The following is a 61,470-nucleotide window of genomic DNA, read 5'->3' on the forward strand; positions in this document are numbered from 1 at the left end:
AAAAAAAAAAAAAGAAAGAAACAGCCATTGATTGGCATTCATTTTGGAGGAGTCTTTGGTTCAATCATGAGAGGGCCTCTGTTAGACCTTTTGGTTGTTAGGTTTTTGGTTTGTTTGTTTGTTTGTTTGTTTTTTATTAGCTACAATCAATATTTTTAAGGGGTTAGTATAATGCTTAGAACATAGGAATTTGCTTCTCTATCAATAGCATCATTTTCTTTTTCTTTTTTTGTTTGTTTGTTTGTTTGTTTTTTGTTTTGTTTTTTTCGAGACAGGGTTTCTCTGTGTAGTCCTGGCTGTCCTGGAACTCACTTTGTAGACCAGGCTGACCTCAAACTCAGAAATCTACCTGCCTCTGCCTCTGCCTCCCAAGTGCTGGAATTAAAGGTGTGCGCCACCACGCCGGGCCAGCATCATTTTCTTAAGAAGCAAAAGCCCTCAGGATATTGGTCAACACATTTCATCCGTTCCCTAGGTGCCACATGTACTCCAGGAATTCTTAGCTCCCTTCCTCACTTGGGACCTAGGGAAGAACCTGGCTTCCCAGGGGCAACCTTGCTGGCTTCTCCGATTGGTAGAGGCCCTGAGCCTGGCCTGTGGCTTTCATGGGACCCTTTGATCTAGGACTCTAAGACCAATCCTGTCTCCCCAACAGGTCAGTGGACATCAGCCCCACAAGACTGCACAGCCTCGCACTGCACTTTAGGCATCGAAGCTCCAGTCTGGAGTCCCAGGGCAAGCTCCTGGGCTCGGAGAATGATACCGGAAGCCCCGACTTCTACACCCCGAGGACTCGTAGCAGCAATGGCTCAGACCCCATGGACGACTGCTCGTCCTGCACCAGCCACTCGAGCTCAGAGCACTACTACCCAGCACAGATGAACGCCAACTACTCAACACTGGCTGAGGACTCGCCGTCCAAGGCGCGGCAGCGACAGCGGCAGAGGCAGCGGGCAGCAGGCGCCCTGGGCTCAGCCAGCTCCGGCAGCATGCCCAACCTGGCGGCACGCAGCGGGGCTGCGAGCACTGGCGGTGGCGTGTACCTGCACAGCCAGAGCCAGCCGAGCTCGCAGTACCGCATCAAGGAGTACCCACTATATATCGAGGGCAGTGCCACACCCGTGGTGGTACGCAGCCTGGAGAGCGACCAGGAGGGCCACTACAGCGTCAAAGCGCAGTTTAAGACCTCCAACTCTTACACGGCTGGTGGCCTGTTCAAAGAGAGCTGGCGCGGGGGTGGTGATGAGGGGGATGCAGGCCGCCTTACGCCATCGCGCTCTCAGATCCTGCGGACTCCTTCGTTGGGGCGTGACGGCGCCCACGACAAAGGCTCCGGCCGTGCCGCCGTGTCCGATGAGCTGCGCCAATGGTACCAGCGCTCCACAGCCTCGCACAAGGAGCACAGCCGCCTGTCGCACACCAGCTCCACCTCCTCAGACAGCGGCTCTCAGTACAGCACCTCTTCCCAGAGCACCTTCGTGGCGCACAGCAGGGTCACCAGGATGCCCCAGATGTGCAAGGCCACGTCAGGTGAGAAGGTGGTGGGAGGACGGTGACCTGGGTAGGCTGAAGGTTGCCTAGACTTCACAGGCAAGAAAGGGAGTCACTTATTCTGGAGACCTTGTTGTGGAATGTGGGAAGCCATGGTTCTTATCCCAACCCAGGTCTTCCGGTCTCCCTTCCTTCCTTTCCTCCCTCCCTCCTTTCCTTTCCTTCCTTCCTTCCTTCCTTCCTTCCCACTCTTCCTCCGCATAGAGCGAGCATTCCTTTTAGCTTTTCGAGTTAAGGACAGAAAACCATGTGAAGTCAGGTCAGAGGGTTTATCCTGCCAAGGGTGCAAGAAAGATTCTAATAGGTTAGAGACCCAATTTCTAACCTTGCCGAGAAAATGTTGGGTTGAAAGGTTGGGCCTGGATCTTGAGGCCCTGGGAAAAGAAGTGTTTGCTCTCGGAACCCGACCCCTGCATCTGCTTAGGTAACCTGGCTGCTCCTGGCTTTTCTGCCGCAACTTTCAATGACTTTGATACGGTGTCACACGAAGGTTTGAACCCAAAGCACTGTACAGTAGCAAATCAAGCAAAAGATGGGAGAGCTCCTTTTCCTTAAGAAGTTCTCTATGAAATGACAATGCTCATACCTGACGTTAGTTGAGTTACCTTTGCTAGATCAGTGGCGGTCATGTGTCTACTCATACTACTTAGAGAGCAGTTAACAAAAACACTACAGCCTTTTACTGTAGGTAGAAGAAATGAGGGAGGGTAGGAGGGAAACAAGAATAAAGGCAAAAGTGAAAACCAGTGAAATTTTACTAAACCAGGAATTTTACTGAAAAGCCAAGGTCTGGAGACGAGAGTCCCTAAAAGGTACAGCAGGAAAGCAACTGCACATCCCGCCTCCGTGGCCCTACTGCTCTCTTTCCTCGGGCACACACCAAACAAGCTCCAGAGACTAGACTACAAACGATCCGGCAGTCCTGGGCGTCCTTCCTCGGACTCCACGGTCCCACAACCTTTCTCCTGCTCTGCTTTTATCCGTAAACTAACCCACTGGCTTCCCAGCAGGGTTTCAAGAATGAATACATCTAACGTGTGCCCTGTGAAGGTCATGAGCAGCTCTAGTCCTCTCAGATCCAGTGGTTAAGTACCAGGGACAAAAAGATGGGAGTGGTTCAGTCTCTCAGAATTACCGTGTTTGTGTGCATTTGCTTTATTGAATAGCAGAAAGGTATTACTAAGATTTTAGTAAATTGTACCCCACCCCACCCCACCCCACCCCCCACCACCGAAAGTGCACAGGAAGCATCTCTGAAGGATTTACCTGGTGCTAAATTCTCCTGGCTAGATCGAATCACATTTGGAGTAGCTCTATGGCACATATAAGCTGTTAAAAGCGCTGTTCACTTGCAGGATTACTGAAGAAGCAGATGGTAAAGTCTGGAGACCCTTCCAACAATACAGCGTGGTTCTCACATAGGAACCACATCTAAAATGGCCCAGGGCAGCCCTCTGTGCTCTGGTCTCCACAACAGAAACATGGGGGCTTCCCATTCTGTGCAGTTATAGAAACCATCCTGTGGCCTCGGTCAGAGTGGAGGGATAAAGTTAAGACAAAATACAGTTGGGGGAAGAAAGTTATTTCCCACTGATTGCCATGGGCTCACCAAGACCCTGTCCTTCATGTCTAACATTGGTCACACCTGCCAATGGCTCTGTCGTTGACTTATGAGCTCCATGCTTGGTCTTACCTGACTTCTCCCTGCTTTCCCCACTCCGACTACATATAGCTGCCTTACCTCAAAGCCAGAGAAGCTCAACACCGTCCAGTGAAATTGGAGCCACCCCACCAAGCAGCCCCCACCACATCCTGACCTGGCAGACTGGGTGAGTTGTCCCGTGAAAATGGTTGACTTGGTTCCTCTGGGCTCTAAATGGCCTTAGCCAGGAAGGACATCATCAGTTCTGAGCTCCCAGCGATGGGAGGGTGCATCAGCAAATGGTGCCGAGTATCAAAGCAATCTCCCTGGGCTGTCACCTTCTCCCCAGCTGGCCTACTGTTTTTGATGGGACTGAATTCTGTGTGTACTACTTAAAGGTAGTGATTCCTGGGCTGTAGCGAGGCAAGCAAAGAAGTGGATTCAATTCTGGGCGGCATTTGATTTTTCTGCAAAAATGTCAGGGGTAGGAGAAAGAACCCTGAGTCAGATATTACACAGGTTTCTCGGTGTGGTCGCTGTCTTAATATTGGGATGCATCCAAAATAAGGGGGAGGGCTCCTGTCTTGGCTAAACAGTTGATCTGGGTGCATCAGCAAAGGGGAATCTGTACCTTGAGACCTTTAGATAGAGGTTGCCCACAGCAAAATACTGAAACTGGAAGTGAGCTGTGAGTGTGGACGTAGGGCCAGGTAGGATGTTCCAATGTGCTGAAGGGTCAAGCAGACACAAGTGTCCTGTTTTATTATCACGCGCTGGCACTTTTCACCCAGTTCCTCTCTTCTGTTGCTGCTTCTTAGATGGTCCATTCTGTCAGCACCTGTTGGTTACTGGAAATGGGCCCCATATCCAGCTTAATCCCCAGCTTTTGCTTTGCTGGGCGCTGGTGAACGTGTCTGGGAAAAATCTGACAGCTGCAAGCTGAATTATAAGGACACCACAGTCCCACAGTTGGTTCCACTGTCTGCGTCCAGGTTCCCACGCTTGGCATCCTTAGTCCTCCACATTTATCTGCAGTGACTTGACACCAGGCCTCTTCTGGAAACTTCATTTTTGGTACAGAAGAGGGGGAGCCAACACATATTGAGTACTTAAAACACAAAGGCTGATGGCTTCTTGGAACATAAGTGAGTTTTGTGGAATCCTGTCTGCTCCCTGGCAAGGGAAGTGGCTAGATACTTTGGATTCATACGTGAGACAGAGAACACAAGTCACTCAGTCCATACTTTTATGGTAGGCCCTAAAATGTGGACCCTAGATCAGCACTTTGGGCTTCACCTGGGATCTTCTTGGGTCTACCTAAAACCTACTAACTCAGAAGCTCTGGGGTAGGTCCAGTGGGTGTCCTTAAATGAACACTTGGGTCATTAGGATCAGTGGTTGGACACTCACTGAACCACCCCCCACGGCTTCTTTACTCTTTTCAAATTAAGAAAACATAGTCTGTACAGTGTTTCTCATGTCTACTGCTAGGGTAGCTTTTGCCAGTAGCTGCTACACTTCTCTTTTATTATAAATCGTTGCCACTTGTCCATACCGGCTCCAGCCTCTAAATCCAGACAGCTTCTTGGCTTAGAGTTTGAGAATCTCTCCGGACTAATTCATACAAGAGCCACACATCTGTATACCTCTATAGGGTGTCATCTGACCAGGACACTTGGGATCCTCTGTGGATCATGCCCAGTTTCATCTGATCTGACCATATGACTGCATCATTTGACTGATAGACAGGCTCTGAAGTTTACAAGCAGCCCTCCCATGCCCACTCACTCGAGTTGCCTCCGTTACCACAAGTAGCCAGTGAGGCTCACAACCAACTGGAAACAGAAGGTTATTATCCTTGAAGGCCAGCGGTTTGCCAGATTGAGGATTACTCAAGAATAATAATGTGATAGAAAACAAGACAGTGGGTAAAAATTGCCACTGTCTGCCTTCCTAACAGAACTACTGAGGTTCTGCTGCTCCGCGATGGAGCCTGAGTGTCCTGTATGATTCTTACCGTGTCACAGACACATGGGTATATAGTCATTGGGTTAAGCTACTACTAATCACGTATGTCCATTCTCCTGTGTAACACGACCTCTCTTCTCTTCTCCTTCCGCTTTCCTTTGTTCAGAGAAGCAACAGAAAACTCTCCCATCATGGATGGGTCTGAGTCTCCAACTCACCAAAGTACTGATGAATAGAGGTATTGTAAGGGAACGTTTTGTTCTTACTGCCCACGTGTGTGATCCAGATGTCCCGCATATGTGCTGCCTCTGCCCATGTCATAGTTTCCAGGAGGAAATGTCTGAATGGTGTGGAAGCTATTATTCTTATGTTTTATTTCTAGCTACATGTGGCGCTATATGTTCGGATGTGTGTTTTTTACATCAGATGTAGGCTAGTCCATGCTCCTTCCTGGATGACACCCCACCCCCCACCCCCAGAATATTTAGACTTTCTAGGCTTTAAGAACAACAACCAAAAAAAAAAAAAAAACCATCGCAGTGGTCGGTTATTGTTTACCAGCTTGGGACACACTCTCCATGAACACTGAGCCACTACTGGTCTAAACAGCCCCAATACAGTAACTCATTATCCTACCACTTTTCAGTGATATTTGCATGCTGCACCAGATGTCATAGAGTCCGGCTTTTCAGAATGTGGCCTGTAAATTACCGCCACCACCTGGAGCTCAGAATGGCTCCTGGAAGCCACACTGGCTGCTGAGTGAACGGCAAGCTGTAAGCTGCAAAGTGCTGCTCTCCCAAGTACAAAACAGTGGGACCTGAGAGTCTAAGAAACCAACTGCATAGTGCTGACGCTGAGAAGCACATCAGGGACCACTAAAGTGACAGGGGACCATGCAGAAGAGGGAAAAGGGCCTTAGTCAGAAAACGACAACCTCATCAGGCTCTGAGAAAGAGACGCCACAACTCATGATCACAATGCTAAAAGGGTTCAGAAAGGAGAGGTGCCCTTTAGTTCTTACACACACCTCATGAGCCTGGCTTTAAAGAACAGCAGTGAAGCAGGGAGGCAGAGAAACCATTCCAAGAGGGAAACACACAAGTGTTTCCACCCTGGCTCTATGGCCACTGACCTACAGTACTACCCACCAATCCAGATAATGTCCAGCCAGTTGACTGGGTAAGTAAAACCCCATGGAATAGGGAGAAAAGGCATCATTCACTCTTTAAAAGGCTGTTCAGCACCAAGACTATTAAGGATCCAACGTACAATTGATTCAAACATGTCCTATGGCATTAAGCTGTGTGAGATGGCGTCTTCCAGCATGTGTTCTGTGGGTGTGAATAGCCGATACCCTGTGAGACCGTCCAGGTGAAACAAAGCGACATGAGACTTCTCAGAGCGTTTTCTATGTGCTCAGTGTGCACTGTGGTGCTCTGAAGGGCTGCGTCCTCAAACTCCCCGTTCCTTTCATTTCCTCAGAGCACTTCACCTCCAGAAGCACTTGGTGGTGGGACTCCCTATAGTCAACGTTACAATCAGGAAAATGTCCCTAGGAGACCCACATCACAAGTGAATTGGAAAACAAGCTTCTCTAAGATTCTAGCAAGCTGTACCAGTATTTGGGAAGCTGAGGCAAAGCTGGGGCCAGAGCTTGCTAATTGTTTGCATCCATGGCGAGGAAATAATCATCCTCGTGCTTTCGAAGCTCTTTGGCCATGGCCAAGCTCCCATGGAACCAGTGACTGTGGCTGGAGAGCTAACTGGCAGCCCTTGGTCACGAGTTCCCTTTGATTGGAGGAATGGGGACAAAGGCACTTTTCCTTAGAGTATTGCACATTTGCAGCAGAGTCCAGCCACCTTTCCCAGTCAGGGTTCTTGGTTCTTCTGACACAATTTACAAAAGCCAGTTTCACAATGGGGAGACTGTAGATTAACCGAATCATCTACTTATTTACCCCCAACAAACAGAGACTTACAAAGACACCCGCGGCCAGTGACGTAACTAAGGGCCTTCTCTTCTAAAGCCACATAGAATTAAACTCGTGTACTTCCAGTGCTCCAGGCACAAGACTGTCCTCGTGGTTTACCCAAATATTCAAGACTACTTGGGATCTCTAGCTCTTGTGGGCTTTGCTAGGTAGAGGAGGGACGTTTACAAAGCATTGAATCCTCACTTGATGAATTCCTGAAGAGGTCGGCAAGTGAGGCGGAGAAGGAAGGATGATTCTCTTCAGAGTGCTCTGACAGCTTTAAGATACTCTTTAAAATGGCCCAGCCCCAACGTATGCTCCTGGCACTAGGCATGGGAATGGAAGGGTAGCTTAGGGACAGTTAGGGACACCTTGAGTAGAGCTACTGCCACTCATCTGTGTGAGCACCTGCTGATACTTGGGACTCACTCCCATCTAACTTACTAGAAATACTTACCTGATGAAATGTCTGTTTTCTTATGTATATTTTTCTATGTAGAGACAAATATATTTTTATTATATATTATTGTTTGGTACTGAAGATTAAGTGCAGGCCCTTCATATGCTAATCAAGCTTTCTACCACTGAGCTACAGGCCAGGTCCCAATCATATGTTTTTTTTTTTAAAAAATACTTTTATAAAATCGCAACAGTATTAATTTAAAAAGCATTAAAAACTCAATTTAGAGCATCACTAATACAATTTCGTATTACTCTAGGGAAGGCTCATGTTTTGGCTGTTTTTCCGGGGCAGTGATAATTTACCACAGAAGCATTAGAAGTTGGGTCTGATGTATGGCTGTCCTGTAGGAAGTCACCCCCGAGGTATACAGTTCCATGGGCTTCTCAGCCTGGACTGCATCTGAAAATTCTGTGGGACTGGGAAGGATCCCCAAATAGCAGCATGCCCTGACTGGGGCCTGGACGTGAGCATTTCTGAGGTTCCCACGTGATCTTGAGGACTACTGTATCAAGCGTTAAGTTGCATTGCTGAGGTTTCAGGAGGTCCCTTTTGTGTGACACTTATGGTCTCTGAACACCTTTCGTACACCAACTGTAATGGAGATTGACAAGCCTTACCTATGTGGGGGCTGGGAAGATGGCTCATCTGTAGAGGGCACATGATTCATGCATCCTGAACATTTATTCTATAGAACTCTCCTCTAACTCTGGTCTTCTCTCTCTCTCTCTCTCTCTCTCTCTCTCTCTCTCTCTCTCTCTCTCTCTCTCTCTCGGATCCACAGGAGCTACAGTGACAGCTGCTTCCTGGATTCCTCCCTCTATCCAGAGCTAGCTGATGTCCAGTGGTACGGGCAGGAAAAAGCCAAGCCCGGGACCCTCGTTTGAGCCGGCCAGGCCAGATGTGACCACCGCCACGCCATTCCAAGTCACCTCACTGCCTCTCATTTGCCTTACCCAGATGCACTGTCACCTGCACCAGCTTCGGCCCTCAGCACTTTTCTTCTCCCGTCTCCACGTCCCCTTCACCCTCAAAACCCTGACTGAGGAGACTTTCTGGAAGGTTCCGAACCCACTGTGTGTCCCCTGGCTCTCTCGCCCAGAGAGCCAGGCAGCAATCCTCAATGGCACCTTGGTGGCTTCCCTCTGCCATCATACCCCAGGCCACAAACTGTCAGGAAAGCCAACACGTGCAATTCCTGTGGAAGAGAACAGAAAAAAGGCTAGCTCTGCCTGCGGAGACTGTGAAGCTGTTTCTGACCGCCACCCTAGGCCGGCCGAGTGCTTCTAGAGGAGAGCGCCTCGTGGGGCTATCAGTTTCCACCTGAAATAAATATTCCGTCGTGCAACAGCCAGCAAGAGCTCCTCAGGGGAAGCGCTTCAGAGCCGCCTCGGAGGATCACGGGCGGTTCTATGCCGCCAAAGATTAGACACGTTCAACAATGGACAGATAGGAGGGGCCAAGAGGGACACACTTTTTCTGCAGTGAAACTTCAATTCTAAACTGCTTCCACGCAGCACAAGTCAAAGTCAACCATCTGTAGACCACGTCCTGTTGCGACCCTTCTCCTGGAGCACTCCAGGTCCCCCTGAGCCTGGGAACAAACCCACCAGGACAGCGAAGATGAAGGAGGCCTGGCTGGCCTGGCAGACTGGGGACTTTATCTGTTTGGACATGGGAGGAGCAGGGTACCATTAGGACTGCCCTATGCAGGGGCCTCAGCCTACGCCCCCAAAAGCTTCCTTCCTTTTGGGATGGGGAGGAAGCCAAAGGTGACCATAGCCAAAAGAAGTTCTCTCGTTAAAACCGCCAGTAAAAGTGTAACCTTTCTTTTTTGTACAAGGCCTTTCATTTTTTTTGGGGGGGGGGGGATCCAAGGCAAAAAAGCACATTGCAATCTACTTAAGTGTTTTACTGTCGTGGTTCATTTTCTGTTTGTTCACACTTGTATGAACTCGGACAGACCTCGCCTGTGTGTCGCCTAGTCAGAGAACTCAAGTATGCCCTTAGGTAGGAAGACTTTTTTACACATGTCTACCAGTTGGCAGGTGGAGCAGAGTCAAAACAACTCAGCTCCGAAAGGGCCCATACCCCTCCACCAGTATCTGTGACCTTGATAAACCACCTCTGTCCACAGATACCAAGAGGATAAAAGGCAAAAAAAAAAAAAAAAAAGAAAAAAAGAAAAAAACCATAAAAAGCATGCGTGCAAGCTGCTCGTTTACATGTGTTTTGAGCTCTGCTTAACACACAACCAAAAAGCCATCAATCTTCAAAGGCCTCAGAACTACTTTTATACTAACTAACCAGTGCACAGTCTTAGTGGGGTTACTAACGATGGCATTAAGTCTGTGGAGGTAGTACGGCTTGCAGGGGTTATCTCTGGAATGACTTCCTGTGGGAAAGACATCTAGGACCAGGAGCCAGGGTGGGAGGAAGGCAAATCTAAGCTAGCTGTGGCATCGAAAGAAAAAACTTCCTCATGGATTTAAATCCAAGAGTAACAATAGACGCTGCCGGACCAGGAAGGTAAGAAATGGATAGCAGAGAGGACTGACCCCTGTTGCTCACTCTGCAGTGGCTTGGAAACCTCTGGAAGTCAAGTGGGAGCATTCATACCATGTGGCCTGAGGCCTTCTCTCCCCCATTCAAGGCTGGGTACCCCAGAGCTGGGCATGGTTGGCGTGATGAGCCCAGCTTCCAGAAGCAGTACTCTTCCCAGACACTTGAGGGATAACCCTGTAGGATGAGTGGGGACGGGATATGATGGTACAAAATGACCCTGGGGCTCCATGGAGATGGGGCTACCTTTCTTGCTCCTAGTACGATAATCGGGGCTACAAAAAGCAGGTTTATTTGGGGGTTATTTCTTCCTTTCTTAGCGCATAGGAAATGGGACACATTGTGTCCCATTTTCTTTCTTCCAAAAGGAGATGCCTGAATAATTTGCCTGAACTGTGGTGCGACAGAAAACGTCCAAAAGGAAACAAAGAACAAGGCAAGGTTACATGGTTACAGGTTATAACAGAGACAGCAGTTTGAAAATCAATTCTGAAGTCCATTCGGACCTATGAGAGATGCAGAAAGAATCTAAATGTAATCGATTTGGGGAGCAGAGGGAAACGGAATGGGAGTTGTGAACACCATCATGATAGTCTGGTAGTAAGGACAGATTAAGTAAAACAGGTTTTACTGTTTAGCTGTGTTCGGTTAATACAATGTACATAATATAATAAGCATTAGTCCCTTGAGACTGACATAATAAATGGTCGCTGTGGTTGGTGATGAACGCTCTAGGTATTGTATTCAAGCACCTGCAAATTCTTTACAGATCCCTATTTCTTTAAAGGAAGATGAAGTCCCCAGTTTAAAGCCCCTATTGGATTCATTGGATACATGTAAGAAATTGCTTGTTTCAGCCAGAAGACTATGTTGTGAGCCAGGTTGGTTTATTTTGTTATATGCAGGTGAGTGTTGGAGTGTTCAAAGCCTGATTTGTTTTCATCCAGTATTAGTTTAGTTCTAAATATAGCAAGCCTCACCCAGGTGCTATCAGATGACCAATTACTGCTTAGTTAACTAGGTGTAAAGTTTTACATATCCATTCATGTCAATAGTTTATTACAAGTTGTGTAAAACGGACTCTAGTTTAATAATTGGGGGGTGGGTAAGATTAGGTTGCTCCTGAAACTGACTGTAGAGCATGTAAAATGATTTTACTGGATTCTGTTCAACTGTAATCAATGAAAAAGATGTATGTTGTAGACAAAGTTGCAGAATTAAAAAGAAAAGAAATCTGCTTTTAATTTATTCTTTTTGTATTAAGAATTTGTATAGTACCTTTACATTTTGCAGAACAGTGTTGTCAACACTTATTAAAGCATTTTCAGAATGAAAACTCCGCAGCTGCCTCCTGGACACTTTGTTTCTGAATGATAAACGTGTGGCCATGCTTCAGAAACCTACACAGCAGGACGATACTGAACTATTTTTTTTTTTTTTCATAAACATCAGCCTACCTATGGCATACCTTTCGGGTTTGGCTTGTTTGCAGGATGAGACTTTGAAACAGTCTCATTTATGGGCGCACACCACCACACACACACCCAACTACTACACCTGGTATTGTTGGCTTGGTAGAGAGGCTAGTTCTCTGCTATAAATTATCTACCCTCTAAATCATATCACCCAAACAATAGCCAGTGGCATTTACAAAAGTCCCCCAATTACAGCATATGGCTACTGGCATGCATTAGCAGATCACTGCAATTGTATCCCTGACCTGTTGTTAGCTGACAGACAGCTCTTTCCTAGCAGGAAACTGAAAGGCTAGCCTCCAGGAACACCCTACATGGAAAGCCCTTCTTGACAGGGAAAGGCTGGAGCCTGCCAATAAGAGCAACAGTGCACTAAGAAGCTGGGCCTGTCTGAAAGTAAGCAGATAGAACAGTGTTTACTACTTCCTGAACTCTGGCAACTGTCTGGGAAAGTGCTTAGGGCACTATCACACCGGCCCCAAATACCCTACACTTGAAACAAAAAAGGCCTCTTGTTAACACGTTATACATAAAGATGCCAAAATGAGCCTGAGCTTTAAGATCTGTCATAGGAAAGCAACTGGAACTTAAGTAAACGGCACTGGCTCATGCTTCCTGTTCTTTTTAAACACAAACACACACACACACACACACACACACCCCTACACACCCCTACTTCTGTCAACAAAATAATTCTCACTTCTATCTTGATTCCTAGAGAACACAAAGTAAAAACCCTGATCCTGTAGAAAATATTAAAAATATTCAGCCCCTGACTCCCTAGAATAACTGTTAAAAGACACACAAAACTCTCCCCAGAGTGTGCAGATCCACTTGAGGGCTGGAGAGCAGACAGTGGCCTCTGTTAAGGCCCTGCACGCTTGGTACAGAATCCATGTGCTCAAAGTCTTAGGTGCTTGTGGATCAGAAAAAGCAGCACAGGATGGATATTTAAAGGGTCAGGAACTCTAGCAGCATTAAACTGGGAGGAGCTTAAGTCAATTCCCAAGGACACTAGCATACAGGGGCTCTCACTCAGACCTTTGTTCAAGGAGTTGGCCTCTTTGAGATGAAAGGTGGATCAGCTACTGAGGTATATAACCTGCCTGGTTTACACTAAGCCACACTCCCAGCAAAGTCACTTCTATTCAGCCAAGGCCTAAAAGGTCTACATGTCAATAGTGTAGATAGTAATTGGTATTCTAGAATAATTGGTGTGCATGCACATGCACACATGGGTGGGGTTTTTTAATTCTTAGTAGAAACACATTTTATAAGATGTTATCCTTATAAGCTAGTAGTAGTTACTTTTGCTTCTCTTTCTGGTACCCATTTCCCCTAAAACTCACTGCAATCATGCATTCCTCTCCTCTGCTTTACCTAGCCTAGTCATCAAGACGGACGCCTCATGATGCCAACAGCTCATTCCCTTTTGTCATTTTCTGCGGCTTACCAGCAGGCACTGGATGTAGACGGTGCTCCTTACTCTACTGAGATAACTTCTTCACACCAACCATGTTCTATCACGATCCAAAGCTCTCATCTTCATTTCCCCGGCCTTCTATGTGCCTCACAGCTGTGTTTGGACTCTCTTACTCTTGGCTCCCTGTATCTTCTCATCACTATTATAAAGTACCTGAGAGAAACCACCCCAGGGAAGGTTTTATTTGACTCTGGTTTAGATAAGACTTCAGTACGTCACAGCAGGGAAAGCGTGATGCCAGGTCCTTGCCTGAATCTTAGCTGAATCTTAGATGACCAGAACACAAAACGCAAAACTGGAACAAGAGGCACATATAAACTTCAAAGACCACTCCCTAGTGAACCACTCATATCACAAAGGCCCCACATCCCAAAGGTCCCACTATCTACCGACAGAGCACAGCCATCTGGGACCACACAAGCCTCAAACACACAAGCCTCCTGAGAACATTTCAGATTCCAGCCATAACACATCTGCTCTCCTGGTTTGCTGTGTCACCTTTTTGATGATGACACCAGTACTTTCCATCCATTCTGGAGCTCATCCTTCAATCTGTACTTCCTATTGCCTCTTCAACAGTGAGATGTTCAACGTGATGAATATCAAAAACCTAACTCTTGGTTTTCTCCTCCAAACATGCTCCAGTGGCCACCCTCGACTTAGAGGAAGCTCCACCTTCCTAGGACTCAGGTCAAAGATCTTGCAATTATCCCTGACTGCTCTTTTTCTTCCCACATCTGCAGTAAACAAAACAGATATGAATGTCCATCCTTGTGAGATTTATACTGCATTGTGGGAATGGGGAAGAAAATAAAAACTGGATCATTTACCAGACAGGGGCAGGAGAGCAGGCACAGTAGAAGATTTAGCCCGAGACATAAAGAGTAATACCATTTCCACCAAGTCTGCTAAGGAAGAATGCTGGTGCCAGGCATGGTGGCACACACCTTTTATCCCAGCACTTGGGAGGCAGAGGCAGGCAGATTTCTGAGTTCGAGGCCAGCCTGGTCTACAGAGTGAGTTCCAGGACAGCCAGGGCTATACAGAGAAACCCTGTCTCGAAAAACCAAAAAAAAAAAAAAATGCTGGTACACTTGCGATACAGTTCTTAAGACTGCTTCCAAATTCAACTAGTGTGAGAATAAGGTTAAGGCCACAGCTACATGAGACGGGAAAAGGGGAGTCAAGATGCAGTAATCTCAGAGCTCTGGAGTAAACATACTCGAGTCCCAGAATCAGAGAGAGACTGCTCAAAGGACTAGGAAGTGCTCTTCTGCCTTCACCAATGTGCATAGGTGTGCAAACTCCCACACGTGGGCTCACATCACAGATACACAGATACAAATGAACGAATATATAACAAAACACTAGGATTTTACAGAAAGTGCAGAAATTCAGTTCCCTTCTCTGAAATCCTATGCTTGTAGGGATGCCACTATGATGCCACCGTTAAACAAAGAGAAAACAGTTACATTAAAATTGGCATACAGGCTGGGGTGATTCAGTGATTAAGAGCACTTGGTGCTCTTACAAAGGACCCAGATTCGCTTCCCAGCACCCACGCAGCAGCTCAAACCATCTGTACCTCTACTTCCATGGGATCAGATACTGTTCTGACTTCCATAAACACTGCCCAAGTGCAGTAAGCTTAACATACATGCTGGCAAAATACTCATGGACATAAAAATAAGTCTATAAATGTTTTGAAAAGACTACCATCTGAAATGATTTTTTTAATGGGGTCCCTACTCAAAGATAGCTGAAAAGATTATAGCAATATCCATGGTGGGCATGAGATTACTTCCCTCCCATTAACAATTAGCACAACAGTTGGCCTCAGAGGCGTACAACATCTATGTCCATGAGAATGTATACCTAAGTATAAACTAGCAAATAGGGGCTGGAGAGATGGCTCAGTGGTTAAGGGCATTGACTACTCTTCCAGAGGTCCTGAGTTCAATTTCCAGCAACCACATGGTGGCTCACAACCATCTGTAATGGGATCCAATGCCCTCTTCTGGTGTATCTGAGGACAACTATAGCATACTCATATACATAAAATAAATAATTCTTTAAGAAATAAATAAATTAGCAAGAAAATGTACAAAACTCAACAGGAGACAACAGGCATGAAATCTGTCCTGATTAGAGCCTTCATAAAAGGAAATGTACAGTAGAAGTGTTCAACTGGGTTATCATCAGGTGAACTCAAACTAAATCCACAATGTAACCCTGCTAAAGCAAAGGTATCAGAGGACACTTCAAATATGAGCAAATGTAGACTAAACTCTCAAATCCCCAAAGCAGGAGTGTGACTAGTATAAGTCCTTTGGGAACTCCTAGAGATGAATGTATGCTTATCTTACCATATCTATAATAATCTATATACACCAAGAAAGGCATAAATAAGGTCCATGCAATAGTGGAACAACCTGTATGAGCCACAGCTATGCACTACAGTGACTAGCAGAAACCTAAACTTCCACTGAACATGGCACTTAAGAAAGTCAAGCACAGGGATTTCCAGTTGGGAAGACACACAAACACAGAATCAAGCAAGCCTAACTTACCTGCTACATACTTAAGGAAGTACACAAGGGTTTATAATCTGCTAAATTTCTTACCAACCATAAGAACCAAGTGTCACCTGTATTTTAAAGAGGATTCAACTCTTTATGCTTTGACTTCATTCAACAAGTCATTTCCTTCCTTAACCCAGCTAGTAATTCCCTTATAATCAGTAGTTTTCATGATGTATTAAAAGGCTGTCGACTGAAAGGTCACAACCAGCATATTCTTTAAAGAAAACATATAGGCTGCAGAGGTGGGTCAGTAGGTGAGAGCATTTGCCGTACAATCCTGAGGGCCTGAGTGGGGGATTCGTAAAGTCCATGTGAAAGATGGACATACAGTAACGCCAGTAATTACAGCCTTTCTTCAAGAGGATGGGAAGTGGACAGAAGCCCCAGAGCCATGTGTACCAGCTAGCCTGGAGGATGTGGAGGCAAAACAACAGACACTCCATTGTTTCAAGCAAGATGGAAGACGAGGAATGAGGACTGAGGTCTGACATTTTCACATATTGGGATGTGTGCACACACTACCATCACCAAACAGTAACAAACAAACAAAACCCAGCAAATAAAGCCAGAATAGGAGCACATGCTGCCTCAGACACGGCCAGGCAGTGTTTGTTCCAGTCCTCCGTGTGGGTGGATATGTGATGCAGAGTCTCAGAGCATTCACTGTTCGCTGTAACCATCAGGAAGACACAAATGTACAATTTGAGCTCCTTCACAGTGGGCAGTCTCAGCCAAGCTCAGGCTGAGATACCCACAGGTCATAGTGTTTCTAAGTCTTCAAAGAAAAGCATGCTAAATGCAAAGGCAATTTGGTTTTGACAGGTTGTAAAACTGCAGCTGAAAGCCTGTGGGACTGACTTAGCTGCCATGCAGGAAGTCCAATGAATGGAGCTGAGGTCACCAATAATACCCAAAAAGAAAGTGGAAACTCCCCAGCAGAGGCTGTCCTTTGCATGAAGTATGCATTAAGCTTGGCCACTGGGGGTGGGGGTGGGGGCAGCTAACAGTTATTTCAAGCAGGGCTTGGGGATAGGGAAGAAACTATACAAAGGGCGTGGCCTAGCTAAAATACAGTCAGAAGTGGCAGGGCCCAGATTAGTTCAAGAATGCTGTGTTAAAATATCCCAGTTTAAAATGTGAAAAATACACAAATAGTCAACATTTTAATAGTAAACTATTTTGGCCAATGTATAAATCTTATTCTTTTTGTAATGAGCACAACTCCAAAATTTTGGCTAGGGTCAGCTCACATCCCCAGCCTTTGCTGCTAGCCGGCCACAGGGCACTCCCTAGTTATTCTACACCACCAGAAATTGTTTTTAAACTTTCAAAAGACTTTATGTTATTGTTAACCATTAAAGTTCCAGGGGTTAAAATTCAGCCAATGCAGCTGCAGAGTCTGTGATGAAAACCAGTTACCACAGCAGTTTCCCAAAGGGACCCTCTGGAGACTTGTGCTGGCCTCGGCTCTCTGGACAGCTGGAAACTCTTCCATCAGTAAACCGTGAGAAAGTGCTTTTCGGTTCAAGACTCCCAATATGATGCCATACCATAAATTTCTAAAGGATAAAGTTATGCTTTCAGGAGTTTTGTGGGAGAAAACTGCACCAGGGAGGAGGTACGATCCATTCAGTTATCTGCTCAAGATGCTCAGACAAAAGAAACGTCAAGTTCAAGACTCCCTTTCATTCTGGTCTCCCTTCTTTCATTCTGAGAAGCATTCGTGGGGCTGTGTGCCAGGAATGGAACCAGACACGAACACCCAAAGCCAAGCCTCCCAAAGACTGGGAAAACATTTCTCATGGTTCTCAAGCTGTTCAGTTTCAGAATTCCCTTTCAACAGCAATAACCAAGGTTTGCATTCCTAAATGATGTACTGCACTCCAACTCCAGCATAGTTAAAGCGTTGGACCAGGTTAAATCGCACCACAGTTGCAAGTCCTGCCTGCTTACTTCCCAGGCCTTGCAGGCCTACGAATGATTCCCAAGTTTTGTTTGTGACCACTGCCTGCCTCATTCTGTTTGTTCTCCCAGGACCGTCTCCCTTCTCGTACAAAATCCAGACAAATCTTTGGCCACTGCTGTTATTTCCCTGATCCCCACCCTCCAACACTGAAATTACTGCCATGCGAGACTTCCTGCTACAGGCCATTAAATGGTGAAAGATGCGTTCACAACAGCGACGCTCCTAAGAAATGAGATGGTCTCCTTACGACCACTCACCTTATACCATATGAGATCAGTAAGCTCACAGTAGAAACGGCACCCTGGAACAGGAACTTGGGGGTTTCTTCCAGGGTTAGCCACTCACAGTTCAACCCTCTCTTGATGCTGGGTAGTGGTCTCTCCACAGTGGGCTATCAAACGTGATCCTCAGAGAAAAATTACTGACACTCATCCAGAGCAGCTGCACCACTTTTTTTTTCGTTTTTTGTTGTTGTTTTTGTTTTCCAAGACAGGGTTTCACTGTGTAGCCCTGGCTGTCCTGGAACTCACTTTGTAGATGAGGCTGACCTAGAACTCAGAAATCCACCTGCCTCTGCCTCCCGAGTGCTGGGATTAAAGGCGTGCGCCACCACGCCCGTCGCTGCACCACTTTCAAACTAGTCCATGAACTTCGAAGGCTCTACTATACAGAGCAGCTGTGCTGGACGGCTTTGCCTAGCCGCAGGCTAATGGATGGGTTCTGAGCACTTTAAGGCAGCCTAGGTCAAGACAGTCGTTAGGGGAATTTGTGGTATTTCTGATGTACTGTATGTTCACCTACCAGGTCAGGATGAATCCCACAATGAATCAAGCAGCACCTGAATTTATTTCTAAGGAAAGGGTTTTTTACTAAATGTGAATACAGAGAATCCCAGTTCTTGTGGATGGAAGGATGGGGAGGAGAGAAAGGGACACAGTCAATAGAGTTGTCACTGTTTAAAAGAAAAGGTATATTTTTGTTGTCTTAAAAACAATCTTGAAACAAAAATATATAGTATATGCAGAAGTAAAATTTCCATGACATGAAAGAAAGGTCATCTTCCTACACATCCCAGGAATTTCTATGTAGCTTCTTTAATTTGTACACAGCTTTTTAATCTGAGAGAGCCACACATGTGAACATGCTTCTCCCCACCAGATCCAGAATGGCTATAGTCACAGTCCTGGAGAGCACTCACTCCCCTGCAAACAAAACAAGCTCACAAAACAAACAACAAAACAAAACCCCAGCCCACACAGATCAATTTTAGGAAGTACAGATGTCATTATGATTTAGTTTCTAATTTATGTGGAAATTTTTTAAAAGATTTTATTTTTTTATATATATGAGTACACTGTAGCTGTCTTCAGACACACCAGAAGAGGGCATCAGATCCCATTACAGGTGATTGTGAGCCACCATGTGGTTGCTGGGAATTGAACTCAGGACCTCAGGAAGAAGAGTCAGTGCTCTTAACTGCTGAGCCATTTCTCCAGCCTCTTTATGTGGAATATTAACAAAAGAAAAGAAAACAACATAAAATGATTTACCATGCTGTGTGGCCTAACAGAGAATGAAGAATGAGTGATTTGGGCATTTCTGATAGTATTTATAGAGAAGACTTTCATAACCAAACCACACGTCTCAGTAGGAATTTGCTGCACATCTCATGAAAATTTCTTCTTTGTCAAATTAAGCCCCAAGTTATCCCTGACTTAATCTTAAGAAAAGGCTTCAGCTGCAGTGCAAGTGACACCGATTCAACCCAAGACCACCACCACCCTGCAAGTGACTGGCAGAAGCTATCCTATCTATGCATGTGTTGGACCCTAAGTAGCCCAAAGTGGCTTTCACTCTTTCTCAAGGGGGTCCAGCATAAGCAACTGTGGATCTGAGCCACCCCCTGCAGCCCCCAGGCCCTGTTCTCTGCGCTACTAAACTTGGACCTGACTGAAAGTAAAGACGGGGGAAAAAACCTAAAAATGATTCCTTCATTGACTATTGCTGCTAATACAGTTGTTGTTGTTGTTGTTGTTGTTGTTGTTGTTACATGAGTACATACTATCCCATGAAGGCCCTTGGTCTACACTGTAATAAGCAGTAATAAAGATCTCTTATCATCTGCCAGGCAGCAGGCTTGGCACCTTACTTACACAATATCGATGTGAGGCATGGATTCTTATCATCACTGTCAGATAAAGAAGCCAAGGCTCAGCAAGATGGACCACTTGCCCAAAGCTGTAGTTAGACAGAGCATGGCATGGCTCAGCAAGATGGACCACTTGCCCAAAGCTGTAGTTAGACAGAGCATGGCATGGCGCTGAGAAGCTGTCAGTCCTGGGTTGGCCACTCCCTCTTCCTTCTGACACCACACCCAACCCATCTGCACACATCAGTGAACTAGTCCAGACCTCAGCATTGCCACACTGAGTGGTCATGGTGATCAAAGCTCCATTCTGTAAGCCCTAGAGCAAGTCCTCAGTTTGTGAGGCAAGTGAGGACAGAGTGAGCACAGGGAAGTCAGGAACGCCACAACTCCCCAGCATCCAGTCCTGAGGCTGCCACTCTCAGCTGGCTCCACGGCCACTTCCTCGCCCTGTCCTTGATATGCTGGTGTTCTGAACTTATGCTGGTATAACAGCCATCTTTCGACCTTCTATCTCCTATTAATTTGTCTGTCCAGAAAGGTGACAAACATACTCTGCTTAGAAAGAAAACAAGTGTGAAACACAAGAAAAATAACACTTAATAGTAACATTACCTACACTCTATTGCAAGATGGCACAAAGTCCAAGACCATGTAAAAACTTAAAGGGGTATTCAATGGTCCCACACTTTTGTTCAAATACAAAAAATATTTTCTATAAATACCACATAGAAAAATGTGCAAATCACAATAATTTACAGGAAGTTCAAAGCCACCTTCAAATGTTCCTAAGTATCAATGACACATTGGGATCTTGACAATGGTTATCTCCAACCCCTTTTCCTACGTGGTGGGTGTATACACACTTAAACACGGATAATAGCTTTACAACTTAATTTTTCAACTCATTAAAAATGAAATCAAGACACAAAAATTAGTTTGCAGTCCAGTACCATGTGAAAGCCAACACAGTTCTTAAAAGTCAACAAGAATTGCACCAGGTAGAACCCCACTGTGGAACTCTTCCCTTGTAGCTGTGGTAAGGCCAGAATCTTCGTGCTGCGAGCGGAGGCTTCCTGACACACACACACTGTGTGCAGATCTCATAGTGCATTATATTCCACACATTTTGATGGGTCTGTAGGAAAGTGCTTCTGACAAATCGTCATTAACCTCTTCAGTCCCTAGGAACACAAAATAAAAGTTCATTTGACATGGCTGGACTATCTCTAACTGCCTTTCTCTGTAGTACTCAGTTTGTTAATGTCCCCTCTAAAATGAGGCACTGCCAGCAATTCCACTCAGAAGGACACCTAGACCAGTGTTCATTCATGGGTACTGTTCATCACAACATCGTTAATCAATTTAAAAAATATGTATTCTACAGGGCTGTGACATTAGCCATTCTGAGTTTGGGTGGAGAGAAACGCGTTCAAAGATGTAGTTCTCTCAGAAAAGTTTTCCGTATCTCCAAAGTTAAAGAAGCTAAAAAGAAACTCCTGGGACACACAGGAAAGTGATCTCAACCATTCTAGTCAGGGAAATTTTACCTCTGTATATAAGACATATTTTTGTTTGAAACTTTTTAAAACAAAAGTAACTACAAGGAGCAAAGAATCCCAGAAATAATACAGTTCCCATACACATCTGAATACATGAACATACACACTCTCACAAATAGAGTATTTAGAGCATAGATAATAACTGGCCCTCCTCAAACAGGCTGCCAGAGAGAAGTGAGCCCTAAATGACCAAGAAAACCATCCAAGGCAACAATGCCTCTCTTGGTCTGACCTTTTAAAAGTCTTAGCTGGTCATTAGACTTTATTTTTCTTAGCTTTCTCACTCAACACTAGTCTTTGCAAATTCTTTGTATCCTTACAAACAGGCCAGGCCAAAGTAGAAACTTGCAGCAAGCCACTGTAGACTTCTCTTGAAGATAGAAATCTGCAATCAGAAAAGAATCCTGCTAATTGTTTAATCCATTTCCAAATTTCTCTGATTACAAGGAATGTCTGTTAAATGCCTTACTGAGATCTTTGTTATATTATTGACTAGTTAGCTATTAAAACAACAACAGGGAACAGCAGTGCTGTTCCTAAACCATACCAATTTTTCGCACAAATTATTTTAAGGTGTTTTCAATCTTAAGCTTACAAAAATTAAAACCACCTAATTCTCATCACAGTAAGTAAAATAATGAAATTTAGGCCTAGAATAATAATATGGGCTATAAAAGAACATGTAGCATATTGCCTGATACTTTAGGTAGTGTTCAACTCCTTTTCTCCCCTCAAAATAACACAGAGGGCGTCTTTAAACAGGAGATCCATGACCTGGTGGGAAGAACTACAGGGCTGCAGTTATACAAACATAACCGAAGAACTCATGCGGAAATCCAGGGGGATAGCATTAAAAATGGCCTCAGATGCCTAAAAATCCATTATTTAGAAATTTTTTTGGTTTTTTTTTTTGTTGTTTTTTGTTTTGTTTTGTTTTCTCACTCTGTAGACCAGGCTGGCCTCGAACTCAGAAATCCACCTGCCTCTGCCTCCCAAGTGCTGGGATTAAAGGCATGCGCCACAACTGCCTGGCTATTTACAACTTTTAAACTGTAAATATTCAAACAGCTTTTTTATTTTCACTTGTGTTTCTGGTGTGTAATGTCAGACAGCCTGCTCTGGAGCTCAGCACACACTCAGCAAGTGGGATTACATGTTTGCTGCTGTGCTCAGACCCAGTGAAACCGTGAACATCAGTTTCCGAGTAAAACTGATAACATAAATATCAATTACTGTGTAAGGAGTTGTGGTCTAATAGATTCAACATCGCTGAAACATGATGTGGAGACAGTTTAAGAGTCCTTTCCAGATCCAAATGTCGCCCACACTGAGCTCTCAAAGGCTCGGTGTGGAGAGGTTATCTTTCAGTTAGCAGTGTGAAGCAAAGCATCTAATTTCCTTTGCTCCTCACAGTTCTCCTGCTAACCAGGTAGTTGCTGTAGGATAAAGAACTTCTCTTTCATACTCAACCTCCCCTGCTGTTGAGTTCTAACGGCATGTGTATAAAGTCTGAACTGTAGCTATGGTAACATACATGACATCACTGATTCGGCATCTCTAGGAGCCCTGAAGGAATAGATGGAAAAAGGGTATAGCTAGGGAAGAAGAGCTACTTCAAGCAGGAGTCAGCTTCAGGTGCCATTCCTTAGCTAGAACCCTAGGCAGCCGCTCCTCAGAGGAGACATTATGAGGCACCTTTCACACTGAGCCTAAGACATAAGAACACAGCCTCACCCAGAACACTACTACAAGCCCTTGTAATAGGATGGATAGGTTAGCACGGGTTTTTAACATGTGTCTCAGGACAGCCTTTTTTCCAAATGTAATCAAGTCTTTTCAGCTGGAATCCTCTGGCTTCCCACTCCCCACCGCTGTGGGTGGTTAAGCAAGACAGCAGAACTCAATAACCCTGTGAACAGCGGGGAGCTGGTGATATTGTAACTGACTTCTTAAAACACAGGTTCTCATTCCAGAGCCAGCGCTGGGCTCAGACTTGTAATCCTCCTGCCTCAGCCTCCCAAGTGCTGATGAGTATAGATTTGGACCCCTAGCTTTGTACTTTTATAAAAACAAACATATTTGAACAAGCAGCCACTGAGCAGCAGCTACAGTACGCCAAGCACTGTGCCAAGCTGCAAATAAAAGGGGGAGGGGAAAAAAAAAAAAACAAGCCAGAGGGGAAACCAACGAAAAGAAAACCCTAGCCTCAGTAATAAGGCCAGAAAGACAAGGAAAGGTAAATCTGTCCGAGGGGATAAACGCTGTGCAAACTTGAGGCTGGGGAGGGACTCGTGTGGTTGGAAGGAAAACTCTATTTTAACAGCAACAGTTGTAGGTGTAGACGAGAATAAAGGCAGCAAGGACAACTCAGAGGAGACATTGCAAGAATTCACACAGAAGAGGTAGGTGGCTGTCCCCAGACAGCAACTAAAGGAGAACAAGCTCCAGATCTCGCAATATAGAGCTGTGGAGGTTTGAAGGCAGGGGGTTTATGAGTAGGATAATCCTGGGACGTAAGGTTATATATAGTGCTCCTCGGCCTTCCTCCTTCCTTCTCCAATCCCAGTCCCAGGTGTTTGCTTTAGGATAAAGAACTCTGCATACTCAACTGCCCCTGCTGCTGAGTTCTGACCATTCTCACAGCACTGAAGAAGTTCTGCTGTTTCTGGCCACACTTGTAAATGCCCCACAAGAGCCTTTGCTGGTTCTTCTTGCAAATCATGTACTGACTTCTGACTATGAAGTTGGAGGATTTCATGGGCCTATGTCATGCCCACCGGCCCCACACATGCATATACACTACGTATTTTCTTCCTCATCCCCCTAAATCATGGTTGTAAGTGGAAGCCATATTCAAAGTTAATCTCCTAAAGGCTACACAATGTCCTTTATGCAAAACTACACTGTGTTGTTCTAATCACTCCATTTTTAACAGTCTTTAAAAATCGTAATTTGTGTAAAAGCTTTCCCAAAAGCTAGGCTAAAGTGTTTCCTCTGTATTTGGCAGAAATGAGCCATCCTTGAAGTTTCTACCAGTAATTTAAATCTAACAAGCAGACTTAGGTAAGTTAATAAGCTATATAGCTTTTGTTTCATCTACCTGGTTAGGAAACTCCCCGTGGTGTATTTAATTTTGTGAGGAACAGAACACTTCAACTTCACAGTTGAAGTCTACAGAAGTTTGCATAAAAGCCAGAAGATGAAATCATGTTTCGGCAAACAGTCTCTTGAACTGCTTGCCACATGAAATACTGGAATAATATGTTCCAGCACATTCATAGAACATGTTATTCTAGTATTTCAAATAAAAATAGGAGTCATGTCACTAAGTTTTCACTTATGTAATGTTCAGTAACAGGCAGAACTAGAAAAAACTTAGTCAAGAGCAGTACCAACTACAGCTGGAGAGATGTAAGAGTGCTGGCTACACTTGCAGAGGTCCCAAGTTCGGTTCCCAGCACCCACATGACAGCTCAGAGCTGGAATTCACAAACATAAACTTTATTAAATAAGTGTTTACAAAAGAAGGGTAGCACTGACTGATGGGAGAGAACAGAGAAACAAGACAGTGTGAAGGAATGTGCGCTACCCAGATCTTAGCTTTTAATGTGGCACATATTACCCAGAATTCCTGGGCCATATCTGACTAACGCCATACACTTCTAACACTAAAGCATTTCTTGATGTGTTATTTTAAAAGAAGTAATTATTATATAATTTTCAAATCTCCTTAGCAAATATCTTCATGTAGAAGAGGTCTGAGTTACACATCGGCCAGAGGTTGCAAACTGATCCACAATATCACTGTACTCTTAGCAGCGCCTCTGGAACACAGCTGCTGCTGGAGAGTTCAGGGTTTTGTTTTTTGAGATTTGTTTATGTACATGAGTACACTGTAGCTATCTTCAGACACACCAGAAGAGGGCATCGGATCCCATTACAGATGGTTGGGAGCCACCACGTGGTTGCTGGGAATTGAACTCAGGAAGAGCAGTCAGTGCTCTTAACCTCTGTGCCATCTCTTCAGTCCAATGTTTACTGTCTTAAAAAATAAAATAAAAAAGGTTTGAACTTCAGGCATCATGTTGAAACGGCCCTCTCAGAACATACTTCAAATCAACCTCACCAAGAGACCAAAGAGGTCGTTATATACAATGGAAATCAGGCTTTTACAAACTAATGCAATGCCTGGCAGTCTTCTGCCTGAGCCTTAGTGTGGATTCCAGGATAAACGACACAGTGACTCTGTGCTTAATTTCACACAATGCTAATTTAAAAAGAAAAAAAAAAAACTGTGGCAACATTTTCAAAATAAGAGTGTGTTTTTAAAAAGAAAAAGATTTTGGATTCTTAAAAGAGACTGAGTACCAAGACACTGGATATACATTTCTACAAGGCAAGACTAACCAAAATGACTGCTAGCGACCAAGGAGACTGAGCATCAAGGCCACTCCCACTGTCCACTCACGGTCCACTTTCTTAAAGCAGAACGAGAAGGAAAAGGCACTGCTGTTTTGTTTCACTTGCAAGAAAATGCAGAACCAGAGGCCAGGCAGGAGGCCGAGGTCGGAACCCTCAGCTCCCTTGTTGTATGAAGGCCTGCAGCAGGCAAGCAATGGCCTCTAGGAGAAATGGCAGAGAAGACTCAGACAGTCCGTGCAACTGTTAACTCGATGCTCACAAAGTCTGCCACCCTCCTCCCAGCTGTGAGGCAATTCTGCCTACTATCAACATCTGTTTCGGGCTGGAAAAAGGCTCAGCGGTTAAGAGCACTGACTGCTCTTCCAGAGGACCTGAGTTCCATTCCCAGCAACCACATGATGGCTCACAGTCATCTGTAATGGGATCTGACGCCCTCTTATGGTGCATCTGAAGATAGATATAGTGTACTCATATAAATAAAATAAATAATTTTTAAAAATCTGTTTCATACTGCTTTTTGCAATTTCTTGTGACTTTCAAATAAGAAGTTTAAAAAAAGGTTTTCCTAATACTAAAAATCAAACTTTATGTAACTTAGTTGGCCCGTCACTGCAGAGGACAAAGCACCCTCCTTCTACCATTCAGCACTACCTTATCTAGGAATCTCATAAAGATTCCCATCAACAGTCTCCGTCCCTAACGACCAGACAAGAGCAAGGCTATGAACTGCAGAGACACCCATCCAATCACAGAGTATTTACTGAGCACTATTAACAGGTGCTGCTCTGGAATCTGAGGACAACAGTAGACTATGTTGTCACCCAGCACTAGCTGTACCACACTCACTCCATGAACCGCAGTCACAGTCCACGGCTTCACTGCTGCTCATACTGTACACCCGACAGCGTGGGCTGCTGGGACCAGGGTTTTACTGTCTCCCTCACTATCAGAAACCGTCCTCTGCGCCAGTGTGACAAGAGCTTCTGGGGTCTCTACTTCTTTTTCATGTGACTACACCACTCCCTTGTTCTAGTTTCTTATCAGAAAATCTGATAAATTTATGTACAATTACCACGACCTCTGTAATGGTACAGTGATATGTTATTCTGAAAATATCTCTTGACCTCAGAGACTAAACTCGTGGCAGCCGTCACAGAAAACACGATGCCTTGAGATCAGTCACGGCTTTGGACTCAGCCCGCCATCTTCCTGTGCACTCAGCCTGTGTAAGTTTAGCCTGCCTTTGTGAGACACAGAGCCAACCTGACTGCACCCTAGATTTCTCATGCCGTCGGCTTTTACAGTTGAAGGTGCATGCATAGCTTCCATGTTAAGTTACACACTCCATGCCCCTGACCACGAAGGTATGTATGTATGCTTATGCTGCGGCAATCCCGTGCTGACACACCTCCACCGTCAACGCTGCCAACAGCGTGAGGATGTGGTCTGTCTGTGGTGCTGCGTGCCACTCAAGAGTCAGCTGGGTCAGTGAAGCGGCTTCCTCCCTAGCAAACGCTGTTAAGATAACCGTAGAGAACCCTTGGCCCCTCCCAGCCATGTTTCCTGTGTTGTCCAAGCCTTTATTACAGAGAAGCATGGCACACAGGTACAGAGACAGACAGATCATACACACAAACCAGGCCAGTACCCGTAAAGACTACAAACAGCAACAAGACTAAGCTAGATGGAGAGTTCAGATTTGGACTTGTTCTTCATAAATGAACCCAAAGGGCCCAATGTGATACTCACACATTGGTGCCTCTCAGCTTGTCTTTAATGTGTTAACAATACATCACGGTATGCACTTTCTAAAACAGTGGTTCCCAATGTGTGGGTTGTGGCCCCTTTGGCAAACCTCTATATCCAAAAATAATTACATTACGACTTGTGGCAGTAGCAAAATTACAGTTATGAAGAAGTCACAAAAATAGTTTTATGGTTGAGAAACTGTATTAAGGGTCATAGCATTAGGAGGGTCGAGAACCACTGTTCTAAAGCCTTTGAAACTGAGCTGAATAATCCCTTTCAGATTTTGTTATCCAGACTAACACATCATTCAAGTCAACAAGAAAAACACTAGAAAGTCACTAACATGTCCCTAGCATCTACTCAAGGAGAGACTTCGATCCGTTATTTAATACTCAAGGCTTCCTCATTCAACAGACTGAAGCCACAACATCATGCCCTCTCCACAGCAGAGGTAGCTGCTCTGTTTCAAACGGCACTTCCCAACTCTTCCTAACCATCTTAGAGGAAGCCATCCAACTCTCCCTAACCATCTGACCTGGACCATTTAGCCCAGGCTAGACTTAACTTGAGATGCTGTTGTGACTCATCTCAAAGCTTCCAATCCTCCTCAGCATCCAAGTGATGCAACTACAGCCATCAAACCTGGCTGAAGAGTAGAGTTAAACAAGAAAAAAGTGATAGCTTCTCCTGACGTGCTTGCTGCCCATGCAAGAGAACCTGAGTTTAGACCCGAGAGCTCAGTAACGAGTCAGGCACAGTGGTGTGCATCTGTAAGCCTAGGCCTGGGGAGGCCAGTACAGGAGGACTCTGAGACTTGCTGCTGGCCAGCTAATGGAGCTAATCAAGTACTGCAGTAGGGACCTTGTCTCAATAAACCAGCACAAGTGGAACCTGGAGGGACAGACTAGAGAGATGGCTCAACAATTAAGACCGCTCACTGCTCTTACAAAGGACACAGGTTAGGTTCCCAGGCCCCGGGATGGCTCACAATTCTAACTTCAGTTCCAGGGGCTCAATCAAACACTCTTTCTGGCCTCCCTGGGAACAAGGCACACATATGGTACACATACACATATGCGGGCAAAACATTCATGCACACAACATAGAAATATTTCCTTTTCTAAAAGAAGTGTGGGGAGCCATCCTGAGAAACAACTCTTGAGCTTCTGGCCTCCAACCGCCAAGTGTACATCCAGGCACACACTCCTTCCACGCATAAACACCCACCCACACGGTATTCATGCACACACATTTTTTTTTTAATATTTTTTAAAACAGAAAACTATAGTAGTTTTATTTTATTACTATTTTTTAAATGTGTGGGTGTTCTATTTGCATGTACATCTGCATGCCCGAAGAGGGCACTGGATCTCATTGCAGATGGTTGTGAGCCACCATTTGGTTGCTGGAAATTGAACTCAGGACCTCTGGAAGAGTAGTCAGTACTTTTAACCACTGAGCGATCTCTCCCACTCCACTCCCCTCCCCTTTTAATACATAAATAAACTAGAAATTCTCTTAAATAAATTATATACATATATAAAAATTAGTCTAGGAGGAAGTAGAATCCACACAAGAAATGTTGTCTTTAAAATTACCTAGTTATATGAACGTTTAAACAGTATAATTTACCCATAGTATAAATGAGCATGATTAACGAATTTAATCCTTCGAAATTATAATCAATTATCAAAGAAAAAACTACTTTTCTAATTCAAAGTGTTAGCCTTTGCTACAGTTATCTGTGGTTTTAAGAAATGAAAATAGGGCCAGTAAGATGTTCAGCTGGCAAAGGCTTGCAGCTAAGCCTAATGACCTGAGTTCGATCCCTGGAACCTGCAAAAGGTAGAGGAGAACCAGAGCTCTGGCCTGTATATGAGCACCATTGCACAGCACACGTTCCACCCCTCACTCACAATAAAAACATTAATAGAGTCCTAAAAATTAAGGAACGGAAAGTCTTCGAATTGACCCAAATATATGTGAAGTCTATAAAGTGCACAATCCACGCTAGGGAGTCAGGCTGAGATGTTTTTAATGCTGAGGCATGTGAATAAAGCTCAAAGTATGTCATACAAATGAACAGTCAGCAACTGGAACTAAGATACAAACAAAGATAATTCATGAGTGGTGACGACCATTCTCTAGCTTAGCATCTGAAAGCACTTTTACGCTTTTAAGAAAATTTTAAGTAAATTCCAGAACTCATCTTCAAGTTTAAGAGCCGCCACCTGGCAAGCCGTTCTATACAATTTGGGATCTGTAACAGTTTGCCAAAGATAGATCATAGTTGGTTCTTTTTGGTTTTTTATTCACATCAAAGTTTCAAAAAAGTTTAGCCCAATACAAACAAGTTTGTATGAAGTATATATAATTTCAAAAAAACAAGTACAAATACTTCAGACTTAGTTGCATATAAAAAAATATTTTCATATGCTACTTAAAAATAACTATAAGCGGGCTGGTGAGATGGCTCAGTGGGTAAGAGCACTGACTGTTCTTCCGAAGGTCCTGAGTTCAAATCCCAGCAACCACATGGTGGCTCACAACCACCCATAATGAGATCTGATGCCATCTTCTGGTGTGTCTGAAGTCAGCTATAGTGTACTTATGCATAACAATAAATAAATCTTTAAAAAAAAAATTACTATAAACACTGAAGCCAAGACTTCACTTTCCATACCTTCTTAGGTTACCATACACTAAATCCACATTCCAAGTCATATTATCATAAAACACTCTTAAACTGGTTGTCCTAACTAAGCCCCGTATTTCTCTTATGTACCCTATCTGTAATTTGTTTGTTTGAAGCAAGCTGGATATGATTCATACCAATAACCCCAGCACTCAAGGAGGTAGACACATCGAGTTTGAGGCTAACCTGGACTATATATAAGAAGACCCTGTTTCAAAACAAAACAAATTCCAAGAGTTTTGTTTTAGTTCTAAGCAAATTAAAAAGCCTCATGATTTCCCCTCCCTTCCATCAGGTATGGAAGTCATGGTGTCCTTTACTCTGTGAGGCCGAGAGGGAACTTCCCTGTCACCTCCTCACTGCGCCCGACTCACTGCGAAGTCACTGCCCTTCTCTGGGGTTTCATTCTCCACACTGCCAGTTACCTCAGTCAACTGTCATCACGGCTTGAAGATGCTTCCACACGATCACTAGAAGCTCAGCAAGAGCCTCGAGCACCACAGCACCACTTCCATCACCAGCCTCACTTCATCTCCTTCTGCAGAAACCATTCCTCATGGTAGCACAGAGGTGAGAGCACCCCGTTTCCCGGGAGGCCGTACTCACACAATTTTCATTACAGAATATCGTTACAACTGCCCTTTTTAATAACCAGTTATTAACAACCCCCTCCTCTGTTCCTCCTACCCCTGTGTATTATGATTATCTGAGACATGATCTCCCTCTTTATGCCAAGCTGGCTCAGAACAAGGTTCTCCTAACTCCACCAATGAAGTACTGGAATGCAGGTGCATGCCACCATGTCAAGCAGGTGTTGTTAATTTCTTACTCAGCCTAATTAATAAGCCAAATTTTACCATGGTTGAGTAAGTATCTGGGCTGTGGGGTAGAGTGTACAGGGTTCAGTACTATCTAGTATTTCTGGTGTCCACTGGAGGCTGCCGAATGCACTCCCTGCAGAGAAGGGTTAGCATAAGCCTTCTTACATTTTAGAGTTCTACGTCGGGAGAATTAGAGAACGTTGGTTTAGTAACAGCAACTGCTGTACAAGCCTGATGACCTGAGTTGAATTCCCAGAACGCACACAAATGTTGGAGAGAACTAACTCCACAGAGTTGTCCTCTGATGCCTATATGCATGCCCAGGCATGTGCGTGCATGCACACGCACGCGCGCGCGCACACACACATGCACACACACATACACACACACACACACACACACACACACATCCCATTATTTTAAAAAGAAAAAGATTGTTAGAGCAAATCTTGTCCTGCTTACCTGAATGTACTTCCGTTGGGTTTCATCATTTAAAACATGTGCAACATGCTTGGAAAAGATCTTCTCCCTGCCAGTTCTGGCATGGATACCAACCATGGTGACACCGATAGGCCAGGGGGCGTTGCCAATGGCCATCTGAAGGTAAGCATCATTCGCCTGAAAGGAAAGTAAAATAAATCAAAAAGGCAAAAATATATTGGTTCAAATGTTTAGTTCCAGTACTGCATAGCCCCCATTCCTGACCGACATTTTATCTACCTCTTGGCAAAGATATTATGTTCCATTGCTCAAATCAAGAATTAAAGTTTGGGGTGACTTACAGCCCTGCCCAGAAACACAAATGCCCGTGAAAACAGAAGTCAATACTAGCATGTGAGGAAGACAAACAGCCCTTTCTAGCCTTTGTGCATAGAAAACAATGCATTTCAGACTGGAACAGCAGGCAGCTCATTTCACATGCTAACAGACACTCTACTTTAGATTTAGTCTCAGCACATGGAGCTGGAATGTGGACAGTAGCTAGCTAGCCCTTCACCACCCAACCTGCCATCATAGTCACTGCCCACATAGCACTGTGGGCTCTGGAAGCAGTGGGGCAGGGAGATGCTTATCTGCTGGGACAACTACACAAGGGTCCCCAACAGATAGACACACAAGCTTGGACACTGGCTCACAGGTCACACAGAGGAAGCACGAGAACTTTCCACTTTGACCCCCAAGACTCCTACTTGTCCAGAGCCTAAAATAAAAGCTATGAAAATCAAGACAGAAGCCAGTGAACACAAAGAGCTTGGTTTACAGTCAAGTTTGGCTAGCTGAGAGACAGGAGGGAAACAGAACAAAACACAGGAACTTCTAAAGCTCCCCAATGACGGCAAGCAGGCTGCACACAAGCACTCGGTTAACTGGGAGGTTACTGTCACCCTAGGGATACCTGTCACCTTGCTCAGCAGCACATCTTAGTCACTGGCTCTCATATGTAACTTCCACACAGGACTTCAACTGATACAACTTCCAATTTCTCACATCTCTAAAACCCAAAGAGAATTTCCCAACACATTATTAAAATGTACTAGTTCTCACTGTCATTTATACAACGTAAGCTCTCACCTGATTTTGATATACATTGTGAGAAAAAGGTAATGACAAAGGCATCTGCTAGAGCAGGCACTGATTAGTGTTGTCTGCCATGACCAACTGTGTCATGCACTGCCATGCAGTCATCCTTACTAAACACCATGAAGGGGAGGGTGACAATGACCCAAACATGCATGCTCCGAGAACTAACACAAATAGAAGACTCATGCAACTATCAGAAACTAAGGATGAAAAGCTATCTCTACTGAACAACTGGCTTTAATAATAAATCCCTCCATGACCCATGCTTTCATCCAGTCACCGTGTCACCCGAGAATGCCAGCAGTTCCCTCTCCCCCTCTCTACTGCTCTAGCACTGCCTCTGGGATTCAAAGACCTTCACTCCAGGCTTCGTGGGCGCCTCAGTGTCATATCTTCAGTATCCAGAAGGCTTCTCTCCCTTCTACAACTGCCTCGCCTCCAATGCCCACGTCTAAGCTCTCCCCAATAGTCCTAGATCCTAGGGTGCTTTCCAACAGCTCTCCTGAGCCCACTCGAGAGCTAAGGCATTGGAGTGAACGGCAACCGCCCTCCCAGCAAGCAGTCTGCTACCTCCACAGTACTGTAGGGGGGGAGGGGGGAGTCCCAGCAGCCTTCCATGAGCAACTTCCAAACACAGAAATAACCACAATGCATGTGTAAGGTCCTCGGATTCAGCCAGGACAACAGCTCAGCTATGTTACCAATTAAATAAGCTTTGCAGAGGTCTGAAGACGCTTGCTTGTATGGGAGGATCTGTTCCATGCCATGATCAACTATTTATACACTCTGAAATTCAGTCCCATCCATAGATGAGCATGCCTATATGTCACACATCCTCTTAACCAGCTTTTATAATGACTAAGAAACAAAGATGAGGTCTCAAGTTTGTTACTCAATGCCAAGAGAACAAAAGACTTTCTCCCCCTGCCTGCTTCATGCTTCACACTCACTCTTAGATGGTCTACGTAAAACTCTCCCCATTCCATAATGGTCACAGCAACTGTAACACACAGGGTAAGTTACCTTCACGTACTCTCTCTGCAACATGAACTTAATAATATCTGTTATTGATTCTTTAATATCAGCAGGAAGATTCTGAAAAAAAAAAAAACAAAAACAAAGTTTTAGAAGCTACCATATGTAGTGAAAACTACTTATTCTACATATTCTGATTTAAACAAACAAAAACATGAGTTTAAAAAGAATCTTCCAGAAGCCTCACCCTTTTCCGGAGCTTTCTGAAAAGCGGTCTGAGGTAGGACTCGGTCTGCTTCTGGGTAGCACTGTTCAGTTTGCCCTGCACGCTGCGTTTCACGTAGTCCTCTCTGGCATTCAGTTCTTTAGCCCAAACACCAAGAAGAAACTGTTGGGAAAAAACGTTAAGGCTGCAGTGCCACCCAGTGGTGTGTGTGGAGAAGTTCCCAACACCAGAACGGTCAGCATAGAATCATCCTTACCACATCGTCCTGCTTGAGTAAACTGTCATCATCAACTAAGATTTAATTAACAAGCAATGTGTTTGTTTCATCATATGCTTCAAAGTCAAGACCCTGTAATTTATGTACATGATGAAGATGGACCACTTCCAAAAAAAGAGGTATCAAATTCCTCAATGACTGGATTGAAATAAATTTACTATATTTTTATTTGTACCTATTAACACACAATTCAACTAATCTGGGTTTATCATATATATGCACTTTGATATTCAATCAGTGTTTGAAGTATTTTATATACTATTTGGACTTACACAGAACAGAGAAATCAATTTTAAAATCCCACCAACATCCAACTAATGGTGAAGGAAGAAATAAGTAAGTAAGAAAGTAAAACTAAAACTAAGACTGTGATTCATGCAGAGTTCTCAGCCTGGCAAAGGAACCAGAGCCCCTTGGGTGTGACTACAGACTCTTTCCAGGGGCAGGTGACAGTGAGAACAGACCATCAAAGACCAGAGGCAGCTCCTGCACACTGTCTAGATCTACGCTGTCCAGCCTGACGACTAAAGCGTTCAAGACGTAAATCCGTTAAAATTCTAAATAACAAAGTAAAAGAAAGAAAGGAAAAAACTCTTTGCAATCCACCTCCCAGTCTGCAGAGAAATATCTAAATGAATTTCGGCTCTGACCTTGTTCTCCCTAGGTAAGTAAAGAGTACTGCTGACAGCCAATACAGAATTAGTCAAGAAAGACGCCGACCCTGCTCGCTTCTTTGTTAGCTCTGGTCACTTTGTGCACCGATGTCCTTCCCTAGCTCCCTTTCCCTGACCGCCCCACCGCCTCCCTGGTACGTCTCTCTGGAGTATCTGAGGAGAGCAGGAAACGCCTTCAAATGCTGTGGTCACTGTATGCTGCAATCATTGTCCCTGGCTTTTGGGCAAAGCCCACACAGAAAGCAGACACACATTTCCATCCATTAAACACCGAGCATAGGGTGAGAGGCTCCAGCGGCCCAGCACTTGGCAGCAGGCACTCAAGTGACAAGTACAGACGCTGGGGAAGTACCCTACCCAGGGTACCCAGTGCAGGAGAGCTTCCTACACGCCCATCCGCAATGGTCTCCGTCCCTTCCCTACAGCACTCACCTTCAGGAACTTGGTGATGATGTCCATGTCCTTATGATCATCACCTTTCCCTAAGGACTCTCCCAGTGCCTCAAGAGAAGAAAGAAAACATGCCTGTTCACTAACACATAGCAATTTAAAAAGAAGATGTACAAGTGTGTATGTATGTGTGACCAGCAATAGGTTAAAAAGGCTTTGATAATGTATACTGACCAAGTTTTATTTTATTTGTTGAAATTTCTAGACAAGTCAGGAAAAACTGTACATTTCTATGTAGAAAATGTACTACCTCTTATGCATGGAGAGGTAAGAGAGTCAGCAAAGTGGCTCAAGGGTAAAGGCGAGTGCTGCCTGCAGAGGCAGACCGGACAGCCTGAGCTCAATCCAGAAGCCAGGTAAAGGCGGAGAGAGGATCAGGCCTGCAGTCTCATTCTGCACTGCACACACATGCAGTGGCAGATGTCCCCACCACAAACCATGCACACAGCACTCATACACACAGAAATAACTCAAAACAGCTTACAGACTGTTACTGCCTTTGCTACATATCTGTGTTTGGACATGTGTGTGAGAGTACGGGAGCTTAGAGCCCAGAGCTGCAGTGTGAGCCTTTCAGCATGGGTGCTGGGAAACAAGCTTGTAAGAGCAGTGCACGGTGTCTGTCACAGTTGAGCCACCTCACTGGCCCCAATTTTGCAAATTTAATATAAGACATCAATGACTGTTAACAGAACTGGCACTTCTCTTAGATGGATAAAATGGCCTAAACTCAGACTATGCTGGCGACAATACCCTGCGGATATATTTCATGAGCCACTCAACTACATACTTGATTTTGGTAAATTGAATTGCATTGTTTAAAAAAATAGGGAAGAAAGAGAAGAGGAACAGAGGGAGGGTTAACAGGACAGAAGAAGGGAAGAAGCCTGAGTGACAATCGACAGCTCACTCCCAATTATTTAGTAAAAGTTACAGAGCATCCCAAAAGGGAGATGGGAGGGGAATGCAGTACAATGGCGTCCTTAACTGCAGCCTCGCTCTAGAGATCCCTACATGTTCAGAAGCCAGAGACTAAAGCAAGCACAAGTAGCAGCTTGTGTTCTGTTAAACAAAGTGAACAAAGAACTCTAACCTGTATTTGTTACATGCTATACACTCACATGATACTGTTTTTTCATGAAGATTACACGTATCATTCACATGCATCATGGTGCAAGAATCAGGAAGCTATATAGTGGCAAGTGCTAGTAGAAATGTAAGGACATGCCCCTCATGTGCTGCTAGTGGGACAGCCCTGGGACAACCATGCCACAGAGCAGTTTGGTAGTACTGAGACATATTGGATATGTGTATATAAGCCCCACAATTCTGTTCCAGTCCGTGTCCATGGCTAAGGAGGAGCTGAGAGCAACCAAATTGCCCACTGTTATAAGAAATCTAAAATACAAGAATGCCGTAATATACAGCCAATCCAAAGCAAGAAAAGCAAGCGTGGATCTTAAACACAGTACGAAACAGGGAAAAGCAATAAAATAAAGATTACCACAACACACAATACTACTTTACACCAACATAAAAACTGCAGCATCACCAGTAAAGAAAAGGATGCAAATACTACTGTGATCACTTCTGAAGGTAGGAAATGTGAGTGAGCGAGACACAAGGGAGCAAAGCCAGTGCCCGAATGACAAGGATGGAGTGCACTGTGCAGGAACTGCTCAACTCAGCGACCTGCTCCTGAGGAGGAAGGGATGCAGGGGAGCGGGCTCAGGGCGGGCAGACTACCTCTAACTCTTCAATGGTGGTGTTTTCCTCGTGAACTTTCAGGTCATTCTGTGTGTCCTCCTCTCCAGGTTCCTGACCACCCACAATTTCATTCAAATACTGCTGGTCAATCTTGTCCAAAGCCGCTTTCAGATCATTCCTTAAGCCCTAGGGTGAGAACAAGAAGCACACCAGTTAGGAAACGTCACCGTGTGTGTGTGTGTGTGTGTGTGTGTGTGTGTGTGTGTGTGTGTGTGTGAGATATCATCAAGTCCATTGCAAGGTGAGGTGTAGCTCAGTCAGCAGGTGCTCAGAAATTGGTCATGGCAGAACATACCTGTAGTCACAGCACTTGGAGGTAGAGGCAAGAAGACCAGATGGTTCGGTTCGAGACCAGCTCAGGCTACATGACCTTGTCTCAACATTCCCTTCCCAAATCCGCGCCAAGAAGTACATGTCATGTTAAGGGCTTATCAAAACTAGGGAATGAAACAAATCATTGTGCTAATACTAGCATCACTTAAAAAAATGTTTTTTGTTGTTTTGGTTTTTCGAAACAGGGTTTCTCTGTGTAGTCCTGAGTGTCCTGGAACTCACTCTGTAGATCAGGCTGGCCTTGAACTCAGAAATCTGCCTGCCTCTGCCTCCCAAGTGCTGGGATTAAAGGCAGAAAATAATTCTTATAAAAATAGTGGAAAGAATATATGCATTCTGTCCAGTCTACTGCTAAGAAAAAGAAAACATGTTACAAATCTAAAAATCCTCATCAAAACCATATTGTTCTTCTAATAACAAAACTTAGTGAATGTGACCAAGTTTCATTAGAGGTCCCCAATTCATTTTCCCAGGTCACATACATGTTTAACCTTTGAAATTCATTGCTCTGAACTCCCTATGTCAATGGAAAAAAAAAAAAAAAAAAAAGGTGTCTCTTTAAGCTAGGCTCTAAACTTTGTTTCTACCAAAGATACATTCAATGTTTCTCCAGGCTTGAATATTTAATTAAGGAATAGAGAACATGCTCCCTTAGCACCAGCTATGAGACAAAGAACAGGGAGCAGGGCTGGGATGTTGTTACAAATCTAAAAATCCAAGGAGCTAAGGAGCAGAGTGGGAGATGTTATGTGCAGGGCTTGAGAGCAAAGGTAGACTTGGTTTAGACCTATGCTGCGTGGGAGTTCTTGAGCAACTTACCTTTATGCCTTGGCTGCCTCATCTGTAAAATAGGATTTATTCCACCCACTACATAGAGTTGTTACAAGAAGTCACTGTTGGTTCCTTTTACATTTATTATGTGCTAGGGCTGTTCTCAAACACTAGCAAAGTTCCTTTCTGAGCTAATAATCAGTGTGCACCCTCAACACTCACCGCAGCACTCGCTGCATCCTACCATCTGCCCATCTGAGCATCAACACACACACTTGAGTGGAATACTCAACTCAAGCACTTTTAATTTAGCAAGCACTGATGACTTGCTCTATGTAATGTACAGGACCAGGTTCCCCAATGGTTACCACATTTAATTCTCAAGACAGCCCAGTGAGCAGAAGGTTCCATCTCTATTTTACAAGCGAGGACTAGAGTAGATTACAAGACTTGCCACTGGTCACACAGCTAATGATTAGCATCCAGGAACAGGCCCAGACTCTTTAGACCTATGCTCTTTCCTCAGAGCCTTTAGATGTGAGGGCTAAGCCACAAATACAAAAACAAAACACCTCTGACCCCAGGATAGGAGAAATACACCCCAAACTCTGCCATTAGTGAAATACACTATATGCATCTGCAGAGGTTAATTATGGGAACACGAAGAAGGAAGCAACTAATTCTGATGGGGACTGTGATTAGGTTAAAAAAAAAAAGTGATTCTTGCATTGTATCTAGAAGAATAAAGACAATATTTTCAGAGGCTTTTTAGAAAAAGACCTACAAGCACATCATTATAGTCAAAGAAGAGCATAAATATCCCACGAACTTGGTACCACAGGGCTGGACCGGCCCTGCTGAGATTCAATGCAGAAAGAGGTCTGAAGCAAGGAAAGCAGATGGGAAGCACTTAGCAGCAAACAGAACACATAGAGCACGACCCCTAGCCAGCCCCCAGCTATTCCCACCACTCCTACGGAGACAGTGAGCCTGTGAGTAAAGATAGGACCAGGCCGGGGGCTAGGGGGAGGCTCCTCACACAGGCAACCGTTTCCCTTGGACTGCAACCACACAAAGACTTTATGCAAAGGTCTGCTTAGCTTAGACCAATCAAATGATAGAACTGATTTTTTCTGATGTCATTAAAGTCGCAAATAAGCAAGAATACTTAATATTAATAAACTACTTCACAGCACTAAGTTTTGGGAAGGCCTGTTAAACAGCCAAAGAAAACCATACCCATCTTTCAGTATTTAACAGAGTGAACAGATAAAAAGCTAATGAAGCCACAGAGGAGCTGAACAAGCACTGCCCTGACACCCGTAGAACAGCCAACCAAACCCAAGCCACATTCCTTTCAACTGCCCACAGACCAGACCAGATGCTGGGCACTAACACATAACCAGAGCCTCCCATGTAAAATCGACAACTGTTACTTCTAGAAGAAAACACAAAACATCTCTTCAAGTCCTTGGCATAAGTAAAGAATTCTCAAGCAGAACACAAAGCCAACAACTATTGAGAAAATTAAAGTAAATAAATAAAAATTAAGAAAGAATTCATCAACTGGGACTTCATCAAAATTTAAAACTTCAGCTCAGCAACACTCCATTAAGAAAATAAGTAATGCACAATCAAGGACCAAACCAGTCAAAAACCCTACTTGTGTTCCTCACAAAGGGCTTATCTACAGCACACATATGGAACTTCTAACTCATGGGACTTATGGAGACAGCTCTCCAGGGTAGCTATGATTCCTGGGACTGGGGTAGCTCAGCCTGGACACCTGCACAGGGTAGGGGTCCCATCCCATGGCCTGTGGTCCCAGATAGAATGAAGAGAAAAAGAGCCAAACACCAGCACAGATCCTTCTGTTCCTGTGTGTGCAATGTGACCAACAACCCCCTGCCTTCCCTGCTCTGGGGACCGTATCCCTTCAAAGTGTCACCAAAATACACCATTAACCTTGTTTTGTGAGGTCCCTTGTCACAGCAATGAAACTGTACAAACACTGTACAAAGGAAGGTAAGTATGAAAAGATGTTTATTCATCTTCACATCAGGGACATGAATAAAATCATGAGGTTTTATACATACAAGAAAGAGAATGGTTTAAATTTCCAAGTCTAACAGCTCCACAGGGCGATCTTTAGAAGCGCCCCGCACTTAGAAAGCACGTATTTACTCCTTGCAATGCTGCCTGTAGCTACTCTCCTCAGGAAATCGCGTGGGGGCACATTGACCTCCTCCCTGGAATACTGCTTACGAGTGCTCATGATAGCAGCAGTCCCAACCGAGAAACACACTGTAGTGTGTTCACAGAACCACATTAACTGAGCAGTAACAAGGAAACGGAAAGTGCGTGGATGGCACGTTCAGAAATGTCATGCTGAGTAGATGGAGCTGTGCCTATCCACGTGAAATGTAAAAATGCTAACAGAAAAACAGCAAGTAGAACTTAATTCACAGTGTCTTCAGTCAGAAAGGTACCTGCCTGGGGATAGAAGTGACACAGAACTGGGTGACGACAGTATCTTTTACCCTTAGACTGTGCTGCTAATGCGCTCACGTGCTATTTATCAAAACAGATGAATTATGCATAAGGCACAGCCTTCTCTTAAAAGCACGGAAGACTTAACTATGATGCTAACAGTCCAGCCCCACGCTGCCCAGCTTCCCGGGACTCTCCTGGTTGCAGGTTCGGTCTTACCTTGTTAACTTCTGGTGTAAGGATCTCTATCTTCCTTAACCGTTGGAAAGCATCATAGTCCGTCTCCCCAAACAGTCGGATCGGCTCTCCTCTTTCTCTCAGTCTTCTGATGACCTAGGAAGAGAACCCAACACCTGGGAGACTTCAAAGAGGAAAAAAGCCTAAGAAACATCTCAAAATAACGTGCACGCTTATCTTAAACTAAAACCTAAGTTTAATAAACATAATTTAATTATTCAAATAGGTGTTTCTGAATGAAATATAAAATCCTTCAAACTTTTTAAGAGTGTATTTGGGAGGGCAGTGAACCATGAGGCGTGTACAGAAGTTGGAGAAAAACTTAAGAGGAGTTGGTTTTCTCCTTCTACCATATGGGCCCCAGGGAGTCAATGTAGCAAGGCCATTCTGCACTGAATAACTATGACAGCACCAGAATCCTTCAAGCCAATTTTAACCATCTATCTCCGTTATAATAGATACACTTGTGAATGAAAGGGGGAAAGTACTTTACACCAACACCATTTGACACAAATATCTCATAAACTGCTTTTTCTCTGAATAATTCCTATCAAATAGTTTGACATATGAATCTGTAATGCAAACCTAAAGCAAACCCTTAATGTAAACCATAGCATAGACACAGACACACAAACATTGTCAGACATAACATAAGGGCCATATTGTCGGCCCTCTTCTCATACAACCATGACTACTCAGCACTTTTCTTTAAGCCTATGTTAATACATACGTTAGTGACCAACCACCACTTTGAAATTTAAAAAAAAAAAAAAAAAAAAAGCACAAATTGTGTTTGCTCTTCCAGGATTTCACTCAACAGACATGCCGTGTTCTGACAACACTCTAACATTTTATAACTAGCCGCTTAGGTCCTCTGGAGACCTATTTCAGGCAGGGGAATCAATCTGCAAAGCAGGTCACACACAAAAAAAGTAAGGACGGACAGAGGGACAGCATGACCAGGGGAGAGAGTGGGCACTGCAGCACCACAATCCAACATCCCAGACTCAGACCCAGAGAAAGGGGCCTGGGGTTGCAATGGCCATGCACAGGGCTTTTAAAGCCTGGGAACTACTTCAGTCCTGGCTTGGGTTACTGACTGCATCAGGGTTTGTTTTGTGATTAGTCTGTACTATGTATTTTCTACACTTTGAGTACATTTTTCACTTAAAAATGAGAAACAAAACTATGTAATCAAGAAAATAAAGGTTTATCCAAATTAAATAAATAAGTAAGTCGCTGGATAAACAAATAAATGCCACGTGGTAGCCAGGCACTCTACCAACCGCACCATCCTTAGCTCCCCAGCGCATTCTCAGTGATTAGAAGAAAGCATCAAAGTCTATCTTTCATTTGTGTGCAATGATGCCTTTGTGAGGACTGAGCACTGACTGGACATAGGACAGAAGAGGGGACATCACTCAAAATGTAGGGAAGCCATGTTCATTTACATTTTATATAGTTTAAGCTGTTCGTATCATAGAAATATGCTAATTTGTTTGTAATAGTTGAAGTAGACCAGGCTGTGGGGAGACACTACAGATCAGACTGTAAATCAGTGTAACACATAAATGTCTATAATGCTATTTGATAACATGCATGTTTGATAACATATAAACAGGTCTTTAAAACGTACAAAGTCAGGGTTGCAGAGATGGCTCAGTGGTTAAGAGCACTGGTTACTCTTCCAGAGGACCCTGGCTTGATTCCCAGCACCTACATGGTGTCTCACAACCGCCTGTAGGGAATCCAATGCCTTTTTCTGACCTCTACAGGCACCACGCATACACATAAGCACACATACATACATGCAGGCAAAATACTCACATACAAAGAATAGTTAAAAAACTACAGTATACATAATTCTAATTATATATATATATATATATATATATATATATATATGCATGTACATATGTATGTATGTATATACACACAAAGTGTTTGTCCTACAAACCATGCTCCTAGAACTTTTCCAAGGGACATAATCATAATTAGGCATGAAATAATGTCTCAGAAGAAGTTCATACTATCATTCACAAGGAAATGCTGAAGCAATCTAAAGACAATGAAATAGGAACAGTTTAAAAGCATGGCAGAAAAAAAACAAAACAAAAAAAAAACAAAAAAAACAACAACAACAAAAACAGGGCCTAGGAAGAAGAGGCAGGAAGATAAAGAATATGAGGCAGACTACAATATATAGCAAATTTCCGTCCAGCCTGGGCTATACAAAACTCTGTCTCAAAAAAACAAAACAAAACAAAACAAAACAAAAAAAACAAACAAACAAAAAAACCAAGAAGGCAAGAAAAAAAATTAAGGTACAAATACAAAGTGAGAAATTAATTATACAGACAATAAAAACTATGTAGCTCTTTAAAAAAAAGAGGGGGGAACTTATACAGATCTTTGTGCTTTAATCTGAAAAAAAATAAGAGCTGTAAACAGCAAAACAGAAGTACTTAAACCATTTTAGACAGTAACTTAAGCATAATTACTTAGAATGTGTAAGTTCATACATATGTTTGTTTAAACTTATACCGTTGTTGGGAAAGAAAGACTACTGGGTGGTAAGGGAGGCATTTGCTGCACAGCCCGGTGACCTGGGTTTGATGCCTGAAACCCATGGAAAGGCTGAAGGAAAAATACGACTGCACAGCGCTGTCATCTTACCTCCACACATGTGTCCTGACACATGTGCCTACGTGCAACACACACTCACACAATCATGTTAAATGTCTGGGGCGGGGGTGGGGTGGGGTGGGGTGGGAGTGCGTTATATGTGCATTTTCCCTGCATTTAGGTCCGGTGCCCAAAGAGGCCAGAAGAGGGCAGTGGATCCCCTGAAACTGGAATGACAGGCAGTTGGGAGTCACCACCCTGCCTGTGCTGGGAATCCAACTCCAGTCCTCTTGGAAAGCAGCCACTGCTCTAAAGCTCCTGCTTTTTGTTGTTACTGTTGATTTTTTACAGTAAGAATAGAATCAAAGGAAACAAAGATTCTGAAGTTCATGGAAAAGAGAAAGTCTGACCACATAAGAGTTTTAAGTCAAGTCATCTCACTTTGGAAATAACTGACGCAAGTCCAGTGTAAATTTTTCTTTCTGACTACAAAATCAACAGAGCCTTACCTCTTGCCGAGAAAGAGTCATAGGAAGTTTTTCCTCTGCTAGTTCCAGTTCCAGCACTGGATTTGACGATGTTAGTGGTTTCTGGTCCTCCTCTTTTGGTTGTATCTATAGTAACAGGCCAAAGAAATGAAATTCAAACTTACCAACCTATATTTCTCGTCACCATGTAATCACCTCAGCCATGGCACACGCGAGTGTTCCTGCTGAAGGGTACTCACTGCCCCCGAGCAAGGGCTGCAGAGTAACTGTGCATGCTTCCAGAGCTGACCAAACATCCACTCAGGAGCATGACACGTGGGGAGCATGCACGCAGCAGAGCTCGTTCTTGCTATAAAGAGTCACGTGTGTACAATGCTTTCCAAAATAAAGAAACTCAATGGTGTCTAAATATGAACTTAATTTCTCCCCAGTTGCTCACCTTTACAGAGACTAAAGAACTGGTTCCCATTTAGCTTCTTCAGACATAGTATTCCAACCTTCAATAAAGTACTAGGCATGAAGATGAACGCTCAGAGCTGTGTACAACTCGACTACAAAATAAGCTATGAACCTTGAAGAGAAGGAATGAAGGGTGACTGCCCCCAGGGAATACAGACTCACACTCAGGACCCTGAACGCGAAAATGCCTTCAGCCCTTCCTTCATATCTGGGCAGGTCAGTTATAGACTGAGAAAACTGAGTCCAGCAATTTAAAAGCCTCACTGTGTAGTCTGAAAATACACTGAAGTGTGGCTCCCATCCACCCATAAGTAAGTTTAAAAGTCAAAAGCAGGAACAGATTCAAAGAAACAGAAAGAACTATTTTAAGAAACTACCGTCCCATTAAGAAAATCTGAACAATAAAAAATTATGCAATTCATGATTCTATAGGTTATGGTTAAAGGTAAAATAAAATCAAAAATAAAATAAAAAACTAATGTTTTGAATACTTATACAGGTAAAACCAGCATCAAGCTTTAAAAATGGGGGCTAGCTCCTACAAAGGAGTAAAAGCAACCATATTATACTGTCACTACTCCAAGGAGGGGGAGGGTTGTCAAAGAGCTACAAATAGCAGGTATTTCTTCAATCTAAGTTCTAATGTACTTTTACATCATACATACGTATACATACATAGACAGCTGACAGCTCTGGGACAAAGATCTATGGTATTCTGCCATTTGGATTCAAGACTACGGCACTATCTCCATAGAGACAGCACTGTCACATCAGCAACAGGATCTACAGAAAGCAAAGGTCACACTGCACTAGGTCACACTGCACTAGATCACACTACACTAGATCACTACATATTAGTTTCCTACCTGCCCAGAGGGGAACAAAGGTCCACACTCACAAAGGCTGAGACAGCAGAGAAGGTGCAGGATAAAGGATCCTGACCCCAGGTCAAGCCTGGGCACCATGCTGTGCGAGCAGGACATGAGAGCTCTGCAGTCTACACAGCTAGTCACTGCTTATTTATATAATAAAATATCTTTTATTTTTCTAAAATAGAAGTAAATGAAGCTGGTATCTTTAAAGAAACCTATTAAAATACAATGATAAACTTTTCAGCATCTATCTTTAAAATACTCCTTCAATACTTGCCTTTCCAACAGTAAAAAATAAAGCCGAAGGCACACATATAGCTGTTACATTCTTCATGCTTTCCTCTAGAAATGCTAAGCCATACAAATTAATTTCCAGAATTTTCTCCAGTCCATGCACAGGAGTATTACCAAATGTATGACCCAGCAAGTTTTGATGGAACCTGTTAGTTTGAGCTGAGTATTAAACTACGTCTGGTTTGAAAACAACTGAAACGGCTTCTCCTCCTAAGCTTCACCCCTCCCGAGTGAGCATCGTCACCACGACAGACACTGTGAGAGGTCATCTCAGTCATGCATTTCAAGCACGTACATGAAGCCGTTCACACAGCTCATGGATTTAAAAATTCTCCTTCTAACTAACAGACTACACAAATGCTGCCCATGTTGAAAGCAAACTAAAGCATACAGAGGCTATGTACTCTATTTCAAGCAGGAGGACTGGGTCCAGAAGGAATTATGGACAGCATAACATAAAGCCAGCGTCTTAAGATAGGCAAGAAGAAGCAGAGACAACCCCGCTTGCTGCTAAAGCAGTCAAGGCTGAATGAGTAAAGTGTTTTGAGCTCTTTCAAAACACACGTTTACTGGGAGAGGTAGGGGAGAGAGTGGTGGGAGAGATGAAGATAAGGAATATCAGAACCGGGACTTAATTAAAAAGAAAAAAGTTCAAGCTTTGATCTCAAGCCAGTTCATGCTGTCCACAGAAAGCCAAACCATTCCAAGCCAAAAGTCATGCACGTATTGTCCTGAATTCAAGATCTGGTTTGTTTTTTTTTTAAAGCCAAATCAAAACCAAAACCTCATACCTCTCCAGAAGGCTTCTCACTCACAGGCTAACGTATAACATTGATAAATTGAACAGAGATCAATAATTTTGTTATTTAACAACAGCTGTAAAAAATATGAACTCAGAAATATATGACTTGTCATAAAAGTTGGAACTTTCTTACCTTGTAGCCACATCTTTCATAATATGCTTCCTCTTCCTTTTTTGCCAGTTCACTCCGCTTGAAGTACTTTTTATTTTCCTAACAAAGACAAACAGTACATCACTAACGTGCCCTTGGCAGAAGTTGGTGCCTCATAGTTATCAAGCACCCCTAGAAACCTTTTAAAAACACTTCTCAGTTTCTCAAGAATGTAATATTTTTAGCCCTGAAAACAATCCCACTGAGCCCCCCGTGGTGGCCCCTCCCCTAGAGCAGACCTGTGCTCTGACATGTGATAAGCTCAAGTATCTTACTTGACTGAAGTAGGAGTTCTAGCAGCAAAGAGAATATACCAACAGCATTTTCAAAATGTTTTCTTTTTAAATTCAGTTTCCTAACAACTAAGTTCAAAGATCATTTCTACAGACAGATTTACTTTGAACCACATAGAGATCTCTTTTTGTTATTTTCTCCAAATCAAAGTAGAACTTGTGGCAGAGAGTTCTGGAAATCTCATCAATAGGAGCACTCCAAAGAAATGTGTGAGGGCTCATCATTTGGAATCCTAGCAATCCTAACATACCAATTCTGTGTTCTGTTACTGTAGAGCTCCTCCTTTGCAGCAAATGAAAATCTGATTCAAACTGTCCTTACAATGCCCAGTATCTCATACACGACCCTGTACCTGGAGAAGACGGAGCCACCACAATTACTCAAATGTCTCCAGCAGGAAGAGTGGCCAGTCCACAGGCCAAATGTCCACCTAATTTTAAGAAATTGCCCAACTGCTTTCCAACTGGTTACACTGTCTTAATCTCCCAATCAGAAAACAATCATTAAAAACTTCACACACCAGGCAATGGTAGCGCACGCCTTTAATCTCAGCCCTTGGGAGGTAGAGGCAGGAGAATTTCTGAGTTCAAGGCCAGCCTGGTCTACAGAGTGAGTTCCAGGACAGCCAGGGCTACACAGAGAAACCCTGTCTCGAAAAACCAAAAAAACCCAAAAAAACAAAAAAACAAAAACTTCACACACTGAAGTTAAATACACCATTGTAGTCCCAAGCCAACCTGGACAGCAAGATTACATAGTAAGATTACATGAGAGATTACATAGCAAGCACTGAAAGAGAGGGAGAGGGAGGAAGCAGGGTGAAGAAAACAAACAAACTGTGCTCTATCAAAAAAAAAAAAAAAAAAAATCAAACACTGGTAGTGATTTCAAAAATGCCTGAACCAAGCAATGCTAATCAGGCAGTGGCTGTGGGAAAGGTCCACAGGACCAGAGAGGATCTACAAGCTCACACGGCAGCCTTCAGGTTCACCCTGGACACCATGATGAACTGTTTTTTCAGAAGCTGCCACCAGCAGCTACAAGATTCACCAACAGTTTCAAATACTTGTACCAGTTACAGCCTGAGACGCCGCAGAAGATCTAAGGCACATACATGGACCAGTTGAGGAGGAAATCTGGAAGGAAGTCTCAGAAATCAAGGAAGAAGGGACCTAGAAGCTTTCACAAACTGCTTGGAGAAGGCTACAGACCACAGGGAAGAACCCTGGAGACTGGGTGGAATCCCCTGGTTCCCCACTTCCTGCAGCTCTGACCATTCAGCAGTGCCTTGTACAGGACAGGAGAAGACCAAGCACCAACAGTTGGCTGAGTGAGGCCATCCTGGCTGGGCCCACCAGCACCCGACAGGCTATATACAGAGAACAAAGGAGTTGTTGGCTAATGTCATCCTGGCTGGGGCCACGCAGGTCCAGGTCTACCAGCATCTGACAGGCTATATTGGGAGAGCAAGGGACTTGCAATCAGCACCAGAGTGAGAAGATGGCTGGGATCCAGAGCAGAGGGCAGTCAGAAGTTGAGGCCTTCGGTCAACATGCAGGGCCTGGGAGAGTGTTTCTGGGTATAGCTGAAATAGTGTAGGGTTCCAGTGCCTACACAGTAATAGAGGCCTCACCTCTGCCTCTGTGCTTCTGGAGACATGAACACACACACACACACACACACACACACACACACCAGACCTCAGATTCCTGGTGCAACCTTCCATCTGGAGGATTGTGGCCTTTCCCAAACTTTCTCTCCTGGAGCTTTAGCTAGCATCTCTGTTTGTCTCTCTGGTTCCTGACCATCCCCATGCAAACCCTACGTAGCTGTTTCCAATCTATACTGATTGTCTTATTGACAAGCCCAAGGGTCCCTGCCATGCTCTCCCATAATCCATAAACACCCCACCCCACACACAGAGCTTTTATTCATCAAAAGGGACTATTAATGATAGCCAGAAAACATACTTATCAAAGGAGGTGGTGGGATACATAAAGGAGTCCGGAGAATTAATAACTAACCTAATTTAAAGTCAAAAAATAACTAACCTAATTTAAAGTCCAGAGAATAACTAACCTAAGTTTGCAAGCAGTTTTAACACTTCATAAAATATATATAAGTATCTTAAAAAAAAAAAGTCACACATAAAGTACTTACAAATTATCAAGAAGATGAAATTTAGAACCATACAGAATCCTCTCCACCGAAAAGACAGACAACATAAACTGCGGGCAACAATGCAGACTAGCCAGCCTCTGACACTGCTTAAAGACGTGTAACGTGGTACAGCTATGTTCAAAAAAGTCTCAGTGGCATTTTCAATGACTTAGGCATGCATGTATTCTGTAACCCAGCGGTTCCAAAGAGATGCGCAAACAAGGCTTCTCGGGGGCTCAGAATCTGCTCAACCAATTCTGAGAAACAGCTCGAACACTCATCCCTAGAGAATGGGTAACCAACCAGATCTACTCAGACAACAAAATACAATTTCAGAAAACTTTTTTTAAAAAAAAAATAAAAAATACATGCAGCAAAGTGAGTAGTAACCAGAACATTCTGATCAAGCGAAGCTCCATATGAAAATGTACATCCTATTGATGTGACATTCTACAGCAGGCAAGGCTGAGGTATGAAGAAGTTGCTTCGGTGGGTAATCCACGCAGGGACTGACTGGAAAGTGGACACTGCTAATTTATCTCCTCGTGGAGAATGGGTTACACAGGTGTTTACATTTGATTTTTACACACACGCATACAAAAGAGGAACAAACACTCTACGGCGTGCGCCAGATCACTCGGGGGTAAAGCCGACTCTCGGCAACACGATTTGGAATTGACAACGACTAGTGCGTGGTTTTATCACTCTGATAAAACCACGGATACTAGTTAGGACAGCAAGCGCCGCCCAAGTGAGCCAGACTAGGCTTGACAGCCACACTCTGCCCCTTGCTAGCCCTGGGCCAGCAGCTTGCCCGGGGCAGTGGCAGATCTGTCCGCCCCGTGCCCGCCCCAAATCCTCTCAGTACCACCACCCTCCCGCCAACACCGCAAGCACAGTCCACCACCACTCAAGCCCGATCCACAGCTCCACGACCCACCACCAGCAGGTTCCTGTCCTCCACCAGCTGCCGCTTCCGCAGAATCTCGGATTTCAGGATGTCCATCTCGCTCCCAGGGTCTCAGGGTCTCCACTTGGACGCTCCAGCTCCTCGGCGGTAACCTCACCCGCCAGGGGAGGTGGAAAAGGACGAACCGAGACCCAACAAGAGCCCAGAGAACAACAACTGCCGGAGCCGCTTCCGGCGGAACTCGGGATGAACGAAAGGAAGGTAGGGAGCGCCCCTCGGCGCGAAGGCTGGCAAAGCCGCTGAGTATTGTTGCCCCCTAGCGGTAGCCTCCAGCTGCACACTTGTGATTTCAGTAGACAGGTAGAGAAGAACAAAAGGCAGGCGTCCACGACTGTTTGTCTCTTTAAATGGTTATTGTGCCCTTTTGAACCACCATGTATGCTCCTAAAGTCTCCTTGTAAGACATTGTGTTAAGGCAAGAGCTTTACAAGAAGTTTGCGTCAAAGTTCCTCAACTTACTTGTTTGCCAAGAGGGCTAACATACTAGAGAATGAAAAAATACATGAATAATAAAGGTTTTAAATGGCAGTATTTATTAATTGCCTATTCACCGCCCTGTAAATGCTTTCTGGTTATGCAATCAGCAATGAAGATTTTCAATGATGGTTGGGGATATAATCATTCTTTCTTGTAACCTAGCCCAAGAAAAAAATATGTTAAAATTCTAGTTTGATTTGTTTTTTATTTTTATTGTGATTCCAGGACTCAGTGTGTTGCCTGGGCAGGTCTTGAACTCTTGATATCAAAGTAATTCTCCTGCCCCAACCTCAGAGTAGGGCACTCTGAGGTACCACCATACTTGATAGTGTGTTGGGTTTGTTCGTTTTTTTTTTAAATCTTAGGACCATTTATAACATATTTCTTTTTGATTCCATGCCATGAAAGCATTTTTGTTTTTAGTTGTCATAATTCAACAATATTTTATGTTACGTTTTTCTATTCTAAAAGGAATGAAATAACATTCAATTCAAACTCAACTATAGGTAAGATGGTTTATCAAAATAAAAACTGAAAGGATTGCTCATTAGAAAGTTTTACACTGTGTGTGTGTGTGTGTGTGTGTGTGTGTGTGTAATAGGATATGTCATCTAAAAGATATCTGGGGACCAAAAAGATGGCCGAACAGCTAAAAATAGTTGTTGCAAACCAGATGACCTGAGTTCAATCCCCAGGAACCCATTTGGTGGAAGGAAAGAGCAGATTCTCAAAGTTGTCCTCTAACCACAACCAGGCCACCACATACACACAAATATATACACGCATATTCACCCATGCAAGTCAAGAATAAACGACTAAATATGATAACTTTTTTAAAAAGTAAAAGATGTATAACTTCTGTCCTTGGATGAAGCATGCTGACATTCTTATGTGAATATCTGTCACCAGGGTCAAACCTTTTACCCACATCCTTCTGACTTAGGAACTAGAGACGATGACCCCCAAACCTGAAGTGGTGGAATGGCCTCTACAAACAGTGTGAGGGTTCTCAGAGAAGCAGATGGGACACTATCCATGTAAACTCAGAACGAGCTATCTCCTCTTCAATTCCCATCTTTGATTTCCATGTTAATGCAAAGTGCATTAAATCATGATGAGGGTTTCAGATCAAAGAATTAAAAAGGCGAATACTTGAGGGAGCAAATGGATGAGCAATTTAAACTGTGATACAGAAGAGGGGCACAGTGGAGAAGAGGACCAGCAGAGTTAGAAACAGTCCATGGGATATGTCAATCCTGCTATCTAGAAATGTGTACACCATTTCATCACAAATATTATTTAAAAGATTGTGAGACATTAGCTATAAATCAAAGGTCCTAAATTGAGGAATAGCTACATTATAGGTCATATATACAACTGAATAACACGAAACTACATTTGAAAAAAAATCTCAGCAATAGAAATGTTTATAATAGGCTTTCTTTTAAAAGCAAAATAATGAATGTATAAGTATAGCATGCAAGACCAACAAATGACTCAGTAGGTGGGTGTGCCTGTGCATGAGCCAAATGACCAGACTCTGAATCCTAGAACGTGACAGAGGGGAACCTACTCTAGAGAGTAGTAATGCTCTCATCTCACACACACACACACACACACACACACACACACACACACACACACCATGGCACACATTTGCCCTTTCACAAACACAAATAAACATCTTTAAATGTAAGTAAATATAGCATATAATATCTATTATATAATTAAAACACAAAAACAAAGAACTTACTACAAGGAAATAGATCAAAATGAAGTTGTTACATAGACACAGACCCACTGGTAAATATTAGTGTCTTCTTTAGCCCAGATTTTGGTAAAAATTCCATGTTTTGGAAAAAAATTCAGATATCAGTCATTTCATATTTTGTATCACTGAAACTTTTAATAGTTTAGACCTACCTATCTACTCTTGAAATTAAACATGGTAAATTTTAAGTGACCCCTATACAAGTGTGATGGTTTATATATGCTTGGCCCAGGGAGTGGAACTATGAGAAGTTGTGACCCTGTTGGAGTAGGTGTGGCCTTGTTGGAGTGGCTGTGTCACTGTGGTGTGGGCTTTAAGACCTTCATCCTAGCTGCCTGGAAGCCAGTCTTCTGGTAGCCTTCAGATGAAGATGTAGAACTCTCAGCTCTGCCTGTACCATGCTTGCCCAGATACTGCCGTGCTTGATGATAACGGACTGAACCTCTGAACCTGTAAGCCAGCCCCGTTTAAATGCTGTCCTTCATAAGAGTTGCCTTGGTCATGGTGTCTGTTCACAGCAGTAAAACCCTAATTAAGACAAGAATGCAAAAGGTTAAGAGGAATAATATTTAAAGTTCTCAAGATCATCCACTTGAACACTCCAGCATCTGACATGGCCTCTTCAACCCTTTAAGTGCTGGCTCAAACCAAGCTCCAAAGCAGAGTTCCTACCCATGAAGGAGTCAGTGAGCTCAGGAAGCACAGGACAGTCCCCCAAAGCTTAAATAGGATTAGATTATATGGTTTGGTGGTGTACATGAGACACAGTATTCACAGAAGTTAAAAGCAGTCATCTTCTGACAGATGAAGTAATATAGATCAATACACAGTTTATAAGATTATCCCTTTGGGTGAGTAATGCATCCTAAAACAGTATCTGTCGGTTCTGGAGACTGGAGGGCAATCCCAAATGTTATCAAGATAGCCTCAATTTATTTTGTTGTAATCCTAATGAATAAAATAGAACTTTTAAAAAAGAAGAGAAATAACCACACATAGTGGGTCTCAATCTCTAGCCTCAGAAGAGTCTGTTGGTTGCTTTTAATGATGAAGTTGCTGATTTCCACATCCCAGAATTCCCAAGGGAGGCAGCAGCTGCTGAACTATGGAGCATTTTGAGAACTGATGGTCTATTACTGCAGAATCTCACTGTAGGAAAGGGGTAAGTCAGAAACAGTCTGTGTCCTATCGAGAGCCAGAGGACAACAGGAGGTATGTGTCTATGTATTTGCAACATTGTCATGGGTGTCACATTAGGGTGCCTATCTCTTCTCCAATGAGATTTCTGAGGATCTGATGGGAAGTAGGCAGGCTCCCTTTGGGTCCAGCCACATTTACATGGGTGATTTGTCAAATGTAACTGTGGGCAAATACAAAATCCAATCCAGTCAGAGACCCTTCTTCCCTCGAGAAACTGAGACTGGAATTGCATAAGTCTTGCCAAGACACAGGAAATAAACATCTGAATTTGAACATGGTAGGTAGCCATTTCACTGGCAGGCTAAAACCAGACTGGTTGACGCCAACCCACAAGAGATTGCTAAAGAATTTTGTGAATCAGTTACTTACTTATGGTTTTACTCTTTGTGCTGTTGGGTTTGTGACATCTGTACCTTTGAGGTGAGATGTCACTTAATAGTGTGGTACGGCATATTTCTGACCAACCCCTTGCTTGTCCATAATGTTAGTAGTTTGAAATCAATGATAGACACTGAGCCTCCTAAAGAACAGAACCACTAGGGTATGTATAAATATATCAATTTTCTTCTAATTACAAGAAGGTTGTATCCCAATAAACCCATTGTATTAATGTTTTTCTTGTTCCATCAATCTAACAAGAAGCAATGTATGGAAGATAGATTTTATTTTGCCTCGCACTTTGAGGGGATGCAGCCCACCATGGTGTGGAGAGCATAGACATGAAAGCATCTGGTGACATGATATCTGAAGTTAGTGCCCTGTAGGGGATGGGGCTGATGCTAAGGTCCTGTTCTCCAGGTGGTTCTTGATCTGTCAATAAAGATGCTAGCAGCCAATGAGTTAGGAGAAATAGGAGGGACTTCCAGATCACACCAAGACCACCACCACCACCAACAACAACCCTCTACTTCCTGCAAGCAAGCTAACTGATTGTGTGTGTGTGGGGGGGGGGGGTAAAGGAGTGTTCATCATGCTTTGGAGGGAGAAAAACCAATCAGCCATGTGAGATCTAGGGCGGAGGAGCCACAGGTGGGAGGCTGGGATGTAGAGGTGGAGCTGAAGGTGGCTGAGCCACTGAAGTTGAGGGCAGGTTGAGAAGGAGATTAGAGATGTCCAGCAGTCGATCCAATAATGCTGGTTGAAAATTAATTAAATGTGTGTGTGTTTCATCTGGGAACCTGGATGGGGGCCGGTAGTGCGGCCTGTTCCTGGAGCTTAGGCCGGGTAGCAAAAGCTGCATGTGCAGCAGTGTCTGGCTCATTTTCTCCTTTCATTCAATACCACAGCCCATTGGGGTGGCTCTGCCCACACCTTATAACTATTCATTTAACCCTTTGTGGATGCACCCAGAGATGCATTTCCATGATGATGATGAATTCAATAAAGTAGACAATGAAGAGTAAGAGTCACAGTCATCAAGAATATCACGGTTTGAAAATACATTTACTACACCTCATCTCATAAACGCCTGCTTAGCCACAGTAAGTACACTGTAGAAAACTGACCACTACCCGAAAGCTCAAGGTACTTTTCTTACCAAGTATCACTAAGAAGATCAAAATCCCAAGTATGAGCCGGGGCGTGGTGGCGCACGCCTTTAATCCCAGCACTCGGGAGGCAGAGGCAGGCGATTTCTGAGTTCAAGGCCAGCCTGGTCTACAGAGTGAGTTCCAGGACAGCCAGGGCTACACAAAGAAAACCTTTCTTGAAAACAATCAAACAAACAAACAAACAAAAAATTCCAAGTATGACTTCTACTGCATGTGTATTTCTTTAACATTACTATCAAAAGTGGCCAATTGTAACCATTGATGCTACGAGAGGAATTGGTTTACATTACGGCAACCTGAAAGTTTCACTGCCATCTGCAAGCTGAAAACTAGGAGAGCCAGTGTTGTAATTCAGTCTGGGGTTCTGAGAATTTGGGTGGAGCAATAAAATGGTATGCTTATTAAGCCCTGAAGTCTCAAAACTGAAGAGGCAGGAACTCCCATGTCAAAGTGTGTAAGATGGTCATGGAGAGCCCATAGAAAAGCTACAAACAATGATTCACAGGCTGTTTGGGCATCTCGTAGGTCAGGCACGCTGTATGTACACTCCATCTTACATTTTGTTGATGATATAAACTTATACAAACTGTGGACATGTCTCAGAAAATAAGGTGGAGAGTGAGTGGGAGAAAATTACCTGACAGTGAATGCCAATCTCCACGCACTGAATGCCCTCTTGTACCCACGTATGCAAAAATATGGCTATAATATTAATAGTGCAGGTTAAGATTGCTCAGCCTTGGGCAACTCTTCACCATGGAAGGGCCCTTCCTCAATGGATCAGTAGCAACCCCTTCTCTATTTGTGACAAACAGAAATGTCCTGACCATTGCTAACCATTGCCTGGGGAGCCAATCTCTCTGTAGTGGAGAACCATCAATACAAAATAAGTTAAAACCCAGAGAATCTGTGTCCGTCACTTATAAACAGGACAAAAACCTTAGAGAAACATTCTTCAGGACATTTTAAGACCTCTGTCTGATGCAATGGCCTCTCATGTCATTGACAAATAAGTGTAGCTCTGACATACATCTTCATTGTCTCACTCCTGTCTCATTCATTAATCCAAACAAAAATATCACCCAGAATTTGTGTGTGAGCTGGCCTTGTTCATCATTTACAACCATATGACAGCTCAAGACACAAGAGTTCTGTAAAAATCAATGGAAACGTTCTGTGAGAATCAATTAGATATATGGAATTAACAATAAAGAGTACCACGTGCTTTATGGTGATTTAAAAATTGTGCCCTCTACACACTTGGCATTAGTAAAACATGAATATGCACATGGGCAGACTTCTGCATAAAGAACAGATATTAAACATTTACCAGCATAGCACCAGCTCTTATCCTCCTCTCCTAAGGATGTAGTTACTAGGCAACTGTAAACAGTTTTGCTGAGGCAAAGCCAGAATGCCAAGAAGAGTAAGATGGGTTTGCAAGGAGAAATCTGATTGGCCGGCAGTGAAGAGCAAGCCCGGGGCCTCCAGGCTGCTAATTTTCTATTCTGAACTTTCTAGACTATGGCTTGCTCTGGTTTTCCAGAACCACAACCAAGTCTTCATGCTGCAGTGTTTCTGAAGCCAGGGTGCATCCTAAAACTGACGTGGTTGCCAAAAGTATTGTGGCATTTCACCCTGATTCTCTCTTCAGATCCAAGCATCCCTCATCCACATAGTGGGAATAGGTCTCCTGAAGGTGTAAGCAGCATTCCTTCCAGAGTGTGGCCCTGGCCCTCAGGTACCCGCTTCATCACACAGCCCATCCTAGGCAATAATATCTCATATGGAAATCTAGAGGCCTCATTCCACTGCTTCAACCCAAGGATCACAGATCTCATCACGCCCTCATTATCCGCTGCCAAATTCTGCAGACTTGGAAATTTCTCATTTCCTTACTGAGCTACTTCAAGAACACTTCCGAAGCAAGGACAGCCACTTACAAGCAACATGAAGAAAACACTTTGACCAAAAGACACAGGAAATTAATAATCAGGCACTCTAGTTTTTAGATCAGTCATGTTTGTAAGGATTGTTAGAATTATTCTAGATCCTGATCCACGGCTGGTAACAGAACTGATTTTGAGACTGTTTAAGATTGTTGGAAGTTGAGAAGCAGGTCTTGGGCAGGAGGGCCTGGGAGAGTCTACAAATATCAGTCTTCCATTTGAAGCCCGTGCTGGGACACCTGCTAAGAACCCGACTGCCATGTTTTCTCGACTATTCCAAAAGATCAGATGAGAGGCCATCTGTAGGTCACTGAGCATCCTGTCCTTGCTTGACAGTTCGTGTCCACTACTGTCTCCTCTACTCTTCACCCAAGGCTTTTTACAATGGTTCCTAGCAGTATGTCTGCAATTAAATAGGACGCTCCAGAGAGAAAACCCCAAGATCAGGAAGAAGAAAGAAGCAGTAGCCAGGACTTCTAACAGACTGGAAGGAATCTCCTGCAGCCTACTGATCATGAACTTGAAAACCTCGGAGGGGTGAGTGATTTCCTGCCAGAAATTTAAGTTATGAAAGTGACCAAACAACTCCAACATAAGAGTGATGCAGGGGACCCCATTTACAAAGGTGTCGTGTTCGAATCTCTCGCTATTGAGAATGAGATGATCTTCAAAAGGTCACCTCAGCTTTATGTAAGTCACAAGTCATTTATAAAATACCATAACAAACATGCTACATATTAGCATAAACATGCCTTTTGAGAAATAACATTTTCAGAAACTCAAATGAACATAGTAGCATTATTTTATGTTGTTTAAAACCTTTTTAATGTCTAATACAAAATTTCTTTCATGTCTACTTCTGCATTCAATTGAATGTAATATCTTTAGTAGGTCCTTACGACGACTCTCTCTGTTAACATGCCCCAAATTAAGCAGCAGCGGTTTTTCAAAAGTTAATTTTCAGGCTGCAGAGATAGTTCAGTCTATAAGGTGCTTGGCATGCAAGCAAGAAGACCTGAATTCAAACCCTTAAGCATCCCAACCCCATCTTTTTTAAAGCTGGGCACGGTGGTACACATTGTACACCCAGTGGAGACAGGCAGTCCTACATCCCTGTGTAGGCTTAAATTTTTCAAAACCTATTTTAATAACAGTTCTCAAAAGCTTCAACCCTCCTAGCCCGCCATCCAAAGACAGGGGAGAAAAGACAGTAAATAAGACAACAAGAGGATGTGGACCTGTTTAGAAGTAGTTCTTTGAGGTGGTTCCCATCTCTGTTTGTCAGGATAGCAAACATGAGTGGGCAGCGGCGGATGATCCAGCAGAAACAGCCAGGCCTCCCCTGAATCTGGGCTGAATCTGCATGAGCCAGAGGGAGCACCCAGAACCAGCCGGGATGCCAGGAGTTCTTTGCCATGCCTCTCTCAAGGGAGTGAAAATCAGTGAAGACATGAGACCAACAATTGCAAAGCTAGTTATGCAAGCGAGCCTGTCGCTGTCCATTGAGTTCTATTTATACTCTCTGCAAACATCACGTGTCCTCCCATGGCTCGTGCCTCAGCAAAATACCACGTGAGTCTGCATCACAAGACCCAACCAGAAACTTCATCCCTGAAGCTCACAGGTCAGCCAACTGAGTTTCTTTGGAGGCTTCCATGTCAGAAAGAGACACTGTCTTAGAAAGGTAGATGGCACCTAAAGAATAACACTCAGTGTTGCCTGCTGGCCTCCACATGCACCACACACGCACACACACACACACACACACACACACACACACTCATACTCAATATCAGTATCACTTCTGAAATTATACTGTTGAATTGTTCATTCTCTTACATTAAAAACCCACTTGTTCATCTTGAGCTTTGAATAAAATTTTTTCCTCATTTGTAATTTTGTGACATCATAATCAGTCATTTGGAAAATACTGGTTCATTGATATATGTAGATCTCACAAATTTTGTCACTTTTATTAGGCAATATTTTAAAACCCCACTCATTACACCATTTCTCATCAATGACATAGTGTGATGTGGCTGTCTGGGAACTCATTGCGTACCTAAGGCTGAGCTGGAACTTCTGAGCTTGTGGTCTCCACCTCCCAAGAGCTGGGGTTGCAATGTTATACCCAGTTTCACGCAGAGCTGGATATGGAACGCAGGGCTTTGAACATGCTGGACAAGCACTCTACCAACAGAGTCTCATCCTCAGCCCCAGAAAAGCCCCTTAATGACAAGGAAGGGATCAAGCTCTTGATGACAGATAAAATTTTCAAAAATGCTCATTTTCACTGCTGCTTCACATTCCACCACGAGTTACACCATTACAATGCTGGTTGGTAGATGCTTGGGGACCAGACCCAGTTCTTTACAAGAAAACATTTGCCAAATATGCAAGTCTGGGAGCTGTCGTTCTGTACTGGTCCCTTCAGCAAGCACCTGAATCTCACAATGCGTTCATTCCCTAAGGACTCCCATAATACTCTGTGTAGGTACTTCATGTTTCATCATACAGAATACTGAAAACAATATCTACTCAAATGTCAAGATTTGATAAAATGACTAAATCTTGCTGCTTTGCTAAAGCTTTTTATGTGCAGCTAGATTTTAATCTTCCTTTCATACATGGCAGTGAAGAATGAAGGGATTGGAGAGTCCTGTGTGGTGGTTGCTCTCATGTCTTCCCCCATGAATGGCTACAGAAAAGGCACGTGGTGTCCATTATTGTAAAACTAGCGTTGATTTCAGCTGTCCTCTAAGTTGGTCATGCTTTGAAAATCACTGGTCTGAGAAATCTCCCGGACTATAATATTTTTTTTTGGAAATTTCTCTGTTGCACTTTATGAAACAATTATAAACTTAACGTTGAAACTGGTCACGTGACCAAGAAGAACGATGTGCTGTGACTGCACTTATGGATGTAGATTAGAAAGTTGCTTCTGAAATATTAGCATAGAAAATTTAGCAGTATATAAAAAGCACACCAAGTAGAATTTATTATAGAATATCTAGCTAAAAATGAATTACATGAACAAATTAAAAGAGGAATAACAAGTAATTATATATATTTAAAGCCCCAAGAAGGCACCTAATACAATTTAGTGGCTGTTGTTAATAAAACTCGAAGTAAAATAAATAGAAGGGAAATCATGTAAGCATGATAAAGATTTAACAGCAGACATAATTGTAGGTGGTGAGATATTCAGATGGCAAGGCACATATCATCACTGTCATAATTCAACTTTTTTGGTGTTGTATGAAAGAAATAAAACAAATGATGGCTGTTGTGTTGTCAGCTTCTATGCCTAAGGCTCAAGGAACATTCCAGAAATGGGGCAGGGAGATTGAAGGAGCAGAGGACCAGGTATCTGCTAGGAGATAGTCTTCCATATATGACAAGGAGCTGCATGCATGAAATAGTACAATATGGCCACCTGAACAAGACCTGCAAAATGATGTGGTTGGTATCCCAAAGTGGATGGGGGAAATCTCACAAAGCACCACCCATGGGTCAGGGGCTACGGTCAACTCATTGTTCCTATGAGTGAGGTAGGACTGATGGGACCCCTGAAAAGTTATCCAGTCCCAAGAGGTCAGGTCCTAAACACATATACAGATAAGCTATATTAACACTAAATGGACTCAGCATATACATGTATGTATATATAGAGATGAGAGAGAGAGAGAGAGAGAGAGAGAGAGAGAGAGAGAGAGAGAGAGAGAGAGAGAGAGAGAGAGAGAGAGAGAGAGAGAGACAGCCTGTGTGTGTGTGATGTGTGTAATTATGGGGTGGGTATGTAACAATGTTAATTAAAGTGTTGCGATGAAGTTGAGATATAGGGGGCATGGGAGCCATTGGAGGAAGAAAGTACAGAGGCGGGGGGTTACATAAACACAGTATTCGTGTATGAAATTCTCAAAAATATAAAATAAATGTATATTGGAAAGAGTCTGAGTAAAGACTTACAAGAGATTGAAGAATAGAGAATAAGACCCAGGAAAGGAACTGGCAAAAGACAGTCTCCGTGAAGTCAACTTCAGAGACAGTAATTGTTTTAGTTAGGGCTTTACTGCTGTGAACAGACACCATGACCAAGGCAACTCTTATAAGGACAACATTTAATTGGGGCTGGCTTACAGGTTGGGAGTTCAGTCCGTTATCATTAAGACAGGAAACAGAAGCATCCAGTCAGTCATGGCACTGAAAGAGCTGAAAGTTCTACATCTTCATCCGGAGGATGCCAGGAGCAAGCTGACTCCAACAGGGATAGGAGGAAAGTCTCGAAGCCCACCTCTATGGTAAGACACTTCCTCCAACAAGGCCGCACCTTCTAACAGTGCCACTCTCTGGGCCAATCATCTGCAAACCAACACCGTAACAAAGTGCATGCTTCACTATAATTTTATGGAATAAAGCTTTAAAATAGAAGAAAATGATCTTCAAAATCATATAGAAGAGGAGGCTAGAGAGATGGCTTAGCAATGAAGAGCATTTGTGGCTATCTTAGTCAGGGTTTCTATTCCTGCACAAACATCATGACCAGGGTTAGAGGTACATGCTAACC

General features: G+C 43.6%; 2 protein-coding genes across 6 annotated transcripts in view; one reads left to right on the top strand and one right to left on the bottom strand.

Moving 5' to 3' along the window:
• Frmd4a (FERM domain containing 4A) overlaps nucleotides 1–10,553 on the top strand; it is a 307,939-nt gene extending 297,386 nt beyond the window's left edge. For 2 of the 4 annotated variants that reach the window (XM_021215326.2, XM_021215327.2), the window contains exons 21-24: nucleotides 656–1,530; nucleotides 3,284–3,380; nucleotides 5,328–5,399; nucleotides 8,382–10,553. In XM_021215326.2, the coding sequence (XP_021070985.1) occupies nucleotides 656–1,530; nucleotides 3,284–3,380; nucleotides 5,328–5,397 (1,042 nt within the window). In that variant the 3' untranslated portion in view covers nucleotides 5,398–5,399; nucleotides 8,382–10,553. The remainder of the gene's footprint in view (nucleotides 1–655; nucleotides 1,531–3,283; nucleotides 3,381–5,327; nucleotides 5,400–8,381) is intronic. The other 2 variants (XM_029547334.1, XM_029547335.1) reach the window with 1 other exon arrangement.
• An 8,580-nt stretch (nucleotides 10,554–19,133) lies between these two features.
• Nucleotides 19,134–50,120, bottom strand: Prpf18 (pre-mRNA processing factor 18). Of its 2 annotated transcripts, XM_029547609.1 has the most exons (11): nucleotides 49,927–50,120; nucleotides 46,515–46,592; nucleotides 46,371–46,397; nucleotides 43,976–44,080; nucleotides 40,824–40,937; nucleotides 36,990–37,136; nucleotides 35,226–35,294; nucleotides 33,864–34,004; nucleotides 33,665–33,736; nucleotides 31,523–31,678; nucleotides 19,134–20,995 (listed from the first exon to the last, which is right to left on the bottom strand). In XM_029547609.1, the coding sequence occupies exons 1-11, from the start codon at nucleotides 49,990–49,992 to the stop codon at nucleotides 20,915–20,917; spliced, it is 1,056 nt and encodes a 351-aa protein (XP_029403469.1). In that variant the 5' UTR covers nucleotides 49,993–50,120; the 3' UTR covers nucleotides 19,134–20,914. The 2 variants fall into 2 exon arrangements, with proteins under 2 accessions (XP_029403469.1, XP_021071337.1); XM_021215678.2 differs by lacking the exon at nucleotides 46,371–46,397.
• Nucleotides 50,121–61,470: the final 11,350 nt, after the last annotated feature.

This window comes from Mus pahari, chromosome 16, assembly GCF_900095145.1.
Source record: "Mus pahari chromosome 16, PAHARI_EIJ_v1.1, whole genome shotgun sequence".
In the NCBI taxonomy this organism is placed as follows: Eukaryota; Metazoa; Chordata; class Mammalia; order Rodentia; family Muridae; genus Mus; species Mus pahari.

Excerpts from the sequence above, each read along its gene's own strand:
- Prpf18 (XM_029547609.1), bottom strand. The coding sequence starts at position 49,992 with ATGGACATCCTGAAATCCGAGATTCTGCGGAAGCGGCAGCTGGTGGAG. Across the intron at positions 35,295-36,989 it reads CCACCATTGAAGAGTTAGAG|GCACTGGGAGAGTCCTTAGG; the intron begins GTAGTCTGCCCG and ends TCTTCTCTTGAG. Across the intron at positions 20,996-31,522 it reads CCCAACGGAAGTACATTCAG|GGACTGAAGAGGTTAATGAC; the intron begins GTAAGCAGGACA and ends TTGTGTTCCTAG.